This window comes from Anticarsia gemmatalis, chromosome 22, assembly GCF_050436995.1.
Source record: "Anticarsia gemmatalis isolate Benzon Research Colony breed Stoneville strain chromosome 22, ilAntGemm2 primary, whole genome shotgun sequence".
In the NCBI taxonomy this organism is placed as follows: domain Eukaryota; kingdom Metazoa; phylum Arthropoda; class Insecta; order Lepidoptera; family Erebidae; genus Anticarsia; species Anticarsia gemmatalis.
This window is the reverse complement of record NC_134766.1, coordinates 8,482,594-8,535,481: the sequence shown is the minus strand read 5'-3', so window position 1 is coordinate 8,535,481 and position 52,888 is coordinate 8,482,594. Positions and strand designations below refer to the sequence as shown.

The 52,888-nt window shown below is 34.5% G+C and overlaps 4 protein-coding genes across 4 annotated transcripts in view; 1 reads left to right on the top strand and 3 right to left on the bottom strand.

Moving 5' to 3' along the window:
* The window catches only part of LOC142982616 (uncharacterized), a 7,263-nt gene extending 5,371 nt beyond the window's left edge, over positions 1–1,892 (bottom strand). The window contains exon 1 of the mRNA XM_076129210.1: positions 1,821–1,892. Within this exon, the coding sequence (XP_075985325.1) occupies positions 1,821–1,857 (37 nt within the window). The 5' untranslated portion in view covers positions 1,858–1,892. The remainder of the gene's footprint in view (positions 1–1,820) is intronic.
* A 7,830-nt stretch (positions 1,893–9,722) lies between these two features.
* LOC142982876 (facilitated trehalose transporter Tret1-like) lies at positions 9,723–19,813 on the top strand. Its single transcript, XM_076129590.1, has 8 exons — positions 9,723–9,847; positions 14,270–14,499; positions 14,772–15,092; positions 15,510–15,615; positions 16,731–16,811; positions 17,182–17,399; positions 18,654–18,836; positions 19,317–19,813. The coding sequence occupies exons 1-8, from the start codon at positions 9,811–9,813 to the stop codon at positions 19,554–19,556; spliced, it is 1,416 nt and encodes a 471-aa protein (XP_075985705.1). The 5' UTR covers positions 9,723–9,810; the 3' UTR covers positions 19,557–19,813.
* Positions 19,814–22,232: 2,419 nt separating this feature from the next.
* On the bottom strand, positions 22,233–31,169 carry LOC142982615 (facilitated trehalose transporter Tret1-like). Its single transcript, XM_076129209.1, has 10 exons — positions 31,089–31,169; positions 26,670–26,902; positions 25,946–26,099; positions 25,457–25,626; positions 25,223–25,343; positions 25,021–25,116; positions 24,809–24,867; positions 24,403–24,558; positions 23,779–23,961; positions 22,233–23,145 (listed from the first exon to the last, which is right to left on the bottom strand). Exons 1-10 carry the CDS (start codon positions 31,132–31,134, stop codon positions 22,891–22,893), a joined length of 1,473 nt encoding a protein of 490 aa, XP_075985324.1. The 5' UTR covers positions 31,135–31,169; the 3' UTR covers positions 22,233–22,890.
* Positions 31,170–35,471: 4,302 nt separating this feature from the next.
* LOC142982649 (facilitated trehalose transporter Tret1-like) lies at positions 35,472–45,525 on the bottom strand. Its single transcript, XM_076129266.1, has 11 exons — positions 45,288–45,525; positions 44,613–44,739; positions 40,322–40,554; positions 39,722–39,875; positions 39,189–39,358; positions 38,683–38,809; positions 38,351–38,443; positions 38,169–38,227; positions 37,665–37,820; positions 36,967–37,149; positions 35,472–36,569 (listed from the first exon to the last, which is right to left on the bottom strand). Exons 2-11 carry the CDS (start codon positions 44,653–44,655, stop codon positions 36,327–36,329), a joined length of 1,461 nt encoding a protein of 486 aa, XP_075985381.1. The 5' UTR covers positions 44,656–44,739; positions 45,288–45,525; the 3' UTR covers positions 35,472–36,326.
* Between the last annotated feature and the right edge of the window lie 7,363 nt (positions 45,526–52,888).

Genomic DNA, 52,888 nt, shown 5'->3' with positions numbered 1-52,888 from the left:
ACGGGTCTGATTCGAAAACTTCTTTCAGCGTTTGATAGCCCATTTATCGAGGAAGGTTATAGGCTATATATCATCACGCTACGACCAATAGGAGCGGAGCAGCAGTAAGAAATGTTACAAAAACGGGGAAAATGTTGACCCATCTCTCTTATGTGACGCAAGCGAAGTTGCGCGGGTCGGCTTGTCTGTTATAAAATAACTTTACATAAATAAGTATTTTTTCAAAATACACTCAGAGCGCTGACCAATTTGTCTTTTAAATTGATAGTAACATTTCTATAATCGAATAAACATTCCTCTTTGTTAATTACTAGTATACAGTTTCACGACGGTCTTATTTCAAAGAAAATTATGAATATCTCTTAAATGTCGGTTTTCTCACATTGTCCCTTATCATTTAACAAACATTTGATGAAATGACGCTTCTTGTCAAACAGTCTGCGATATCAGGACTGAGTGAGAGATATAAACCCTGAATAATAATGATTTATACAAAATTTATTTACAAAAACATTATTTTAGATTTTTTCTTGACGTAGTTTACAAATATTATTATAGACAGGTAACTGAGTAGGGAGCCTTAGCGTTCACGATTTATTTAGATTATGATGAACTTGCTTTTACCCGCGACTTCGTCCACCACCTGAATTTTCCCGGGGTAAAAAGTAGCCTATGTCCTTTCTCGGGTATCAAAATATCTCCATACCAAATTTCATGCAAATTGGTTTTGTAGTTTAGACGTAATTGAGTAACAGACAAACAGACAGACAGAGTTATTTTCGCATTTATGATATAAAGTATGGATAATTCGATGTATCAAAATAGCCCATAGTTAGCTGGATAAACATGCGGGTCGCTAAAGTTTAAAATTCTGAATTAAGTATGCTTCCTTCCATCACGTGCTTTACATACAAGGCTCTCTACTAAATTAATGAATTTAAAAGAAACTGTTTCTTAAGAACTGTCGGATATTATTTAGATTAGAACACGATCCTAATACGTGATAGTTAACGCTTAAAGACAGTTGCACTCAATTAAGGTAAACATATTTTTGCACACGAATGAATTTGAATTGAATGAAAAGTTCATTCACATTATAATCATGGATAAGATTTTGTAAAAAAAGTAGTTACTTATGTATTTCTTAAATGTATTCATCATTACACCTGTTACTAATGGTATACCTATGGCTTTCTTTATCTGAAGAGGTAGAGATCTCACTTTTTTATACCGACAAACAATAAAATACCAACAAACGTTTTTGACTTTATTGGCAATTCTGATTTAATCGGCGAATTACGGAATTGCAAATACATATACAATAAGGTACTTATAGCTAGTTTTGCTTGTAACCATAGCGCGGATTTTCTATAGGTAAATGAACACAGAGTGGTATTTGAGCTCAGCATCTCCTTGCTTTGGGGGGCACGTAAGAAAACTTATTTCTAGCTGCTGTAGTTAAAAATAAGCGTAACGGTTCTGATACTAAGCTTACCGTGGCAGCAGTTTAGGTGACTTTAACTCATTATATTAATTACATTCTAGGTAAAAAAATTAAAGGACGCCTTAAATTGAAAAATATAAGGGTCCGAACTATATAGTTCTTTTGAGTAACATTGTCAACCGCACTTTTAGGATAAAATATAAATTACTAGCTATTTTCATTGATGGTCATACATAGTATATTTTGCATCGTACGTGTAGAGTCAGTGTCAAATTTTAAGTAAGTGAGAAGTAGATTAGCACCTTTTCAGAATATATTAATCAACACAAATAAAATTTTAATCACTACACAAAAACTTTTCTAAACAAATACTCACTAATGCCTGTACAAACAACTTGCAGAAGCAACCCCATCTTGATATTGTTATGTAAGTTGGTCTTGTACGATTTAGGGTTGCAAATGATTACGTAACAGATCTCTTTTTCGTATATATTACACGTCTTATCACGGTAATAACAGAAGCAAATATATGAGATTAGTTTAGGATTGTGGCACACGTTTGTTTGAACATTGAAGCAGTAAAAATTGTTACATTTAAAAGGTATTAAACGACGATTACAATTTAAGCATTAACTATTCTTTTCAATAACAAAATAGTTACAAAAAATGTCACAGAAACCGTTATGACGATCAGTCTTGGATACAAAATCCCGAGTTGATCCCAAATCCTTATTATTTTCTGAAAAAATATTCAATGACCATCTGAAGAATAACACGCTATTGCACTTCATAACTCTCTGTAAAGTGAAATTATAGACATTTCGTGAAATGAGAAATTAATATAATTATTAATCATCGGTCCTCAAGAAGAAACTCGAAAAAGTCCTTTTAAGGTTCTTCGGTTATCATGGACACAAAAAAACATGACAAGAAGTAGTGATAACGCATGTCAAAAGTTGTCTGCTTTCCTTAACCTCGCCAACTGGGAGGAACATCGGACTTACCGAAGTGCTTAGCTCTAATACCATCAGGCGACCATGTACAGAATAATCGCAATCAGAGGTGCTCTACTCAGGAATGCTTACATACGTGCAAAAGTAATTATTTCCATTCAAAGAGGTGTTCCTCGAAGCGCGACCACGCGCCACTTTAACGAATAAAATGTAATATGTATAATTATTATCGAGAGCGCTTTTAACCCCCGGTTTCTGAGGTACATTTAGCGGTAGTTTATCTATTCAATAGCGTTTTTTATATGAGTTTAAACGCTATTGAACAGATAAACTACCGCAAAATGAACATCAGAAACCGGCGGTGAGAGGTGCGCTCGGAGGAATACCTTCTTTCAAAACCCAATAACTCTTTCGCTTCGCTACTAATACGACATCACCTTAAAACAAAATATTCAAAATCTTTGTCAACTCGACAGCTATTACAGTGATTTGCTTGTCGTTTTTCGGTTTAATTATAATTCATGTATTAATAAAACTTTCCGGTTTAGTCGTATACTTATTTATGGTTGAGATAAGAATTGGGTCAGAGAACCGAATCGTTACTACTGAATTTAGTACTGAAAATTTAATTATCTACCTTTCAATCCATAGCTTAAGGTACAAGCTCAAACATTTTCACCTAAATTTTTTTTAAATCATAGGTACCTAGTAAATGTCTTCATGTTTGGCACGGCACGATCAATTTTGATCTTTTTATTTTTATTTTCTTATTAGCCCCTTATGTGTCCCACTGTTGGGCAAAGGCCTCCCCTCTTTCCTTCCAAATCTGTCTGTCCTGTACCAAGCTCCTATTTATGCTATTTTGATCTTAGTGGTTGACAATAATTTTAAACACCGTTAAACTAAATCAAACCCTCTAGGGCATATCGATCAGTTCTGTCAAAAGGTGACCACTAACCATCCAAAAAAAAGAATAATAAGATTTACTCACTCAGTGATAACTGAGTGGTAATCTATACCTCTATACTAATATTATAAAGGTGAAGAGTTTCTTTGTTTGAACGCACTTATCTCAGGAACTACTGGTTCGAATTGAAAATATATTTTTGTGTTTAATAGACCATTTATCGAAGAAGGCTTTAGGCTATATAACATCACGCTGCGGCTATTAGAAGCGGAGTGAACGAAAAATGTTACAAAAACGGGGAAAATTGTGACCCATTCTCTTTTATGTGCCGCAAGCCAGGTTGCGCGGGTCAGCTGGTATTATTATAAAATATCAGATAGATTTGAATGATTTTACACAGAGAGATAATCAGTTACGTCTATCAAGATATACCTACAATTGGACAGATAAATCCGTCAGACAAATTGCTTCACGAGACCTTAAATACCAATTTATACAGACAGTGTCTCGCCTAATGCTTCCGACATCCGAAACGTAGAAGTACCTACATTATAGACGCGGACGCTCGCATACAAAACATCAGGGACATTGCGTGACGTGTATTGTAAGGCCTACAAAACCATTGCAAGTAAAGTATATTATAATAATGATAAATTTAACCCATTCATGTCCCACTGCGGGGCAAGGGTCTCTTTCCGTAATGAGGTAGGGGTTAGGCCTTGAGTCCACCAAGCTGGCCAAGTGCGTGTTGGGGACTTTTCATGCCTTCAATAAATGTATTAAGCAAATTTTAGGTGTTTTATTTGTATCATTGATTACACATTAGAAATTTGGTGATGTTTTGCAAAAGGGTGAGGTGTGTAGTACTCGTAACCTGTTGATCTTGCATAACATTCACATCAATACAAGATGTGAATGAAGCAAAGGAAGTTTGTAAGGATCGTTCTAAGTGGCGTTTTCTTTTATCTGCCTACCGCTATAGAAGTAAAGCGGGATTTTATGTATGTTGTACAAATACAATTATAAGTATACAATTTTAAAATGTATTATTTTTATTATTAGCTCGTGACCTAGTTAACAACAGCCTCTGAAGTTAAGCTACGCTTGCCGAGGTTGTTCTGTGGATGGGTGACCATCTTATACATATCGAGTTTCTCCGTGTTTCGAAAAGCACGTTTAATTGTGGGTCCCGGCTGTCATTTTCAAAGATCTTTGACAGTCGTTAAGAGTAGTCAGAAGTTTGAAAGTCTGACAACCAGTCTTACCGAAGGGTATCGTGTTAATACCCAAGTAACTGGGTTGTGGAGGTCAGATAGGCAGTCGCTCCATGTAAAACACTGGTATCCAGCTGCATCTAATTATTTTTTTATGCAGACCTCTACCTCATTTATAACTCGGGAATATTACCCTGAAAAACCCAAAATTCCTAAGTTCCAAACAAGTTGGGTAAACCCGTACAATTCGTAAGGAATTAATCGTTTATAATGACATTAAATTTTTATAACAATTTTACAACGCACAGTTATAAAAGCGTCTCTTATACAAGTGTAATAATATTCTGAACAAATAATAAAACTCGAGAACAAACAAAAACATTATACGTAATTATTTTTCTTATCGTTTGTTCCGTAGATGATGCAATGAAGCTGGACGGACTAGGTACTGAATGGTCTAAGGACTCGAAGGTGGACTGCCTCTGTGGTGAAGTGTGGCCAACTGCTGATGATGAGGTATCGGGTTAAATTTCCGGCTCCAGCAGTTTAGAATTAGTCTCTTATAAGTTGTATTAGAAGATTTCTGTTAAGTAGACTAGAGTTCTGAGTTTGTTAAAATTTTTGGCAAAAGGCGTGTTCCCTTTTACATGGGAGTAAGACTATGAATGTTGAAACGTGGGTGTATTACACCTCTTTCTCCTTCGGGCATAACAGGCGCGATATTAAACATGTTTGACTTGATGCTTGACATTGTCGCCACCCTAACAGCATCTCCAAGATTACTAACACATCACTCGTATAGTTACAAATGTCGAGTTAACTCAATGTTTCCTAATTAGTGGGGACCTTGAATCCATGGCGAGCTGCGTGTATGACCAAATATGAAAGTCTTAATTCTGATCTATGGACATTTGAAAGAATATCTAGAAATAGTCTGGAACAAAAAAGCTCAGTTTTAACAATTCGAAGTAACATATTTCTAAAACTGAAAGTCTAATAGTTGTATAGTAAGAACATGTCGGCACCAGTCCAGACCAGATGCATATACCGCTGGGACAACCGTCTGTAAGACTGGCTGTCTATTGACGCAGAGCGAGATTGAGAACGGAGAAACTGTTAGGTATTTACCAGTTTGGTTTATAAATTTATTTTAAATTTCAAATACATAGGTGTATAAAGGCGGACTTAATGCCAAAGGCATTTTCTACCAGTCTAATTTTGAGTGAAGCAGAGATTGAATGAAGTAGATGTTTAAAAAAAATAAAATAAATGACGTTACGAACAAGGTTTACAATTATATAAAAATAAGGTCATATACTTAAATATAGATAAGGTTTAAGCACAGAGATTTGTATTTCTCAGGTTCTTTACAACGGAGTCTTGTTTTTCGTCAATGGACAGGCAGACTTACGCCCTGTATATTAAACTATTATTGCCATACAGTCTGTGCAATTAAACCTCGACATTATAGCTATATAAATACTAAGAATATTATTATTATTACAGTTATTATACAACAAAAAATATTCAACGCAGATGGCCAAATAAAATACTTTAGTAAAAACCAATAATAAATCTTGATAAGAAAAGACCGCGTCAAACTAGTTTACAGCTTTAAGTTAAATAAATAAGACTAGTAACGCCATCTAGTACGAGATGTCGGAAGAATGCATATCTTTGTGTACATACATTTTATAACTTGGTATAAATAAATCGTTGTATTGATAATACCTTCATATGAAAAATGACTGCGGAAGAGTAACTTTCGTAATAGTATAGGTATAATAATATAGGTAACGATGTCCAATGATTGTTTTAGTGTCTCAATGAGCGTGCCTTCGGTCCTCTCTCCAGTTTTATTGGTTTGCCTTATTAAGTGATAGAAAAAAGTGTTCCTGAGCGTTGTAGCGCAGTACACTCTGACTAATTTCAATTTTACTGGCCGCCTACAGCTCCAAAAGTTGGACAGTATGACATGGTACAACCAATCCCGCTACACACGTAATTCATACGATTCCTGTTTTGTATGGAGATCAAATGGCTCTACTAACTTAACCATTGCTCAACAAACAAATCCTTTACAAGCCTATACAATTTTATTTTTCACGTAAGATCTAACATCAAGAACTTTTATGTATATCAACGTGAAATTGCTAGGCTTTATGCAAGTAAACAATGTATTTTCCCAAAATGATAGTGATCCGTACGTTAAGCCAAAGCAGCAACATAACAACGAACTTAAACAATATCCGCGATTGACCGATTGGCCCCGATGCTATAGACCTTCTATGACAGTTAAAAAGAACAATCAATTTCAATGTCTAGTACTACAAACACCAGGAACAGTAACCTTTAGATCTCTTACGCACTAGCGTTTGTGAAGAATGCGTTTTGTGAACGTATGCGCAGCGACAACGCCGCACGTGATATGTAAGTATTTTACAGCCTTGCTGTACATTTTTTATCCTAAAACTAGCTGACCCCGCAAACTTTGTATCGCCTAACAGCTGATGTTTGATAAATAAATAAATCATAAATCTATTTTTCTTTTTTTTCCTCCGTAAGTACCATCCTCGTATTTTAAGGCACATTATAAAAAAGAAATAATGTGAAAAAAAAGTTAAGTCGGTCCAGAGCCATTCATGCGTAGTAACGTGACCAAGGGCATTATGGATTATTTTTTATAAATATAGATAAATTATCATGACTGTTAATTGTTATATTACTGTTATGTTACTTTAAAATAGCACTTGTACATAGTGGCTATCATTGCACTAATTGCTAACTTATTTATGCAATACGCATGCACAAAGTGATACACGTGGTTTGACGCAAAGTTCAAACTACGGAGGAATCTCAGCAACAATGATTACGCCTTCTTAGATGAAAGTATTGGATTAATCGAGCTTCGACGCTGATTTAAAAAAAAATGTAGAGAGTCAATGCATCATCCGCGGGTAACACAGGCAAATATTAAAAGCTTTTCTCCCGGATTTTTTAGTTTAGGATATATCTAAATCTCAATTATACTCTAGATAAATCGTGAATTAAAACGTTCTCTACTGACTTGACTATAATGTGAAGGACCACTTATAAACAATGACAATGAATCATGTTATCACGTGGCTGGGATAGCCCGATGGGGCCGTAATCAGTCGGGCTCCTGACTCCGGCGCGCCAGGAAACACCTCCATTATGGGCCCCCGATCGAGTCCAAATCGTATCAACAAAACATGTGAAGTTTGTGATAGATATTAGTTTAATGTATAGAATACGGGAATTAACGCAAACACGCATTTTACCTTAATATGCCTGGTTGTTTTACCTTAAAATGCATATAACGTTAGGCATTTGAAGGTAAAATGCGTGTTCGCGTTAATTCCCGTATTCTATTATACATTAAACATGCAACGCGAAAGTTTAAAAGCTATATTAATAGTTGAAAGTGAAGATATGGCCAATGAACGGATTAGTGATATGTTAGTTTTTAAATAGTGATTATTCGTTTATTAGTGGGAATTTTCGTTTATTACTAAACTAGCGTGAAGTAAATATTAGTATAGCGTTACAATGTGGTATCTCTAAAATAAATTTGTATGTTGGCTTGTGTGTATGTGTGAAAAGAAGGTACTATAGGAGCCCTAATAGGTATTGAACTTTATCTTGATGTAGTGATTTTTTTTTTATGACAGGTGTTTAGGTTTGCGTTGCAAATAGTTTTCATTGTTAATTTCTTTGTGGTATAATGAAAAATATAGTGTTGTCTGTTTTATCAAGTAGTCAATATTTTCTCACTCCATTTCCCTATTATAAAACCAGTTTTAGTAGAAGCCTAGAAAGGTTCCGAGTAGTTTCTTAACTATCTCAATGTCATCGTGTTCAACTCTTCCCATGAATGAAAATAAAAGTATTTTAAAATCTACATAATCTATATACTAATATAATAATATACTAATATAATAAAGCTGAAGAGTTTGTTTCTTTGTTTGTTTGTTTGTTTGTTTGAACGCGATAATCTCAGGAACTACTGGTCCGATTTGAAAAATTATTTCAGTGTTAGATAGCCCATTTATCGAGGAAGGCTATAGGCTGTATAACATCACGCTACGGTCATTAGGAGCGGAGTAGCAACGAAAAATGTTACAAAAACGGGGAAAATTTTGACCAATTCTCTTAGGTGACGCAAGCGAAGTTGCGCGGGTCAGCTAGTTAATATTATAAAGCTGAAGAGTTTGTTTGTTTGTTTGAAAACGCTCATCTCAGGAACTACCAGTCCGATTTTAAAAATTATTTCAGTGTTAGACAGCCCATTAACGAGGAATGCTATAGGAATCATCATATATGTATATACCATCACGCTACGACCTATTAGAGTAATACAGAGTACCAGTAAAAAATGTTACAAAAACGGGGAAAATTTTCAACCATTCTCTCTAATGTGACGGAAGCGATGTTGCGCGGGTCAGTTATTTTATCATAAACGTGGTAAAATTTTATAATAATATTATGTATATTGAAGCGAATATTTCTGCATTATTTTTACTACAATTATATTTTATAAAATACATTACTACTACATACTTCTAGAAATTGTTGACTTTTTGGGGTGATAAAAAGTTTTAGTTAGCGCCATATAGTTCCTTTAGAGTAGCTTTGTATTGCATTGACATCTATTATTTTCTTTGGTATCTATGGGAAAAAGGCGTTTATACGTTGAAATATCTTAGTGTATAATAATATATATTGTTTATTATACATACATAAAGTAACTCCTCATTTCCGTATTGTTTGACAAAAACAATTTTTATTATGTAAAGACTATACAATATTATTTAAACTGCATTTATGATTTTACAGGATTATTAAATTTCTCTACATATTTTTCTATTTACCGCACTCAAATCAAGACAAGGAAAACCTACCTGATATTTTCTTAGCCTATCAAGTGAGTTTACCCAAAATACATCAAGATAAAATTATAAAACCTATTTTAAATCTTATATTTACTTACCGATTAATAATAAGCTATTTTTATAACTTATTATAAACATTTGCAAGTCATATTTGGGAAAAGTAGTATCTGAAACTCATCATCTCATTTCCCTCAAACAAATCACAATGACGCCTTAGCTTAAGACTAATCTCTTTCATAATTATGTTTGCCTAGTACTTTAATTTATGGCTTGATAACAAGTGATATAGTCAAAAAACATCGGATTCTGTTATGCAGTTGTATCCCAAAGGTGAACAGGATAGCTCGAGTTTGGAAAACGTAGCAGAAAGTGTGTGAAAATGGGGCTCGTTTATCAAGTTTTATGTACGGGTATAAGTAAGTATTTTTTTTAAATATATTTTTTAAATTAATATAAAAAAATAATATTAGGTCAGGAAAAAGTCTTTTCGCATTATATTATGTATGAACTTGTAATAAAATCTTTTCTCTACACAAAAAAGCTCGATATTTGGGTACCTCACGAGCTTACTGAAAGAAACCTAATGAACCGTGTACTCATTTATGATTCTTGAAGCCAAACAGATTTTATTACAAGTTCATACATACTATAATGCAAAAAGACTTTTTCCACGATCTAATACTTCGATCCGCATGGAATATCGTTAGCATTCAAACGTGTGTTTTATAAGCGTATAGATGTGGTTGAAGTGCTTGGTTAGATTTTCGGCTATTTCTAGTTTTTCCCTCTTATTCATAAACACACTATAAACCTATTTTAGTAAAAAGACTACTAAAATATGTTTTCTCTTTTTTATTTCGCTAAGGAGTGAAAGAAACAAAATATCTTATAAGCCTTTCATAACTTCATATATTTAGATGAATATGGCGGTTACTGTTTACGTATTCTCATATAACTAGAGAACGAGAGAAAGCATGAAATTCAATTAAAAAATAGTTTAACAGTGTTAAGATTTTGTTTACACCTTAAAAAATAATAACAAACCTAATGTATTCTGTCGGTCTAAAACAAAAGGATTAAATCTGTATTTAAAATGACAAAATGTTGCAAATTACTTCAAACTATTCACAAGATTTTTCATTAACATATTGTAACACCTTTTACATTTGAAGATGGATGCCACACTCAGGCGGTTTTCGATATACCGCACATTTACTCGTTAATTTTCGCATTGTTCACAAACAATTTATTCGGATCCAATTATATAATTCATAGTTCGTTAAAACTCAATGTCGCAGTCGATAGTGTATACTATTACTGATGGCGAACGGTCTCCGTTTCGATTTTCGGGTCGGATGAAATGCTATAGGTCTTTTTAATTGAAATTAAGTTATTTCCTATATTTGCACGGAGATTGGCAACCTGTTCGGCATTTGGCAATAGAATCGCCCCCTATTACATGGGACTAACATTTTAAATAGTGAAAAACGAATGTATTTCATACACCTTCGGGTATGACACACGTACACAGGCGTTTGTCTAAAACGTTTCCGTAATACTAAAAAACTCTTGCGATGCTTCTTTGGCACAATTTGTTTAATTAGTCAAAATGAAGATACAGTTTTTATATTTTAATATTTTATCAAACGCATGTCTAGACCAGTTTAAATGAATTGTTGGCGTAATATAATGAAATATAATAAGATAAATAGAGAATAAGATTTAAATCTTAAGGTTTAAAGCTATAAAACTATTTAAGTAAACATAAAAGATAAATTCAGTTGCGTAAATGAATTTATTGTTGCACAACTAAATGCAAAGCGAATAAAAAATGTAGGTACTGTCTTAAGCTTTCTAGGCTTGTAACATTACATAGTAGTGACATTTAAATTACTTGCGATAATTATTTAAAATAAACTTTATTTCAGTACAACAAAATAACTTTTAAAATCAAACTTCAAACTGAAGTTTGAAGTTTTATTAGTTTAAAAGTAAATCGGATAAGTAGCGTACAATTTATAAATAAATAAATAAATTTCTCTCAAATATTCACCTGAAAGCATGCAATTTTACAGAGATTCGTCTCTACAAATTGTACATATCTAAGTTAAAAAAAAAACAATGAATAAGTCAATCAATATGACATATGTTAAGAGCTTTGGCGTAAATTAAAGCGCACAAGTGTGGTTAACACTCAGAACTAAGAAATACTTGACTTCAAGTACTGCTGACCCCATTGAAAGTAGTAATAATGTAACGCCTTTCACATTCCGCTAACAAATACATTAATGTACGATGTATATATTATTATATTTAAATTATTTATAAAAGATTTAGGTTATTTTATTTATTTATTTAGAACTTAATATGCGTATAAAAGCGGACTTAATGGCAGGGGCATTTTCTGCCAGTCTACCTTTTTTTATTCACTGTTAATAAACGCTTTATAAACTTATTTAAGGCAATAAGTTTTATATGTGTCACTTTGCAAACGAGTGAAATAAACTTGCTGTAAATACTAAATTACCTAAACGCAACGCAAAATTTTAAAGTATACAGTACCCCTTTTGTTACTCGACGTTTCGACCAATTTTCAAGCCCGTGAACAAGGCCGTGCAAATCGGTGGAAACGTAACAAATAAGATATTATATTCTCAAAAATTATCATTGCATTTTATTATGTGTAGGTACAAGCCATGAAAGTTAAAAAACTTGGTATTGATGATATAGGGTTAATTTTTTTGACCTTGCAAAATATGCTTTCGAACAATTTCATTTGATTAAACAACGGCTTAAATTTAATCACGTACATCGAAAAAAGAGTTTGTAAAAATATGTAGTTTCCCCTAAATCTTTTTGTAAGCAGCCCAAATCTTTACTGTTAGTACTATACAGTATCGAGAGCTTGACTTTTGACATGAACTGTAGCAATAGTTCCCACGGCACCCATGAGGCATGATTCATATAAAATTACTCGATAACTAGATGGTTGTCGACAGTAGTGGAAAATTAAGTTAAGTATCATTATTTGTGTCCAAAATTAGTAAAATCAGACCTAAAATCCTTCAAAATCATATGCTGAGTACACGCTATTTGCTACGTAATTTTTACGAAATTTAATTACATTCCAAATATCACCAAAGGAGTGCGGAAATAGTAAAACTTTCTACTTTAATACCTAGTATAAAATGTAAAGCTAATATAAAGCTTATACTGGATTTAGACAACTAATATACCTAACATAGGATAAAAGTGGAAAGCAAATAATACTTTGTAATATGTTACGACATATTAAAATTAGCGTATTGTCATTCGCTAGCAAATTATTAAGCCTTTGTCACGGCTTTTTCTATATTTTGACCTTTTTGGTACTGTTCCACCGCTGGGTGAAGGTCTACCATACTACAAGAAGGGTTTGAACTGAGTAACGCTGACCAATTGCATGTTTGGGACCTTGCATCCACTTAGAATCTATTGTAATTACTCGCATAGTAGCGCAATTCTCTACAGTCGGTACTCTCGAGTATCGAGAGTTTGACATTTAAAAAGTACTGCCAAAATAGTTCTTACGGAGCCCGCTAGAGGTGCTGACTAGATTTTAGTGCAAAATTTTTCGATAACTAGGCGGTGGTCCGTTTTCGATGGTAGAAGAGAATCGCGGTACAGTTACCATAGCACAAACTCTGCTAATGATGGATTCAGATGACCGCGTGTGTGTAGTTCAATAATATTTATTAACACGCTTGTTAATTTCACTGACTAAATCTAAATTGTCACAGTAAATTGTTGAAATATGTGATAGTTTGTCTGTATCTTATATTAAAACGTTTATACATTAAGATTCATACACCCAAAGCGATTAAGAGGATATAACGTGGTTAAGAGTACAAAAACAGCAACACACGTGCAGATTCTATACATGAGACGACAAAGTCAAGATAAATCTTAAGATAACTATAAAATACTGTAGATAACAGCTTGTTATGCATTTATTAAATATAATAGTAATAAACCTTTCTCGTAGTGTTTGTCATTTAAATTGCCATGTCACTGTCACGATGTATAATCACGTGCATTTAGAAAGTTGTAATAAAATATAAAAAACGTCCCGGCAAGTAGTTTTGGGTTTTAAAACCTTGGGTAGAAAACTCTGACTCAGTAATAAAAGAAAAATTCATTAATGATTTCTCAAAAGTTCAAAAACGGTGAACCGAAAGCCCAACCTCTGTATCGTTCTGGAAGAAAACCACCATAAGCAATGGTTAGGAAAAGAAAGAAAGAAACATGAATTAAATATTATCATAGATTGAGGTGATGCACCAACAGAAAAGTAGTCGACAAGTACTTATTCTATATATTTATCGCGTTATTGTAGCATGGAAAATGCTGGAAAAAAATTCAAGTGAGTCCATTGTCACATACAAAAGTATGCCTAACAAAATGGTGGATAATAAACTAAGTGATCGCGTAGCAGTGATGATAGGTACCCAATTAGCCTCCGATGCAAGTGCTGTAGACCAGTGAATGAGTAACATGTCAGTGACTAACAGTAACGAGAAATATGGAGGGCTCGAGTCTATTTCAATTAATATTGTAACCATCATCTTGTTTGTTTTATAGGCATTGTTATCATTCTGTGCTTTTCAAGCCCCGATAAAGAAGGGGGTGATAAGTTTAACCCCTATGTGTGTCTGTTTGTCTGTCTATATGTCTGTTTGTTGCCTAGACTAGACGGATGAATCGATTTGGATGCGTTTATTGGCCCTTTCCGAATAGTTTTTACAGAACTCCATTTACCTTCTTGAATCTACTTTACAATCACTTTTCTTTGTTCCCAGTATGCACAATGGGCATCAACATGGGCCTAATCTTCGCATGGCCAGCGTCTACCATCACGATATTTGGAACAGAGAACACTACCCTGAACAGACCAATGACAGAAACAGAGGTATCATTACTAGGTAGTCTGTCTTCTGTTGGAGCACTCATCAGTACTTTAACAGCTGGGTTCATGTTGGATAAATTAGGGAGAAAGAATTGTTCTATTGTTACTGCTATGAGTTTGGTTGTGAGTATTTTTTTATTATAATCATAAAGTGGATAAAATTTCCATAATCTACTGAACTATTATTTGGACTTAAAAATAAAGTAGGAAGAAGACCTTATAACTCTTTACTAGATAAACTGATTTTGGCTATATTCTTAAATATCTAGTGCATCCCATGTAGTCCAATTTTAATTTCATTCAAATCTGATGATTCAATTTGATTCTATCTTTAAAATGCTAATTAATCCAATCTGGCACCAACAAAGATTATTTAAAAACCACTTATCTTTCAGGTCTTCTGGGCTCTGCTCGCAGTCAGCAGACAGGTAGAAGTCGTACTCACCAGCGTTTTCATATCTGGCATCAGCAGCTCCATATTCCTCATAGCTTCTGTATACATCAGTGAGATATGCCAGGAGTCTATCCGAGGAGCCATGACGACAGCCAACCTGGTCTCTTACGGTATTGGCATGCTGCTTTCTTACGGCCTTGGGGGGTACCTCGCTTATGATGTGATGATATACATAGGACTGACAATGTCAGCCGCCGGAGCCTGTTTATTGTTCGTGATGAAAGATTCGCCGATTCATTTGATGACTGTCGGGAAGGAAAAGGTATGTTGTAGAACTATACTTCAGATCGGATTCGATTATAAAATATGTATTATATTTTTAGCTATGTTGGGGAAACTCTTAAACATTATTAAGACTCTTTTTTCATCTTAAATTTTTTAATATGATTTTACAAATTAAATGGTTCCCAGGTAACTTGTTTGATAAAACTTAACACTTTTTAATATGGATATTCTTGTACCTTGCGAGTCTAAGTAAAATTTCTAGACAACAGTAGCCCATAGACTTACTAATTTCAAAACCAAGCTTAACTCTCGCGTCATCAGAAATTGAAGATACGGTCACTCAATGGTTACAGACACTGTTAAAATTAGTCACAAAGACAAGTTCGCTGCTGCACTTCGTCGTCTGCGATCTGTAGTTTCATGAAAAGTAATCGTTATTTCATATCATTTTCAGGAAGCGGCCCAAGCTATAGCTTTCTTCAGACATTTGAAAGTGACAGATAAAGAAGTTATGGAAGAAATCAATACGATCAAGAGATCTTTGAATCCAGAATTTGATGGTGAGTTTTGAAACCACGATTTAGTCATCACTCTTCCCATAATGAGGCCCCTTCTCATTAGACCTTGAGTCATCCACTCTGGCCAAGTACATGTTGGGGTCTTATAGGCCCAGATAAGTGTAAAAAAAAAGAACGTGAATATAAGTCTGGTAATCATTACTCTACGACCTACAAAGGTAAAATAACCATTTGGCTAAGTTCTTATGATCGCGCCGACCCGCGCAACTTTCGACCGCGCGGTACAAGATCGGAGTAAACAGCTAGAATTGTCTACATCACCGTGCGGTAACAGAACCGGCGGTTCAAAAACTAGCGCGAGGGTCGGAGCGCGATGTAGACGATACTAGCTGTTTACTCCGATCTTGTACCGCGCGGTCGAAAGTTGCGCGGCTTCGCGCGATCATATGAACTTAGCCTTATGAACACAAGTGAAACTGCGTCGCACAACTAGTTATCAACAATTCGCAATGTGTTAAGAAACCACAACAACAATGAGATAATCGTAATCTCGAGTTATGAAAACATTATTGTAGGCTTACATTTTTGTATATTCTTCGTTTCGCATATTTGTTTAGTAATAAACCGTGCGTGATCTTAAAACTAGGGGAGTTATTTTTATGTTTTTATCAAATAAGAGATTAAAGAGATTTGTGACGTCAAAGTTCTGACTGTTGACGTCTAGACGTCTTTGGTACTTTGGTGTTATATCTTTGGGGAATCGTACTCAAACGATTTAAAACACAAGCCTATTACGAAAATTTTGCTGTCTGTGTGTCACCAGGCTGCATCTCATGCACCGTGATAGTTAGACAGTTGATTTTTTAAGACAAATCTCGCTCTCGGAGATTGTAACTCTTTAAAGCTTACCTTACCATTATTTTTTATAGGATTGGTTACTATTGGCTCACTCTAATACTTTTTCCATGTAGGAACCAAACTCTTAGAACACGCGTACATTGGTAGCAATATTTGTTTCGAATAGGATTCAAACCTACAAAATCCTTGTGCGCTGGTAACGGTAGAGTGACCACCATAACCACTGCGACAAAGACGTTTAATTTCGTCGTCTTTTAAAGATGGCCATAATTCATATTTCATGTATTATAATGTTACAGAATCAACACCTGAGCAAGAAAAACTAAGCCCAGATTTGGACCAAAAACCAGCTGAGAAGTTGACTTTCTTCCAGTTTATGAGTAAGTAGTGTTCATGGCAATCATCTAAAAGAATGGCTTGTTATCCACAGTAAATTTTTCTCATCGGCTAAACCCTACTAAACAGTTACTTGTTTGTTATACAGTCAGGAGGTAAGCAACCTCTAGTGTTTACATTCTAAAGACGGGTAGCTGAATTGTCTAAGTGTCATCAGTCAGTGTAACTCCGAACAACATTTACACTGAATGTCCAGAGTTGAATTTGAGGGCTCAAAAACTACAACACGGCTACCCATCTATGAAACATCCGTACCAAAGATTGCTTTACCCACATTTAAAAATAAAACCACAGTCATTTACGTTTAATTCAGTATAGGTTCTGCTAAAGCGTAATTTTTTTTTCCATTTACAGAAAAATCCAAATCAACTCGCCAAGCTCTTTTCGTGAACTTAGTAGTAGGAACTGCATCGATTTTCCAAGGTCTGGTAGTAGTCCAGATATACGCTGACTCGTTGTTCAAGAGCGCCATACCGTCAGCGTCACCTACCCTGTGTAGTGTGATCATGGCAGCCGTGATAGTGGCCGCTGGTTTTATTGCTGCTTACTTGACCGATGCTGCAGGAAGACGGGTGAGCTCCTTTGATTTTATGTTTGCCTAGTTTTTTTTTTTTTATAAAAAAGACAACGCCCGCACTAAGAATTGCTCTTGTGTCGCGGGGACTTTTACAAACATACAAACAACACACACAAAGGACATAAAGCACAACCAGACCCGAAGCAATTATTTGTGGATCACACAATTAATTGCTCCGTGTGGGAATCGAACCCACGACCTCCCGCTGCAGTGGTATCGGCGTGGCGACCTAAACCACTGCGCCACGGAGGCAGTCGTACCGTAGTACTTTTTTAGCTTCGGATCGCCGAATATTGTATTACTCTGTAGACAACTATTTGATAGACACTATGCTTTACATTGTTTTTCTTCAAAAATGATAGTGATTTATACGTTACGCCGAAGCAGATTGCTGCTTACATTGGTACATAGTGGCTATAACATTAGTATCCACTAGTTGCCAATTGATATACACAATACGCAACCAAGTAAGCTTCGAATTTCTAGATCACACAATATGTTATTAGGAGTTTTATTTCCTTCTTGGGTCTCATTATGTACTATGTAATTTATTGCCTATTAATTTAATATTTTTGTAACGAAACCTTCGGTTGAATTTGAAGTTAATCGAAACTTAAAAAAAAGCCAGACAAAAGGTATTTGGAATACCCAGTTTGTCTCATTAACATCAAAATCTAATATTGCGATCACATTCGCTTAAGCTTGAAGATAGGCATCTTGTTGCATTTATTTATGTTCATTGATATTGAATAATGGAAATATATCAGCTTTATATGCGGGATCAACCTTGAACTGATTGCATGTTACATTGATTTTCTCTTTAAACTTATTATGGAGATATTTGTTTGGTGAAAGTGTAGCGAGGATTGGTCCTTTTGGAGACGTGGGAACAAGTTTTCCATGGGACTACTTAATGGTAATTTAGCAGTTATAAGTATAAAGCAAGTTGCAATGAGGACTGTTTTAGATTTGCTACATATATCAAACGACCTCTTAGTTCCTGATATTATTTAATTTAATTAAAAAAAAAACAGTTTGTTCAGTTGAACTATGTTTAAATCCAATAGCAGTTTTTAAAATGACGTTAGACAGTTTTCGTCTAAGTCAAAACCTACCATTGTTAGGCAACGGCAATAACGTTATTGAAACTGATTTTTAAACAACTATTACGCTAAGATCAAGAATAAACAAAGTACTAAAGAATCAAAAAGGAATAATAAAATCAATTAATCAATTTTTGTACTTCCAGCCCCTAATGATCTACGCGTCAATCGGTGCCGGCATCAGCTGCGCAGTACTAGGCACTCAGATGCACTTACACTGGGGTCCCACTTGGATCACTGCCGTGTTCATGTACGTGTTCCCTATCATGTACACCTTCGGAGCCGGTACCGTGCCGTTTGTGCTGATGGCTGAGCTGTTCTTGCCTGAGGTGAGCTCTTATTTGTTTATGTTGCCCTGGTATTTAACTCTCTAACCCCCGGTTTCTGAGGTACATTTAGCGATAGTTAATCTATTCAATAGCGTTTAAACTCATACAAAAAAAAACGTAATTGAATAGATAAACTACCGCCAAATGTACACAAAAACTGGGCATAAGAAATTCTCTTTCAGAGCGGGTAAGTCTTTTATAGTTGGCATCTATAAGCAACCAGGATTTTCCTAAATGTTGATAAGTACAGTTACGTTCAGGATTCCTCATGGACTTAGGACAGGAGTTTCTTTTGATTCCTAAAAGGTGAACTATGTAGAAACCATTTTTTCTAGGTCATTTATGTAAACACTAGATGTAGCACCAATACTTGTTCTGTATTGAAACCAAACTTCATACATCTACTAACATTCTACAAACCCTTCATAAACCTCAAGAAAGCATTGAAGAAAAAACTGATTATTATTTTATCTATTTCAGGTTAAAAGCATCATGTCCATGTTAATCGTGGAGTGGGCGTGGCTCTGCAATTTTGTCGTCCTCTTCATCATCAATCCTCTTCTCAAAGCCCTCGGCTGGGGTCCAGTCTTCTACATATTCTCTGTCATTTGTTTCTTAACTTCTGTCTTCTGCATCTTCTTCTTACCTGAGACCAAAGGACTGACGGTCGAAGAAATCCAGCCTTTATTCTTGAAGAAGAAACATCGGAACCATTGTTAAGCTTTTTACTTTTAAACATTCGCTTTGTATGTTTAATATATAATAGGATACGGGAATTAACTTGTCAGCTTGCGACTACGGTGAATGCAACCTGCGCCGAAACGGTAGGTATTCCATTAAAATGCGTGTTCGCGTTAATTCCTGTATCCTATCATATACATTGTTAGGCTTTTGCTATGTTATTGTTTGTAAAAAAAGTGTTGTGTGGTGATAGGACGAAATTGTGAGCTGGTATGTATAACTGTGATAAAATAAAGTTTTTGTTTACAAAATTTTGTTTTTAATTTTCTTTGAGACACTGCTGTCATTCAAGCAATATTGACTAGGGTATAAATACCTACATAAATAATTACTTGGCAACTCATACAATGACGTGCACTTTAGTGACGTGGAGTAAAAAGACAACTAATAAGTGTATACTCACTACCCAATGTACATACTAAATAAATGTACATACTTACATACATAAAATGACGCCTTTTGCCCTTAGGAGTAAGCAGAGAAGAAAACAATTAAGGACCGCCACTTGGTACGATCCTTAGAAAATTTTCTTTTCTCATACACATCTATACCTACAACCCAATGTTTACTTATTAAAGCAATACGTGACGGGAAATGTTTTCAGTCCTATTTAGTTTTATATCTAAGCAGATTAGCACCACATACTCCAGGATGAGATTCCAACTCACAATGTCCGGTACTGCTACTGTCTGCCAGTACTAACTGACCCGCGCAAATTTGCTTGCGTCACATAAGAGAGAATTTCCCCGTTTTTGTAACATTTTTTACTGTTACTCTGCTCCTATTGGTCGTAGCGTGATGATATATAACCTATTTTTTAAATCGGACCAGTAGTTCCTGAGATTAGCGCGTTCAAACAAACAAGCAAACTCTTCAGCTTTTGTAATATTTATATAGATACCAAACTTAATATCGCAACTGCCGATCACAAAAAAGTTCAATAAGATCTTGCTCTGATTAAAATGTATTGACATCACAATCAAGCTGGCATTGTGTGTGTTCATCATACTCATTACTAACAATAATATTTCTATGTGTTAAAATTATATTATTCATATCGAGGACAGTGTGTCAGTAGGATGCAAGCTCAGTATCGTATAGCCAAAGGCAAGAATGTATACACTGTCACATTTTCAAGAGTAATTTTAATAATAAAAATAGTACATTAATGACTACTGCTTATTAACTTCTAAGCAATTTATGAACATTGTATTCAATTGACAATATTCAAAGTGAGATGTCCAATTAGTTTAAAAAATTGGGTTTAATAGATCGTTTGTTGCGTTTCATACAACATACCTGCATATTCATCGTTTAAGCACAATCGCCAATTTAATTTAAATTAATAAGCTAACTTAGATGATTAATGTCCTAACGATGAAAAAAGTTTAAACTAAACCTAAAGATTTGGGTCTAACTCCTAAAAAATTAAACCAGTGAATAAATACGACTAAAAACTATGTAACATCTTATAAACGTATCTATCTGTCCACATCTCATCTCATATTACAACACGTCAAAGAGATCGTTGTACTAGGCAAACATAATAAACGTGGATATCAACATCACCTTGACAACATTATACGCAATACGAAGAGCAATAAAACCTAAGCTTTATGTGCTCTGTCGTAAAACGTACGCTCTTTATAACGACTGGTTTCCTGGTACTCGTGTCAAGTTCAAGATTATTGTTGCTTTTTTTGTATAAAATTAATGATGGTAGAAAGGTTGAACAGCTCTCTTGTGAAAAAGTATGGATGATCTCAAAATACACTGTCTAAAAATGAAATAAAATGGCAATTATTTGCAACTGGAAGCAGGTAATAATCATTACTACATAATATCAATCACAAGCACCAATAAGTTAAGTCAAAATCAAGATAAAATTTCAAACAAAATAATTTAAAAAAAGTTATGAGTGTGGATAGAGCAATAAGTTTGTAAAACAAACAGCGAATTACGTTCTTGATTATCTGTGTACCGCGTAGGAACACGTAGCATGATTTTAAGAATAATATCAATTAATAATAATATTAAGCAAGTAACTAAGACAGACAAACAATTATTACAAATATATTAGTCGTTACGGCGTTCACAGCAAACTAGCGCCTGAAAAAATACAACGGCAACAAATTTGCTACGATGATATTTTTAGGGTCGCATTTTTACAGTATCGTGGGGCCGCACTCATTCATTTACATATCCCTCTTAAAACTGCAAACGCTGCGTTTGTGTAAAGTGTGACGTAGCGTGTGAACGTAGTATAAAAGTGATTGTTTGATGTACATGAAATAGAGAGTGTTTACTGCAATGTAGTTCAGTTTAGTTGCTATGCCATATTTACTAGGCAATAGGTATTAATAGTTAGCTTAAGATTTCACTAACAATCAAGTAAAAATATAATTTTCTACTCTCGATACTATCTATGAAGTAGACCCCTATATAATTCACAGTATCAAGAAAACACTTGTTTTGGCGTTTAAATGCCTTCTTTTAATAGTTCTCACCAGGGATAAATCGTGTCATATTATTATGTTATCTACTAACCTCAATAATATCTTTAAGTAAGGGCCTAAACCATTTTATGTTACTAGCACCAAAGAATTGAAATAATAGGTTTAGGTGTCGTATAAGTAAAACAAAAACAGTTTATAACAACAAAATAACTCTTTATTAGTTATTTTATTACAATGGAGTTTTTAATGTTCTTGAGATACAAAAAATAACCTAAATAACTTAAATAAATACATATTAACATAACGAATGTTAATATTTGTCAAAAATAATTTACCTATATTTTGTTTGATACGGATCCGGAAGTGAAATTATGAAGATGATGATGAAGTTGACCGATTTGCTCAATAGATGGCCCTGTGCCGGGACGAGCATTATCGGTTATATTAGAACTAAGATGTGCAATGCGAAAGATCCATAGAAACAAGCCTAAGATTCAGATCAGCTTCCACGATGAGTTTGAGAAGAATCAGTCAGTTTGGACATTTTATAAACAAATTTTCAGTTCCTTTCGAATTTGTGACTATGTCAAATTAAAAACAAAAGCAACTTACATGTTTCAAATACATAAAATACAATACTATAAAAGAAAATCAAATAACATATTATCTTGTGTTACAATTTGTTACTAAATTAAAATTAACAGCAACAATTTTTTTAAACAATAGCAACAACCGCAGTAGCAAATTGATAGCTTTATAAAACTGTTGAATTTTGTTCAAAAAGTAAATCTTTAGAATTAAAGAGAGTGTCCTTAAACATTCTTCTCAAAACTATTCATTCTAAATGCTTATCTGCTCTACGTCTGCTCTCTCGCTTTCTCTTCTCTCTTCCGCCTCGGCAAGAGTTTTTCTTGAATCTGTTCTATCGATAGTCCTGCAGTCTCAGGGAGTATGAAGTAACTGGTGAGCGCGTTCACTAAGCTAACGGCAGCAAAGCCGTAGAAAGTGCCATAGATGCCGAAGAACTCAATCATGTAGGGAAAGATGGTGATGATCACGAAATTCGTGAACCACATCCATTCAATGATCAGTGTAGTGGCTAGGTTCATTACCTGTGAAGAAATGACCATGATATTAAACATTATTTCTACTTTTGGTCTCAGAGCTAGTGCAGTGGTTAAAATAGTCATCGCGCCTTTCGTTTAATTGCCACAGAACATCATTATCATCATTGGCCAAAGTCTATCAACTGCAGCCGATTCAAGTGGCATCAGTAGAAGAATCTTTCTTTCAAAGGAACATTTTTTCTCGTTCTTTAAAAGGTCTATGCGAGAGTGATTAAGAACAAATATATATGTGTAATCCGAAGATAATTTGTATCCATTCTTAATATAATGTTTATAAAAGTCCCCATGACATTGATTTAAACTGAGGAGTTCTGGACTGAAAGAGAGGAGAGGAGGTCTCTTTAAAAAAATCTGAAGAGTGTTGTGTCTAATATTTCCCTCCCATATAATAATAATCCATACTAATATTATAAATGCGAAAGTAACTCTGTCTGTCTGTTACTCAATCACACTTAAACTACTAAACCAATTTGCATGAAATTTGGTGTGGAGATATTCTGATACCCGAGAAAGGACATAGACTACTTTTTACCCCGGGAAAAAGACGCATTCCCATGGAAAAATTCAGGTGGCGGACGAAGTCGCGGGTAAAAACTAGTAATTAATAATAATACTCACCTCAGGAACAAACATCTCGGCCAGGAGTACATAAGGAATTGATCCTGCTCCCACTACGAATAGGAAGCAGTACAGCATGATAACCACGACAGTGACCCACGATGGTGCCACTCTTGTTTGAAGTAAGAAGCCTAGTGCAGTTAAACACAGGCAGATGAGCGCTGACGACGTTATTTGAAGGAACTGAAAAGAAAATGCAGATGTTGAGACTTTAAATAAAAATGTAAAGTATCTGAAATGTCACCTTGTAAGAACGAGATCTAATAATCTTCCTCACTACAATGTTAGAGCGTGGCAGACAGTCAGTAATTTGCATTCGCGTAATCTACGCCGAAAAGTCAAGCACTCAAAGGTAAACTTATGTTTGCTTTCAAGGTGTTTTATTTTTGTTACAAACTTCGGCCCGTAGCGGTTTGTAATTAACGATTTTAAATTTTATCTTATTTCTCGTGTTATATAAAGAATCAATAGAGTAGTTCGGTATTGACAGTAACCATTTTGTGAATTTAGCTTTTATCAAAAACAATAATCTTAATAAACTTCAACATCTAACTGTGAGACTATAAGAAATAACGATTACCACCTAAAAGGATAATATACTATTTTTTTATAATCAATACTTACTCGTCTCCCAGTCCTATCAGCTGCAATAACGATAACAAGAGACGCGAAGCACTGGAGAGAGGCAAATATGACTGTAAACATATCCGCTCTGGTCGGATCCGTCTCCGTGAATACAGTACTTAAGTACACCTGCACTGGCACCATGCCCATGAACACCTAGAAATAAGAGATGTACGGTAAATAATCTGTTGTAAAGTTGTTATAACGAAGGTTGTATGATGGATAAGAGTTAACTTTATGGAAAACAAATCGTATTATGTTGTTACTACTTAATTGTTTAAAAAATTTATTGAATACCTTATTTTGGTAAATAAATCTTCTCATTATAAAGCCTGTAATGTAATTGTTTGCTTACAGAGGCGTCACGTTGTTTAGAAGGTGGTTAGGCGAAACTAAAAATATTTACCTGTAGTGTTATGAGTGTGGTCACGAGAATAAACGCCCGTCTAGATGCAGGTGACAAAACTGAAACAAAATAAAAATCAAAATTAGCTACATGTCCATAATAGGCTCAAGAAAGAGCACATTAATATAAATAGTTATTTGACACTCAATGGGTAAGAATGTTATCGTCGTGTCTCGGCGGTGTAATGAAAAGAATATTATTATTAAACTCACATAATGTCTTGTACGAAGACGTTTGTTTCTGCGGCAGTATATCTTGATGATTAATTTTCTCATTTTTCTCTGCTTCTTGAGCTTTAGTACCAGACTCTGCAAAAAAAACGAATTGTTAATATGACAAATATTACTTCAAACATCTCTGCTCAGCTCTCTTCTAAGTTATTGGACTATAAAAAGCGGGCTTATAAATTCTTACCAAGGATAGACTCATATTGTACTCCAGGAGACACTAGCTGTTTCAATCTAAATAACTCTTCTTGCACTATACGGGACGAAGTAGGCAGCCCGCGGTACCGCGCTATAGCCTTCTTCGCATCCTGATAAAAGGAAAATATATTTATTAGAAGATAAATACTGAATATAATTGTAAATACACATTTCTATTGCAAGATGAATTTTAAACACAAAAAAAAATTGGATGAAAAATTACCTCATCTCTTCTCTTCTTTAACAAAAAGACAGGACTTTCTTCTACCAGTAGGAAGAGTAAAGAGCCAGCTACAGCAAACACCACATTGACCCAGAGCACCATTTTGTGAGGGAGGAACCATCCGATCATGTATGATAGTAAGTTGCCCAAGCATGCTTGTAATGTTGGTACTGTAACAAAAACTTGTGCTTCAAAATTCTGTATTTTCAGTTCCTTATCCAGTCGTAATCTTCTTCAAGTTTAAAAGTCCATGATCCCATGCCAAAAAACCTACTAGGTTAGGGCTATCTATTATCTTTGCCCATTTATAATGCCCAGATAAGTTTCAGGATGTTGAAAATTTTGAATAACTTCCTAATTCATGCGAAATTCTTAAAACAGCGCAACTTCCAGAAATGCGATGTAGGTATGGAGTGAAATGGAAAAAGAAAATAAAAAAAGACTCTATCGCAAGTCGAGATAAACTTTAGAAAAGAAGAGGAATCTTACTTGAAGCCAAGAATCCTCTGATAGAATCTTCTGATACTTCTGACACTAGGATGGGTACGAGTACCAATGTCCCTCCTCCTGACAGTCCAGCCAGAAACCTTGCAGCTAAGATCACCTTTATTGATGAAGATACTGCTATTACAGCCCATGATAGCTGTAAAATAAAATATTGCTCTATAAGTAATAAGAACTAAAAACAAGCTCGTCGGAATTAGAATTATTTTGGAAGAAATTCTTCTGAAGTAATAGTTACTACTAGTACTGGTAATAGTACTGCTTTGTGTTGAAAATACCCATGAGTATGACTTAAAACAACATCGTCAAAATTTGGATTTACAAATAGTTTTATCTGAATCGAAGGTAATATTTTTTAAAATGAAAACGCATTTTTGAAGGTAGGCTGTTTTATAACCTAATTAGTTTCACACAAGACCCTTACAAACGATTTCAATATGGACCCTGCTGCAACAACTGATTTTACTTCAATTTAAATTTATTAATTTAAAAAAAGACAACTCCCGCACTAAGAATTAATTGCTATTGTGTCGCGAGGACTTTTACAAGCAATGGACACAAACCACAACCAAACGCGAAACAATTACTTGTGGATCGCACAAATAAAGTTCCGTGTGGGAATTGAACCCATGACCTTCCGACGCAATGGTTGTGACCTTAACCAGTCAAATAAAATTACTAAAATTCATAAGTACATTGTCAAACTAACCACATAAGGTAAAGTCAACAACAGCCCTCCATTCTTTCGTCCGAACATATCGACTATCGGTCCAGCTGTCACCGTCCCGGCTACAGCGCCTAACGCCGGCAGACTCCCAAGTAGAGCCTCTTCCATCCTCGTCATTGGAGCAGACAGTGGTGTCGTAGTGTTGGACATGTATAACTCTGATGTGTATGACGGCCATACTGTTACTACTGACATTAGGAATGTCCCGAAGCCGCCTGTGGAAGAAGAAAAATAATAAATTTAATCCATTTCCCACTGCTGGGCAAGGGACTCCTCCCGTAATGAGGAAGGAGTTAGGCCTTGAGTATACCGCGCTGGCCAATTGCGGGTTGGGGACTGTGCATACCTTCAAGAACTGTTCTAAAGATCTTTCATGCATGCAAGGTTGCATCACGATGTTTTCCTTCATCGTTGGAACAAGTGATATTTTTTTTAATACACATATAACTTCTAAAAGTCATTGGTGTGTTTCCTCGGGTTCAAACCTGCGACTACTTACGTGGTAGGTATCAACTTATACCACTCGCCTATCACTGTTATAAAGAAAAAATATCGAAAAGATTTAACTTAATAAGTCATCTTTTTTAAAATAAGTTATCGATACTTTCGAAATCAACGATCGAGATACTGAAATTATAACCATTTTGCTATTATACAACAAACAGTTTTAAAGTCCATATATGTATATATATCCATAGTCTAAGTACAAACAAGGAACTGCAATACAATCCTTCAATATTGTTTATACAACAAACAAGAAATACCCACAATAATAAAACAAACTCTACATAGAAACGCGTATCTCATTCAATAATAATCACGTGTAATAAACCTACTAAGTATACTAATACATTTGTACACAAAACGTAAAATTTATCAACTACTTGTAACCGAATCTTGAAATAAATTAAAGTCTTACCGCGTCATGGAAAACCGCGTGCGAATTTAATTTTTTATGTTCTGTTTGTTTTTGTTCTTAAATACTTGTAAACAATGTCACGGTGGTCTAGTTGTCTTTGTTTTATTATATACGACACGCCGCCCGCGACTTCGTCAACGTGGACTTGTGTTTTCCCGTTTCCGTTCTTTTATATAAAAGTATTTCTCTCTTTTTAACTCCTAATTTCCCAAAATCCTCTTTTATTGCTCCTCTACACTTCCTAAAGAATCTTCATACAAGATTTCAAACGCTCCGTAGTTTCGGATGTGCGTTGTCCATCAGTCAGCCAATAACTTAATAACGACAGAGTTTAATATGAATAGATATATTGTTTGTTTCAATCACAGAGTAGGTACAAGCTACCGTAGCTCGATTCTCTCCTACTATCGACTACCGACAACCGACCTGTCATCGCGAAATTTTGTATGAAAATCTGATCAGCGCCTCTGACGGGTGTCATAGGAAATATTTTGGCAGTACATTCTAAATGTCTAAGTTTCGATACTCGACAGTACCAAATGTACAGAATCGCGCTGCCAGTGTGGAGATGTAGAAGTGCCACCTGTAGCTCGATTCTCTACTACTATAGACTACCGACAACCGACCTGTCATCGAGAAATTTTGTATGAAAATCTGATCAGCGCCTCTGACGGGTGTCGTAGAAAATATTTTGGCAGTACATTCTAAATGTCAAAATTTCGATAGCTAGCCGGTTGTCGGTAGTCGATAGTGGTACAGAATCGAGGTACAGGTAGCTTGATTACGGTAGCAGTTTCAGTTTCTTTACCGTAATCATGGATAGCGATTTATACTTAAATCATTTTTAAAGCAAACATCAGAATTTTAAGAGGCGACTCTGCTCCTAATAATTATTGCATGCGATGGCCGCCCGTATCTTCTTTGTGGTCATAATGCACATGCATGAATTTATTACTCTTTCTGTTATAGTTGAATTGCAAATATTACTGGTGCTTTTTTTTACTTTATCGTATGGCTAGTATTCAACTTAGTGTCAAATTTGTTCAAGCCTCCCGAAACTTTTGCCATAGTTTTTTACCGTTAGTTTGTCACCGTTATCTTAATTGACAACAATCAGGACCGCCTTTTAATGTGCCCTTCGATGTACGGAAACATTGGAGAATGTTACTAGGTATGCCAAATCGCTTGAAATTTTGACTCAGTAAAGCCTGTACATGTACATGAAAACTAGTTTTTGTTTTAGTCAAAAATACCAAGTGGTTTTGATTTTACAAGCATTCAAAGTTTCAAAAAATATCGAGTCCCGCTAACAGCATGACGTCATAGTACACCATGCCGCGCGGGCCGCGTCCCGCTTAATATCAAGTCTACAGCCGTAGATGTAATAGCTTATGCAGTATTTTGTTGTGTTTTCGTCTGCTTATTACATTTTAAGTGTAATAATAGTAAATATTATTAAAAACGACTATGTGAGCCAGACTTAGCGTGATGTACAATGACGTCACACCGACTCGCGCGGTTACAACTAGTTTTTCTTATAAATCGGAAACTAATTGACGTATCAAAGTAATTCTTTCACTAGTATTTTTTATTTTTAACAAAAAATATGGAGAGCTAATAACCCAAATTTGTTAACATTCTCCATTTATAAATAACAACGCCAGAGGTTGCTTAGCACACATATCTTTTACCGACCGGTAAATGCAACTAGCTATGAAGGCCACACAATTTTCCTAGAAAATAATATAAATTGAACTATGAAAACAGGAAAACCTTTCAAGAAAAGCGTAAGCTGCCTACAAGATGAATTAACTAGAGAATAAATCATGGCTATTTAAATATATATGAATGAGAGTAAAACCACAAACCACAAACGATTGTTACACAAAGGATAAACTGTAGGTAACATTATGTCAATTATTTTATATTTTTCGCATTTAAGTTATTAGTATGATAGGTAAATAAAATCAAGACATTTATTAACTACGGTTAAATGTTTACACTTATGATGGTGTACTGTTACTAAATCTACCACTAGCTCGGAATAGTGGTTTAGTATTATAAAAAGAGCTAGCGAGAAACTCATAGTCACCATTTTCAATCTCCCATCCTGAAATATAGAACTACAGATTAAGAGATAATTTACGACTTAGAGTCAAGCATAGGCTATTTTGCGATTATTGTTTTTTTTTTTTTTCAAATCAATATCAGCCTGTACACAGCTAAAAAAGTAGAAATTATGAACAGTGATCTACAAAAACCGCTGGACATATTAATATTATTAAAACAGGTTTGCATTGTTGTTATAAAATGAACTATAATAACATTTGAGACAATTTATAAATTCAAACAAATTTAGATGTTATCTGCATATTTAGTGAGCAAGTTTCTAAAATATAAGTTATTTATTGTATTGTATTCAGTTTACTTTGTTTAGCGAATATTGCAGCTGACTGTACAAAAGCGGTGTTGTCGGTCAGCTAGTTAGTTTATAAGGAAATAAGTATAGAATACTATAATAAATACGGCTCTAGTATATAATTATGTAATTGTGTGTTAATATATGAATGAATTGTTTAATTCTAGAGGAAAAACCACTGTGCAGGAAATGTGAAAATTCAGATTTCTAAATTGATCTAATGGATATGCATGAACTGGAAAAATAACGGTGACGGAAAACATCGTGAGGAAACCCGAAGTGCAATTATGAATATATAATCTTACGCATGAACGGACTGTTATAGAAATTTTTATATTGAAACAGTTTTGGACTGCATAGTAGACTTATACATACACAATATCACACTCGTGATACGCGAAGGTGTAGGTAGAGGTGTATGAAAAACACCCATGTTTTGCTATTAACAATGTTAGTCTCATGTAATGGGGACCGTGCCTATTACCATTTAACGGGCACATAACCTACTATTGAGTAAAATTCTAGGTAATAGAAATAAGAAAAAAATACAATACTCCTTTGTCCGTCCTGGTAATTAAACCCGAAATCTTACGGCAAAAATTCAGATACTCGGATCGCGCCGCAAATACATCAATAGTTATTTCAAAATCCACTGGTATCATCCACCTTACAACGAAAAAATTCTCATCAATAATAAATAAATAAATATAACTGTTTAATGTCCCACTGCTGGGCAAGGCTCTCCTCCCGTATTTAGAGAGGGGTTAGGCCTTGAATCCACCACGCTGGCCAAGTGCGGGTTGGGGACTTTGCATGCCCTCAATAAATGTTATAATCAATAAAAATCAAAAATATTTATACGACCCCTGCTGAGACTTTGAATAAACCACTAGTCACCTAAAGTCACTTGTCACCGAAGCACGGAGACGCCCAGCTCAAATACCACTATGCCGTCACCCATCTATGGAATGACCGCACCAAGGGTTGCTTAACCCAGAGATCGTTTACCGACCGGTGAGCGCAACTGGCTATGGGCGCAAATATAAATGAGAATTAATCTTACTTGCAAAAGCAGCATGGAACTGTCGTAATCTTCCGATATTCATCATTTGGCTTCTCTGTTCCACAACCGACCCCAACCACAACTGACTACTATGAAATAATATAATTACCTTTTAACTCATTGTATTTACAAACAAAATCTAATATAAATAACTAATCTCTTGATAAGGGGGTGTTGTATTGTTTATGTTGCGTGATAGAGGCTTCTTTTTCCGTTAACAGATGGCAACTAATCTATACTGGGTGGAAGAATCGTGATAGATAATGGAGTTTTAATTTCTATTTTTACATAACTAGCGTCAAATCTTAAGCTGTTTTAATATCCTGTCGGTAGCATGCGGATGTGTAAATAACAGGCTTTATCTTTTGCGTCTTTGTCTATAAAATCCCACTTTAGATGGATGGCCTAAAAATACTTTTATCTGCAAATGAAAGTATATTTCTTGTTTTTCTTTTATTTAGCATATCATTTTTATGTTTGCATCAACCTGGTGTACTTGAGTATGCTTCATTGAGTACCTTTCTTGAATTGCGACTACCGGTATGAATACTTGTGTGAAAACTACTAGTAATATTTGCCGTTGAAAAAGTGCAAACTACTTGTTTTCCCTAAATAAATGTCAAAATTACCAAAACATATTTCGAAACTGTGTGAATTAATAATTAATTCATTGTATGGTTTAGTGGTCAACCTGGAGACAAAAATGCTCCCGAAAGCAACTGGTTGGTCTTAGCTGTTGTCAATTGAGGTTATAGTCGATAAGCTAAACTTTTACTCAAGTGTTACCCGCCCTCAAAAGAACGGAGAAAATTAGCACACTGATTGTTTACCGACCTGCCACATCTGACTGCCACTAGTGTTGTATATAGTGCAGTGTGCTGGAATACTTTCAATTTTAGTTTTAAAAGACTTAGATAGAAAATGTCTGTAATGTCGTTAAGTCCACTTATGTACCTTCGGATATAAGATTTATAGTAAATACTACACTGAACTGGATAAGTGTCGGATAAAGAGACAAGACGACTGTCAAAGTTCCACCTGATTAGCCAACCGATACCTATAAAGACGTGATAAACATATAAATTGAGGCTTACAGGTTGTAGAATTCATAATTTCCTTTTTTCACAGGTATTTGTCTACCAAGTATATCGTTTTTCTTTTTGTTTTATTATCATAACAAAAACTTTCTTATTTAAATCATAGATTATCATAGATTCAAAGTCATATCTATAAAAATCTCATTGAAAACAGCTTCCAAAATGATATTTTCTTCTATGATGTTGCATCATTGTTCAATATTTGCATTGTATTGTATTATAATATTTCTATTTATGACTAGTATTATATTTATCATTGTCAGAAAATCATCATAGTCACGGGACATGAGAAAGTTTACTTAGTTTAATTTTGAAAGAAGAAATGTGTACGAGAGGTGATCAGGAATGTCTCTACACATGGATCTGTACTATTATAGAATAAAAAAACGGGTTTATTTCTCACCTTTCCAATTCCTTCACCACAGCAGCACACGCTACCATACCATTAACACACATCTTTGCCATTGCCCAACTCGTAGGTACTCAAGAAGGAAAAGAAGGTTGACGTCAGGCAGGCTGATTGTAAAAACATTAGCCAAATAACTTTATAGCATGTTGCGCGGATCCTACTTAATGTGAAATTAATTCAACGCAAAGAAGAAATTTGTATCAATGCTATCACAACAAGGTATTGATCTTCAATCTATATTAATCAAAATCAAATTATTTATTCATTTAAATCTACCACTAGCTCGGAAAGAGAGTAGACTCATATGAGAAGAGCTAGCAAGAAACTCACGGCTACTCTTATAACTAAGACTAGAACACGGCTTTTTTCGAAATCTGGTAAAATCATTATTGTACCAGGAAAGAGTCTCATCCTGAAACTGGCTGAGGCGTATGATCTCACGTGTCGCCATTATTCATTCAACTAAATTTTAAATATGTTTCGTTGAATAAATATGGCGTTTATCTCCCAGGTATAGTTTCAAAGATTTACTTACAGTTTATAACTTAATTCGTCGATATTTGCAGTAGCTGTTTATGTCATCAGCTTCTCCCCTGGACATTACCTAATTATATTACATTTTACAATACTCATAATAAATATTAACCAAATATTATAAACAATAATCTAAAACTACAATAAACCACTTCACTTTTATTTGTTGTTGATAAAAATTATTTGAACATAATATCCCAACAAATGTTTTAAGAAGACAACTGTCACAAAAGTATTATGGTAGATTAAAGGTTACTTTCAAATGGTACGGAAATATCAGAGATGATGAAATATTTAATAGCTCATTAAATTTCAGCTGTATTCATAAACAACTCCCCTGTAGTCTGACAGTGAAATATACGACTGCAGATCACGAGTATTCATGAAGTGAAGAGAATTTTCTAATGTAGTATAGTTAGAATATTTTTCTACATCATTCCGTAATTTGGTGACACGACCGATTTTGGACTAATTCTGCCGCCCCATATGGAGTTGAAACATGGAAGCGAAAGTTTGAGGCGAAAGAATGAATAGCGTATAGATACTTGAATAAATGTCTATATAACTTTATCACGTCACTAATGAAGGGATTTTTTTCCACGAGCCCTCAAGAAATGTATTCAACCAATTTTAGGAGCGATGCCAATTTTGCGAGGTTTCGTCGTGATGTTTCTTTCACCGTTGGAGCAAGTGATAATTATTTTCTAAAAGTCATCGACCGCCGACCACTTACTTATAGGACACTTTTTACAGCGGGAAATCTTGTAGTAATAGATATTCAATTGCTGTTACTATTCCATTGCTTTCTACTGCTGTAATAGTTTAACAGTAGTTGTAGTAGGGTAACACAGCTCTCTCGACCTATCTACGTTTAACCAATGGTGGTATCAGTTCAAGATAGCGTTATCAATTGAACCTGTTATACTTTGCACACGTCCGACATTACGTTTGTACAAGGTTCATTTATCATGATGTTCGGGCTTCAATACAAATCCGTTTGGGTCCCTGCCATATATCAATAGATTTTTACTTTTAATCTCTTATAAGAGTATAAATACAGAGTTACACTTTGTAAATAATAATGTAAGTACCCAACCCGTACTTGGCCAGCGTGGTGGACTCAAGGTCTAACCCCTCCCTCTTTACGGGAGCAGACCCTTGCCCAGCAGTAGGGACATTAATGGGTTACATTTAAATAATAATATCTTCCTGACAGATATTCGGAAACCAACCACCAAATTTTGCCGGACTCCGTTTAACTATCCGAGAATGTGCAAAATACATAAGTACACTCTCTATCGCCTCACTCTAAATGGCCGAATGGGACGGCAAAAAATTACCAGTGAGAAGTCGGGCACGGGACGCATGGCATTCCGTGCTCGTCGAGTATTTTTCTATATCATATTAGATTATCATTAGTAGTAGTACGGAGTTTGGTAACGTGCCTGGCATATGGCAATAGGCTCGTCCCGTATAACGTTGGACTAACATTGTTGATGGCGAAATGCGGGAGTATTTCGTACACCCTGCACACACCTTCGGTTATAACAGGCGTGATTTTATGTATGTCGCGAACCGCGGGAGTATTTGATACGCCTCTGCCTACACCTTTGGCTATAACAAGTGTGATATTATAAACTATGTATCTACGTAATTTAGAAAATCTAACATAATTTATCATATTATTGTTAGTCACACAAATGTCGTTAATTTCAATCACGCTTCGTTTAATTGTGGGGAATTCCCAAGATACGACAGTCCGACACATGTTTTCCTGCGCACGCGTTTGTTTAAGTCAATATGCGCATATTAAGGTTTATTACCTATGATTGGTTATCAGATGGTTGGCTTGAAATTAGATGAGTTGTCCAAAAATATTTATTTACTAGTGTACTGGTCCGTCTATAATTCAATTCCGGGTATAGTACAATTTCATTCCATTCATTCCATTTTCGTAGGAATTTAATACCCATTGATCTTATACGAACCTCGTCCCAATAGCAACAAACTTATTAAAAAGAATTATCCAATTTAGTTCAGTTGTTGCAAAGTTATGCGCGTAGGAACGTTTCGGTGATTTATTTTTATTTATATAGATTTAAATACTCGATATGAATACAATTAAACTGTACTTGAGGTAAAGAATGTTAATAGTTCACTAAAGGTTTTACAAACAATAAAATTACAAAATATAATAATAGGGTGACAACCGCATAGAAGCTTTTGAAGCCACGAACGAAAATGTTCCTTCGTTACATATATTCTAGAATCATCTGAAAAAGATGAATACAATGATGATGATGAATAATAGGGTAAAATAAGAACAGACTTTCATTAATTATTGTTAACAAAAATAACACTTTATTTTTGAGTTTATATTACAATATTTAACTACGACTAAACTTAAATATAACAGCACAATTTAACACATTATTTACAATATTAATACTGAATCAGACACTTATAGTATCCAAAATCACTCACAAGTCAACGACTAGAAAATACTAGACCATTTAACATCCATCCATTCACATAGTTAAAACAAAATACATTCGTATTGAGAACCTCCTCCTTTTTTAGAAGTCGGTTAAAACAGCTTCAACGTACACCTTTTCAAATAAAAAAGATTTTTTTAATGGTTCCACGCGTTTTCGAGTAACGAGAGAACACATAAAAAGAAAAAAATCGCGTAGAATGTATCCCCTCTTATTTTTAAGTCGCTGAACAGGCAGCTTCATAGCCCTCAAAGAAAGAGAACTAGCAGCAAATGCTGTGATTATTTGTTATGTATGATACTAAACCCCGTGTATAAAAGAATAAGTTATTATCCCACTAGCAAAGTAGCTTTGCTCTTCGGGCTTATCAAACTTCTTGTTAAGGCTCTTAGTGCCCTGCGTCACTCGGACGCCATGGCGGCGTCGTTGGCTACGTGTCCAAGCAGTTAGGTGTTAGGTGACATACATTTCAATATGGCGATTTCACGGCGTCCTACTGAGGCAGGGCTCTTATAAACAGGGCATGGCTACCGGGGTGTGTGGTATTGGCGGCCTTTTGCGACTTGTGTAGTGTAGCCTTTAAATAAGTACTATAAAATTCTACTATCCTTAGCCTATACACAACTACTACTACCTACAACAAGGCCTATCACAGCCATTTCGCTAACTAACCTTTCTATTTCACCTATTACAATAAAATCTTCTATAACACTTGTGATCTCTTCGACTTTGGCAAGAAAACTTCTTGAATTTGTTCAATAGAAAGTCCTGTCGTTTCTGGTAAAATAAAATAGCTAATAACAGCATTAGTTATACTAATGGTGGCGAAAGTGTAGAAGGCGCCGTGCATCCCGAAGAAGTCGATCATGAAAGGAAAGATGCCGATGATGAAGAAGTTGGTGATCCACACCCACTCCACGACTATTGTTGAAGCTAAGTTCATTACCTGTGAACAAAGAACATTAGAAATTAGTATTATTAAGGACTTTGCAAGACATGTAAAAAGGACAATGGTGGTAATTATTGCTTTGGTAATTTAATGCGAAATTGCGCTACAGCAGCTAAAGAAATGTCTTATAAACAAGGAACTGTTTTCCTAACTACTTTAGAAATAGTTGTTAGCATAAACTGCTCAATTTAAGCAGCATCCAAAAATCTTTCAATCTCTACAATACATGCGTAGAGGTATTGTCTCACAACCATTTTTGATGCGCGTAGTTTGCTATTGGTTTAGTACCTCCCGCTGAGTCTTAAAAAAAGTCACAGTGACGAATATTTTTCGTATCCACTTGATTTTAATTCACATCTATTTATGTTGTTTTATACATATTTTAATATCTCACCTCAGGCACAAACACCTCAGATAACAGCACATAAGGAATGGACCCAGCTCCCACCAGGATGAAGAAGCAGAAGGTAAAGATGAGCATCACGGTCACCCACGGTGGTGCGATCCTGAACTGAAGCTGGAAGCCCATGCCGGCGAGGCAGAAGCACACGATGACGGCTGAAGATAGCTGTAACACCTGGAAAAAAAATGTTGGACTAAATTCAAAGATATGAACGTGATTACGGACGAACTAAAAGACACCATAAATAAAAAATGTAGATGCAATGAGTTCAAGCGAACATTTATATAGAAGAGAAGATCAAAAGAAAAATACCAGCCTTTTTGACAGTACCACTGTCAGAAAAAAGTCTCACGTAGCAAGTAAAATTCTTTTTTTTATTAAATCTAAACGCTTTTAGTATCCGCAAGTATATTATACACCTACTTCTCTGGTTATAATGATAGATTTTCCATTTATTGCCTGTCGATAAAAATCCTCGAATACTTAGCGATAGGGCGTCGAAACCTAATTTCAAACTTTTACAAGAAATTAAATTCAAGGGCCTCTAAACCAGATAAAATATAATAATTATAATTGCATTATAATTATTATATTTTATCTTATAAATTATCATTTTTCTCTCTAATATTCATTTTTGGATTAGGCATTGGTCACCCATCTCACACAATTTAAATACAATAATCACTCACTCTTCTCCCAGCCTTGTCGGCAGCTACAGCCGACACCAATGAACCAGCTGCCTGGATGATAGCAAACAACACTGTGTACAAATTCGCCTTGCTTGGATCTGTTTCAGTAAATACTTTGTTCGCATACACTTGCACCGGCATCATGCCACCGAATACCTGGAAAATTGAAATTTGTCTTAAATGCTTTATTCCTACAACGAAATAAATTATCGTGTGATTCTTTTAATATTTTCTGTTGATTTTGTCTCATGTATAACTGTGCAACTGCTATACGGTAACTTGCTCACGAGATATTTCGCGTGTATTATAAAAAAGGGATGGGTTTTGAAAAGCCTTTTGGCAAAAGTGTGTTTTAGAATCTAGTTTTAATTTTTTTAAATAATAATATCAGATAATAAGAAAACCTTAGGTAATAATAATTATGTAATTTATGATCTTTTTTAAATGTTCTTATGACGAATAGTTTTCCATATAATTTAACAAGAAAGAATAAGTAATAATTACCTGTAGAGTCATAAGCGTCATGACCACAATGAATGCTCTTCGAGATGATGGCGTGCAGACTGAAAAAAATGAAAAAGACATTTAAATTAGTTTTAAAAGAAATTCTTTATCTTTTTAAGGTCGTGAATCAATAGAAAACTAAAGGTTTAAAATAAGTAAACATGTCATCGTAATTTACTTACAAAGCATCTTAAACGATGACATTCGTGGACTCTTCTCTGGTACTCCTTCTTGATTCAACATTGCTCTTTCTGCTTCTTCAGCTTTAGTCAAATCTGGAAATAATTACAGAACCATTTTTAAATCTGATTTTATTTATAGTATTTACAACCAATACCAGTGGTTTGAGAATGTTCTTTTAGAGCATTAAAATACATCAATGTGCCCAATGCCTGCATCTTCATAATCTTTGAGGACATAATAGTGATGGCGATGACATCCAGCAAAATAAAATGTTTTATTAAAATGCTTAGTTTGTATTGTTTTAAATTTACAGAAAATAATTAAAACATACCCGTAATAGGTTTCAGTTCAACTGGTGCCGTCGACGATACCAATTGTTTCAGCTTGTACAACTCATCGTTCACTATCATCGAAGACACGTGTACACCACGATACTTTGCAATTGCTTTTCTCGCATCCTGTAAGAAGAGGTAGAAAGATGCTGTCATTATAAGGTTATGTAAAGCCTAAACCTCTCCTTGGTTTAGGAGAATACCCTTTCCCAGCAGTGGAACAGTTACATGTTAAAACGGTTAAAAAGGTTAAAATGGTTTTTTAGACAACTCCCGCACTAAGAATTGCTCTTGTGTCGCGAGGACTTTTACAAACATACAAACAACGGACACAAAGTACAACCAGACCCGAAAAATATGTTGTGGATCGCACAAATAATTGTCCCGTGTGGGAATCGAACCCGCGACCTCCCGACGCAATGGTAGCGGCGTGGTGACTTAAACCACTGCGCTACGGAGGCAGTCGATTTCTTATAATAATCTTTAATTATTTAGCTATTTTTACCTCCTCTCGATTCTTCTGCAAGTAATACACGGGTGTCTCTTCGACCAGCATCACGAGAACAGTTCCAATGACGCTGATGACCACGTTGATCCAAATGATCGTGTTGTAGGAGAACCACCAGCCGATGATGTACGACAACAAGTTGCCGACGCAGCAGAGGAACATGGCAACTGAAAGAATAACACGTCAAAGTAATGTATTTGAAGCCTGTTTTTGTGTTTGTTTCGGTCACAAGTTTGGTAATGGTTGCGCCACGTCAAGTATATATAGATAATATATTATTCTTTTCTATTGTATCTTTCAATATGAAGTATTGTTTATAATACAAAAACAAATGTTCGGGCATATTGCTTATCCTCAAAGAAAAAAAATGTATACGACACTAAAAATGAACCCAGTGTAACAAAATCTATATAGTAATTTTGTCGTCGCTAACGCTTAAAATAATATGTATAAATACATTCAGTAGAATACATATTGAACTTGGTAATCATAAACACAAGAGCCTTGACTAAGATGTGGAAAAAACTTACTCGAAGCTAAAAATCCTCTAATAGAGTCTTCCGATACTTCTGACACCAGGAATGGAGCTAAGACCAAGGTGCCTCCGCCTGCAATCCCTGAGAAGAACCGCGCTGCTAAGATCACTTTGATTGATGTTGATACTGATATGACAGCCCATGAAATCTGTAAAATACAAAAACAAACTCGTTATAAGTTATTGAAGACAATTAAGGAAATACATATAAGATTATCTCGTCTGGTAGGTATACCCGAAGATGTGTATGTATGAAATATAACTTTTTTTTTCTTTACCTACGTTATTAGGAGGCGAGAATAATATTATATCGTATAATGAATATAAAATATATAATCCGGTAATTTTACTGATTAATACTTTGAATAATTCTCAGATGTCTGGGAGTTCTTTTAGAAATTAGCCGCCACTATAATATCTATAGAAGAATCTGACCACTCGTGTTTGAAGTAATAGTTGTAAAAGTAAAAAATTTAGTCAGACACTCATAGTTTACACTTCTTGAGTGAGTAAAGAAAGTTCAAAAAAACCTGTAGAGCAAAAAGACCATCTGCTTCTCATATAATTTATCATAACTATCTTAAAACCAACTCACCACAAAAGGTAAAGTCAACAAGACTCCCCCATTTCTTCTTCCGAAAACATCCATTATCGGTCCAGCCATAAGTGTCCCGGCCACAGCGCCTAACGCCGGCAGACTACCGAGCAGGGACTCTTCCATCTTAGTCATTGGAGCTGAGAGAGGTGTCGTGGAGTTTGACATGTATAGCTCTGATGTGTATGATGGCCAGACTGTGATGATGGCCATCACTAACGAGCCGAAGCCGCCTGAAAAAGAAAATATATTTTTCTAGAGATTTTCAATACCTAGTTAATGAAGGAATACAAATTTTCCTCACTTAGAAAAAAAAATACATGCAACTTTTCTTTAACTTCTATGAGTTCCTTAAATCTTTCTCGAACACAAAGCCCACAGGAACCAAATTAAAACCAACTTTTCATTAATTGGAGAATTACAGTGAATAAACAGCTGATAACAAGAAGTATGTTCGATTTCTTCTTCAGTAGCACGATTCTGTACCACTATCGACTTTGGACAATCGGCTTGCTCATAACTTTTAAACTCTCGCGTTGCATGTTTAATGTATAATAGAATACGGGAATTAACGCGAACACGCATTTTACCTTAAAACCTGCCTGGGACCACGGCGAGTGCAACCTGCGCCGAAACGTTAGGCATTTTAAGGTAAAATGCGTGTTCGCGTTAATTCCCGTATTCTATTATACATTAATCGGCTTGCTATCGAGAAAGATACTATGAAATTGGGATAAGCACCTCTAACGGGAGCCATTGGGACTATTTTTGCAGTACATTTTAATTGTCAAACTATCAATACTCGATTGTACTGACTGTAGAGAATTGTGCTAAGGAGAAGTGTTATTCAATTGTTACAATTCTATTGATATATTTTAAATTGTAGATTAATACAGTAAAGTAAACCCTACGGTTTTGGGCTGCAAGTGAAATAATGGTAACAGCATAAATAACAAAAGATTATAATATTTTGCACTCCACTTTCTAGTTCAAAATTATAAGACATTTTTATCCTATTTTAAACACAGATCATTCGGGTTCAACGACAGTAATCTCGTTTAAACAGCTACTATAAATAACAAGTGCATAATCTTAAACAAACGTAAACTTTTGCACACAAAACGTAACTTTTATCAGCTACTCGTCATTGTGAAATCTTGATTACAATTATCAAAGTGCGGCCGATTTCTTATTTACTTAAGACATGGGATAACGAATACATGATACTAATATTAGTCAATAATTTTCTTTTTAACCGATTTTAAAGAGACGAAGTTATTATGTTCGAATGTCGAAGTGTCGTATGATATTTTTTTCTTTAATTATATTGGCTAGAAATAAAATAAGTTATTTTATTTAGGGGATTTGTTTGAATGGATTTGCGTATGTTAATCTCTCACGCAAAAACTACTCAATGGATTTTTGTTGTATAAAGATAGTTAATTACATAAATAAATCCATTTTTTGTTTACAAGCCCCATAAGAGACTTATAATTTTTTCTAGCTATATTTGCACAAATCAATAAAATGCATATATTATACCACTTTAATATTCTATCACCTACAACTCAAAATATAATGGAGCGTTGATGAATACACGTCATTTGGTTAATTGCACCCAATATTATAACGATGTATCTATTCCAAACATTAGGTTACATTCTTTAACTTCTCTTTCGTAAACTCGTTAACGAATGCTACACTTTACATCTATACCTACTACTAACGATGCAACTGCAATATACAACATTGATAATAATTAATTACCGGCTCTAATGTGCGGTTGGTAATGACAATGTATCCTACTGCTGACCAAGAGGTCTCGGTTTTGAATCCTGGGTCGGGCAAAGTACTATTATAGCGAATGTGCGTTATTGTAAATTTTACAGGAGAGCATAAAAACTCATTTTTCTTATTTTTTTAAATGGCGCACTTTAGTGTGATCTTTTGCAACCTGTATCAAAACATTTGTCAATAATTGACCCAGAGTTTGGTATCGTACTGGGTAAATGGCCATTGACTTGCCCATTATTTCATGGCACTGATATTGTTGACGGCAAAACATGGGTGTATTGCACTTCTGCCTACACCTCTGGGTATAATGGGCGTGATATTTTCTTTATAAGTGGGTTTATTGTACTCCTGCCAACACCCTTAGATATAACAGCTATGATTATCTGAGTATGTATACCGATAATATCAGCTGTAGGTGTCATTAAAAATATCAACATCATTTATTAATAAGTGACAAGATATATAGATAGTTATTTTCCTATATTATGTTAAATCGATGTAGTAATAAAGCTATTAAACCTTCATTATTTAAGTAATGATTAGTAATAAACTATCGTTAGTTATGGATAGGTTTATTACAGTTTTCCATCAATCAAATCGTCGTATGCAATGTTAAAAACACATGTTAAGATTGTAATACCGATACGACACGAGTTTCTCCTTTTTTTATAGAATCTTGTAAGTACATACTGTATAATGATGAACCTTATATAATGTATCTGAAATAATATTGGTAACGAAAAAAATACATCTAAGACATTTTTTTAAGCCCAGTTAACTACCTTAAAATTAAAAACGTGGTTTTATGGATTACTCCTGACTGAATCAAATTTGAGTTCGATCGAATCAGCTTCGATCTTATCCCAAATCGTACTTTTAAATAGCAAACTATTAGTAGTATATTAGTTGTCTCGTTACAATACTTACCTAACCCTCTTATTCATAAACACACTATAAAACCTATTTTAGTTGAAAAGCTACTATAATACTTAATATGTTTTCTTTTTTTCATTTCGCTAAGGAGTGAAAGAAACAAAACACTTGATAAGCCTTTCATAACTTCATATATTTTTATGAATAAGAGGGTATATTTGTAATCAAATGGCCGTGTGTGAGTTGTCCTGAGATATTTATTTAGTTAGTTAAGTTATGCGCTTATATGTACATTGATACATTATGCACTATACAAGTTGTTTTTCTAATATGATACCTGACCTTACATAAGAGCGTAAGAAATTACCTCTTGAGTATACAATGAGTGAGCATTTTATCTTAATGATATGCCAAGTATGTCACCAAACTGGGCTTTTACTAAAAAATAAGAAACCGAAATCCAAAACAAGCTAATAACCGTTTAAAAAGTAGTAAAACTTTGCAAAACCCGGTAATCGAAATTAGCAGTTATGTACAGACAGTTTCAAAAATATGTGTGTAGTATATTTAGATATTTACTGCCATACATATAATAAAGGTACTATAAGTATCTATAAATTATCTTCAAAGTAATTCTAAAAAATAAAACGCGTTGTTTGTTGACCAATAGCAATCATTCAATTTATAATTTCATACATAAAAACACGATTGAAAATGTGATAGTGAAAACATATTTCTGACGCTGACTTTTCGCTAGTACTTGGACAATAGCCATTTTATACGAGTTTAAACGCTATTGAACAGATAAACTACCGCTAAATGTACCTCAGAAACCGGGGATAAGCCAGTTAACTTTATCATAATAACTGAATCTATTAAAAGCGGTTCTGTACAGATATCTTAAGTAATTTCTAACATACTCGTATACTAACGTGTTATCGGGTTTTTCTACAAGGAAAAATGCAACTGTTTAAAACGTACCCGATATTATTAGTGCGGGAGTTTTTGAAATAAAAATAACAGGAAAACTGTCTCAAAATACTTTGATTTATTTTTTATGAGGATAAAAAAGGTAAAATTTGCGATTTTGTTACGATGACTTGCACAAAAAAGTGAAATGTCCACATTTTTTAAGCGCTCGAGGGTCAAAATTGTTTTGGTTTTTTTTTCCATCTGTTATATTTTATTATATGTATATGACAGGTCAAAAACCCGCTTTAATCGTAACTTTTTTTAGTCTTATATAAGAAGAACCTTTGTGGTATGGTCGGTACTAAATACGTCTGTCGTTTAGAGGTCTCGCGTTCGATTTCCTAGTCAGGTAAATTTTATTGCTATTGGTTTATTCTAATTTTATTATAATATTTCTTAATAGTAGCCCGGAGTTTCGTTTATGGTGATAGACATGACGTTAACTGTGTATAATTTAGCATTATATGTGTATAAGGAAGCTAATTAGGTAGTGGCGTTTATCGAAAGACGGACAGACGCTGTAATATGGGCACTAATTAGACACAAGACGGTGAAGACGGATGAGACGTCAATGGCTTCGGCATAGAACTGTTCACAGAATTACCAGAAATGCACCAATTCAAACTAGCTATCATATAAATAAAGTACTTACTTGCAAAAGCAGCATGAAACTGTCTCAACCTTCCAATATTCATGATCACTGTATTCCTTCGTATTCCGACAGTAACTGACTGCTCCCACTTAGTTTTAAACAATATATCCTCCGTATTAACACAAACCTAGAACAAATAATCTACCTTAATTATAAAAGATAAGGAGACGCTATCACAAATATTAATAAGCTTGTACAAATTAATTAATCTTGGTAAAATTATTTTATTACTTGTTGCACTCATCGGGAGGTAAAGTAAGCGACGTTTACGCGGTTACTTATTCGATGACAATAGGACTCATTTATGCAAGAACCAACAAAGCATTAGTTTCGAGAAAACCAGAGACTTTTAATTATGATAGAACAATTATAAAAAAGGTGAAACTTAAAATTGCCAGTCAGCTAATGTAAGACTTTTAGCCAGCATATAACCGACGTTAAATTAACCACAAAATAAAATAAATAACACTTTTTGCGCTAGTTTGGCTGTTGATAACAAATTTGAAATAAAAATATTAATTTACAGTATGACTCAAGGCCTTACTTTGCTTACTTCAAAAGAATAATGGATATAATTTTATTTTTTAACTTTACAGAAAATATTTTTCACAAATGTAATTTTACTTTTTGAACTAAAACTTAAATATCAACAATAATCGTACTCAAAATAATAACCTCCAAAATCCCAATAAAATATTTTATTTATTTTTCACACAAACGTCCTTTCTTGCAAAAATTCAAATCACTTATGGACCGGTCTTTAGATCTTTTCAAAACACTTATTTTTATAAAAAAAAATGTATTTTTATTTAGTATTGTGTAAACAATGACAGTTGTCTTAGAACTGATTGTAAAACATACTCGGACATTGTCCTTATACTGGTATATTTATTCAATGCGTGTGATTAGTAATTGCCCCACCATAACCAATACGCGTCCGTTGTCTATAGTCCATAAGTGGACTTTGAATGAGAATTTTCTTACAGCTTATATAATAAATAAATAAATTGAACTCATTAATGTCCCACTGCTGGGCAAGGGTCTTCTCCCGTAATGAGGGAGAGGTTAGGCCTGGAATACACACATAACTTCGAAAAGTTATTGGTGCATTGCCTCGGGTTTGAACCTGCAACCTCTTACGTGGGAGACATAATAATATATAGAGTATCCCTTTTGTTTTAATTTTAGTGCTCATTTCCGAAATCTTATCATGGTTTAGGGAATATTAATAAACTTAATTAAAATCGGGTTCAAACGCTGATTTATGCTAAAGTACATAATTTGAATAATGTAATTTTGAGTTATGCTGTGAGTGCTAAGCCGTTCGTCAGTATATGCTGAAAATCTGTTAATCTCCACCTCCACAAAAACCAAAAATCCGTCAGAAAGTTTTTCAGTCACTCTGTGTCCGAATAAATCGTATTTTTACATTTTGTTTATTACTAATACAATTCCCAGATTTTTCTTGCAAACTCTTCTCATTGATATTCTGATAAATGCTTTGATTTTGGTTTTAGAGAAAGTTTTGCAAAAAATAGTTTGTTAAGTGTACAGGCTTTTATAAAAAATATACTCTATTCTCTTGGACAGCTTACGCTTGACCGGAAAAATAACTTAATCGTTTTTCTTATCGTTACAAAAATACCAACTGATTTTCCTAAACAATTATTTTCCTTCACATGCTATAGTTTCGGATTTTCCCGTTGCCATTCAATTAAAGACAACGCACGGTTGAACTTGGTAATTAGATTATAATGTATTTTTATATCAATTCGTATCTGCTCGTGTTAAAAAATTTTTTTACAACCAAATTTTACAGCCAAATTTTAAAAACAATTATAAATTTTGTCATTTCGATCACTCCACCACATTTTGACAGAAATTGTAAAACAAACAATTGGACTTTGCTTGGCAAGGAATGGTATCCAAGTCCTTGGGACATGCGCTAAATGGTGGGCATATTTTGACCATAAAACTAATTTCACCGACCTTTAAAAGAGCAAAATTCCCTGTCACTTACCTAATCTAAGTAAAAGATAATTAAAATGAACACATTCAATTTCAAATTTACAAGTAACCGTCCACTTGAACGGTAATTATCAATATATTTCTTAGTATTACATTACAGCGCTATTCTATAAGTGCTTTATAAATAACGCATGTAGTTAAACCACCAGGATAAGAAGGGCGTATGTTCTTTTAAAATATTATCATTATGCGTCTTTCTTAACCTGAGTAACACAGCGTTTTCCTTTTCCACTGATGTATTTGTCTTTTAGAAATAAATTGAAGTTTACTTTAGACATAAGTGAAGGAAAATATAAAGAAAAATTCATGTTCTTGAATTGTTGCCAAGTCTGTTAGTCAAAAAACCTATATGTTGATGTTAGGCCTAAATTCATGTGTAATGGAGGTTTATACACAGCGCTGAAGTAGTAACTTGTTATATATTATAGGGTATAGTACAATTTTATCCCGTGGTTCCATTTTTATGGGAATTTTGGTCCCATCGATCCCATACAATCTTTGTCCCGACAGTTACAAACATGTAAAAAAGGAGTATCCAATTTGATTTAGCTGTTCAAAAGTGATACCTTACATACATTTCAGTAAATCATTTAATTCATATAGATATCATTATGATCTCTGCACCCACATTTATCGCAAAGAATACTTATATTAAATCAATCTAATACACTTGAACCTTTGGTCTTGCGTAAACTTCAACTCTCACACTACCGCCTTGCAGTGTTTCCCAGGTTCGAATCCTAAAGCAAATATAGAACATTAATTTATTATCAATTTAGTTTTGTACAAAGAAATACGACTTTACAAAAATATTTTTTACGGAACTCCAGAAGCGATTAATACGAAATAAAAATTACTTATGTTGTCTTTAGGAAGCGTCAGTAGAAATACATTTTAATTATCAAATAAATGTGTAATTGTTATAAATATTTCGTCATTATTGAATTATGATAAAATCTATCTTGATAAAAGATGAAAATAATTTTTACTTCAGTTTTCCCAAGCACTTTACTAGTGAACATATTTTATATGGAAACCGATACATTTGTATTTCAGTTTTTTATTCAGGCTGCTACGCACATATTTGGTTGCTACATGTGACACATATTCGGTACGGTATTAACCGGCCTAGCCGGGTGGTAAAACCGAATATGTGTGAACCCGATCGGCACAAGCCGAACAAGTGAGTCGAGTCGGTTTTGTTGTTCGATAGATATTGCCGAATCGAATATGTTCGAAGAAAGCTTTACGGCATGAAGAGAACTTTGAAAGTTTTATATCTTTATAATAAATAAATGCAGCTATATGTCACCTTCGAGTATTATTAATTTGGTGAGATATTTCATATAATTGATACACAGGCGACTCTATAGTACCGAGTGTTTAGAACTTCTTTCGAAATTTATTATTCGGATTTTCTATTTTTGAAGCGAAGACAACGTAACTCTTGACTGTAATGCATAAAATTGCTGATCGCGAGGTGTCAATTTTGACTTCCGGGTCAAACAAGTGTTATTAGACGCGTTATTACTTTTTTAATTTATATTAAAAGGCTCTTAATAGTTGTCGCTGGCCCCTGTTACATGGGACTATTATTGTTCTAGAAGAAACACGTGCGTATTTCATTCATCTCCATTAACATAGGCGTTCAAAAATAATAAAAGTGAGCTATTTTTATAATACAAACTGCGCCTAGTCATGCTTACATTATAATTTCTAATATAAGCTGTGTGTTAAAACATACAAACTTCTTAATTCTTTAATGACAGTTTAAATAGGTATTAAGATATTCTATTCACTCGGTTGCAGGTCGTAGTTTTTCACTCAACGCAAATACTTTTGACCTGAATAGATTGGTATTGTGGTTTTGTTAAAAATAATATATTTCTTACTCATATTAATTGTTGGTTGGAGAGAATTGTATACGCCCTTATAAGGTAAGATTTTCCTTCTTCCTTTTACTGACTTTTATTTATACAACACCATTTCACTAAACAGTTTGTTTATCGTATGGTTAGTGGTCAGCCTAGTGTCAAAGTTGTTCAAGCCGCCCGAGAGGCCTTTGACATGGCTTACGACTGTTGTCTTAGTAGACAACAGCCGGGACCGACTTTTTACGTGCCCTCCGAAGCACGGAGACGCCCAGTTCAAATACCACTATGCGGTCACCCATCTATGGAATAACCGCGCCAAGGGTTGCTTAGCCCACAGATAGTTTACCGACCGGTGAGCGCAACTGGCCATGGGCGCCTCCACTAAACAGTTATCTCCTGTCACGGGTACTTTAACTAACATAAATATACACAACGGATACAAAGTACAAACATGCTCGGAATAACAAAATAATTATTTGGAGGCTCCCAAAAGAAAACCCTAAAAATGTGTACCGACCGGTATTTCAAGTAAAAAAACTAAAAAAGTATGTAAAATGTTAAGTTGTAATGTAGTGGCATCACAAAAAAAAATGAAAACGCCTTTACTTTTTATCTTGGGTGAAAATGAGTCAGGCATTAAAAATAAATACTATGTCACATAAGATTCATCAGTTAGAAATGCCATTGAAATCACTTACGGCGCGTCTATTAATTAGTCTCAACAACTCAAAACTATTCCCGAGGAAAGTTTTTAAGGAAAAAACAAGAAAGAAAATAATTGAAAAGGCCATTTATTTTACGCAAGTCACGCGGTGAGCGCCAGCAAGAAGGAAAAGTATCACATACATAATAACTAGTATAAAAATATATATTTATTCATCTCAATACTTTCCCGGTATGATTTACCTACAAGGGCTGTCTTGAGTAATTCTTAGAACGCGGTTTAGATTATTCTGTTGCTTGAATAAACAATTTTCTATACATACAAATATACATCTTATAAGTGCCACAACAGTAGCTCGATTCTCTACTACTATCTATTGTTTTATTATTATTATTATTATATTATATACTAATATCTATCTAGTTGACTACCGACAACCGACCTGTCATGTCACCAATCTGATCAGCGCCTCTGACGGGTGTCGTAGAAACTATTTTGGCACTGCATTCCTAATGTCAAACTTTCGATACTCGACAGTACAGATTTTACAGAATTGCGCTACAGAAACGCTACAATCAGCGATTGATTTAACAATTGTACCGATGTGAAATAGCGTATTTGAGATCTACGGCGTTTCATAGCATTATAGAATTTGCGCGTCTTAGGGAGACCGCACACTAGCTACTTTTAACATTGGCGGTCGGCGTTTTAATCGCTTTTTGTAAGCTGGATACAGCGACTAGCATTGCACACCCAGACACTTGAGAGCGCCGGACGCAGCGACTTACCCTCGGTTTCGGAGTACATTTAGCGATAGTTTATCTATTCAATAGCGTTAAAACGCATATAAAAAACGCAATTGAAAGCTAAATGCAGCGACCGGTCGCTACAGACCGCGCACTAGCAGATATCGCAACATCCTGCGATCGTACGCGATATCTGAATCGCGCGTTTTAGCTTCTGGTCCGGTCGGTCACTGAACCACCCGGCTGTAGTGTTCGAGAGTTAATTGAAAATCTAGGTGAAGGTTGAGGCAGTAAAAAAATATTGACTATACTTTATCTAAGAACATATAATTCCTAATCTTTACTATTTTACGTTCGATTTAAACTCATTGCCTTTGAAGCAGCCGAACCGATTTAATCCTAGTATTGCGTTATGTATATAGATACTTTTGATAAAAGTATATAGTATCGCGGTAGAACTGTCCATAACCCAGACAAGTATTCTTAGTTTCACACGGTAGTCTTATATCAATTTACATCCTTATATACGAAAAAATATAACGCTGAAGAGTTTGTTTGTTTGTAAATCCTGGCTGAAACTACTTGTGGAAGTAAAAAAAATGTGTTCAATGGTTTTATTATGCTAGTCTATAGGCTATATAACATCATGCTAACTCTAACAGGAGTGAAACAGCAATAAAAATGTGAAAACGTGACATTTATTAAATCCCACGCGGATGAAGTCGCAGCCTTTTTTAATAAATCTATATTACAAAACGTATTAATAAAAATATAATTATGTACCCATATTGTCAGATCAGGAAGCGTTGAAAACATTAAAATACCTTTGTAGTACAAATAATTTCTTCTAGACTAAATCCAAACATTAGATATTTATGTTTGCGCACGGTTCGCTCTTACACACAAGTGTAATCCTTATTTAAATTAATGTTTGTGTTAGTGATTAATTAATGGAGGCGCTTCGAGATACGTCATTTGTACAGTGCCGGAAAACAGTGAATGAGTTCTGTTTTAATGTGACACTGTAGACCGATATCTTCGTAAAGAGTAGCATGTACGATTTATATAGAGGTAGATTATAATAAATCATTCTGTGTATTTTCTAGTAGCTCTAAGAAATCCGCCTGAATTTAGGTAGACCAACATGCTGAACAAGTGCGGGTTGAGGACTATGGACTATGCATTCTCTCCAGAAATACGATAACCAACTTTTGGGCATTCAAGGTTCAACCAAGTTGTTTCCTTCACCGTTGAAACTCGCGATAATTATTAGTATTAAACACAGTTTTTCGTAAAATGATTGGTATCTTGCCTCGGGTTCGAACTGTGGATCGCTGTACATAGGACTCGCATGTTTAGACCACTCATCTATCACTTGAAATATTGTTTATACTATTATGATCTATTTATTTTCACTGCTTCAAGAAAACTATGTGTACACTGTATAAAGTATAAAAACATAGATGATAGTGACTGTCAACTATGATTTTGCTAGTACAATGCGACTCGTGCAATGATGCATTATTGATTCATTTTCTTGCATGTTTTTCCCCGAAGGATAAGACAGGATATTTTTTAAAACTATCGTTAGTATGGACACGTGACATTCTTTGATAACCATGTTAACTTTTGACACATACATTTCATGTGATATGGCCGCTTAGTATTTTGCTGATGTTCAGTAATAATATCAATGTGAAAATGTTCTTGCTTGCCTTTCTACGATCTGAAAATGACTGAGTCAATTTGTAGTATTACATCCTGAAAAAAATAAGGTAGGGATTGCAAGATGCATGCCTTGCATGTGCAAGATTTTGAGAGACAAAACTCATAAGTCTGATGACGATACGCTTCATTTGGATTTAACAACTAATACGATAAATAAAGGATCATAATTAATTCTTTTTATCTTATGTTTAGTGGTTACTGGTCAACGTAGAGGTATTTAACGGGTCTTAATTTATTCTAACGTGCCGTCTAAAGCACTGAGGCCACCCATCTTTAGAATGGTAGCACGTTTCCCAGTTTATGAATATACGTCAGATAACCTGTCCTATCTTCAAGATAAATTAACATCAAATGTATAAAAATAACAGTTACAATTCCAGCTGATTAGCTATCTGCAACTTATCGGCGTATCCTACTGATATTATAAATGCGAAAGTTTGTGAGAATGTATGTATGGATGTATGTATGTATTTATGTATGTATGGATGTTTGTTACTCTTTCACGCAAATACTACTGAATCGATTACGATGAAATTTAGTATTTAGGTAGCTGAAGACCCAGAATAACACATTGGCTACTTTTTATCACGGAGTTCCCGAAGGATCGGTATTTACACATGTACAATTACAAGTGTTTCCCGCGGACGAGATCGCGGGCGGTCTCTAGTATTTAATATAGATTATTATAAACAAAGGATTATGTTATATAATTGCACAAGGCTTGTCCTTGTTTGTGTATTTGTCATTGTCACGAGAGTCGGATTGAGTGCAACTAAACTTGTTTAATCTTTAGCTCTTGTTGTGTTTAGTTGTTTATTTGTGGTACTGCTTTTTTATTTATATATTTTTATTATACTTATGCAAATATTTAGATTTGAAACATAGTAAAGTGAACTACTATAGTCTGAGGAATGAGTTATCTAGATTATTATATCGTTTTTTTTATCTAAATTGTTATTATTAGGTCGGGAAAAAAGTCTTTTCGCATTATATTATGTATGACCTTGTACTAAAATCTCTTTGGCTTCAAAAATCACAAAATAGTACATAGTTTATTAGGTTCCTTTCAGTGAGCTCGTGAGGTACCCAAATATCGAGCTTTTTTGTGTAGAGATTTTTTTTATTACAAGTTTATACATACTATATTGCGAAAAGTCTTTTCCCCCGACCTAATATTAATTCTATGCATTTCCAATATAAAGTGTTACTGCATTAGACTGCAGGTCACGGCTGATT

Excerpts from the sequence above, each read along its gene's own strand:
- LOC142982876 (XM_076129590.1), top strand. The coding sequence starts at position 9,811 with ATGGGGCTCGTTTATCAAGTTTTATGTACGGGTATAA. Across the intron at positions 15,616-16,730 it reads TTTGAATCCAGAATTTGATG|AATCAACACCTGAGCAAGAA; the intron begins GTGAGTTTTGAA and ends ATAATGTTACAG. Across the intron at positions 18,837-19,316 it reads CTGAGCTGTTCTTGCCTGAG|GTTAAAAGCATCATGTCCAT; the intron begins GTGAGCTCTTAT and ends TATCTATTTCAG.
- LOC142982615 (XM_076129209.1), bottom strand. The coding sequence starts at position 31,134 with ATGATGAATATCGGAAGATTACGACAGTTCCATGCTGCTTTTGCAA. Across the intron at positions 26,100-26,669 it reads TGTTGACTTTACCTTATGTG|CTATCATGGGCTGTAATAGC; the intron begins GTTAGTTTGACA and ends TTTATTTTACAG. Across the intron at positions 23,962-24,402 it reads CTGATAGGACTGGGAGACGA|TTCCTTCAAATAACGTCGTC; the intron begins GTAAGTATTGAT and ends TTTTCTTTTCAG.
- LOC142982649 (XM_076129266.1), bottom strand. The coding sequence starts at position 44,655 with ATGAATATTGGAAGGTTGAGACAGTTTCATGCTGCTTTTGCAA. Across the intron at positions 39,876-40,321 it reads TGTTGACTTTACCTTTTGTG|ATTTCATGGGCTGTCATATC; the intron begins GTGAGTTGGTTT and ends TGTATTTTACAG. Across the intron at positions 38,228-38,350 it reads GTCATCGTTTAAGATGCTTT|TCTGCACGCCATCATCTCGA; the intron begins GTAAGTAAATTA and ends CATTTTTTTCAG.